This window comes from Ranitomeya imitator, chromosome 1 (assembly GCF_032444005.1).
Source record: "Ranitomeya imitator isolate aRanImi1 chromosome 1, aRanImi1.pri, whole genome shotgun sequence".
In the NCBI taxonomy this organism is placed as follows: Eukaryota; Metazoa; Chordata; class Amphibia; order Anura; family Dendrobatidae; genus Ranitomeya; species Ranitomeya imitator.
In genome coordinates this window covers 387,687,152-387,759,240 of record NC_091282.1, presented here as the reverse complement: position 1 = coordinate 387,759,240, position 72,089 = coordinate 387,687,152, and the positions used below count along the sequence as shown (strand labels likewise).

The 72,089-nt window shown below is 43.2% G+C and overlaps 1 protein-coding gene across 1 annotated transcript; it reads left to right on the top strand.

The window, feature by feature from the left end:
* The first annotated feature begins 33,831 nt into the window (after positions 1-33,831).
* LOC138669654 (cubilin homolog) lies at positions 33,832-59,481 on the top strand. Its single transcript, XM_069756351.1, has 5 exons — positions 33,832-33,876; positions 47,997-48,143; positions 56,940-57,054; positions 57,143-57,243; positions 59,306-59,481. The coding sequence occupies exons 2-5, from the start codon at positions 48,014-48,016 to the stop codon at positions 59,479-59,481; spliced, it is 522 nt and encodes a 173-aa protein (XP_069612452.1). The 5' UTR covers positions 33,832-33,876; positions 47,997-48,013.
* Positions 59,482-72,089: the final 12,608 nt, after the last annotated feature.

Here is a 72,089-nt window from a genome sequence, read left to right as displayed (position 1 = left end):
GGGATTCCCTGTTTGCTAGGTAATCCCTGCATGTGTTGCGCCTGTGAAACAGTCATGAGACATGCAGCCAAATCGACTCAAACATAGTATTAGAGAACACCGATGACACTCTATTAGCATACGAACATGCTCAGATAACACCTTAACAGAGCACGCTCGCTCATCACTACTGGCAACACTTAGATAACTTTCAGCTAAACGCTGCTGACAGCCATCTCATCTGACTCTCCCATACAAATGAAGTCTTTTGGCCGAGCACTCTTGAGTTTTCAATGAAAAGATAATCACATTGTTCTCCCAAAGATAAACTGCCAGACGATGTGTCAACTGACGGCTATGTTACAGATAACAAAGGAGCGAACGGATGAACGGTAGCCATCTCAGCCACACTTCCCGTTCATTTGACTGAGTATTCATGAATTCTCCATGAGAAAGAAGTCAACTGACTTGTTGGCCATTTGCATATCTTTGGGAAAAATATTAGATTGATTGTCCAAAATCAAACATTTGTGATTGACATTCCCCCAATCATCAGTCAGCTGGCCCTCTCATAAACATTAGTCCACCCTCTTAACTTCTTGATATTGGCTGGTTTAGGTGGCATCAGTTTAGTATATATGGGGACCGTAGGAATCAGCTCCTCTGTACATACAATCTAACTCTATATTCAGGTTTCCAATACATTAACAAACAAATCTAACATACCAAAGTGGATAATTCTGCTAGAGTATAGGTATGTATCATTGCATTCATATAATCTCCATAAAACACAGCAGGCAACATAAAGACAGGGCAATAGGACAAGGACAAGGAATAAAATGCGATATCAACGTGTTTCTGGTGAACAAGCACTCTTAACCAAGGGTGCTTGTTCATCAGAAACGCGTTGATATCGCATTTTATTCCTTGTTGCTGCTGATGTTTTATCCTCCACTGAACATGATTTGAAGTGAATAAAGAAAGTTTTTTTTCACTACCTTATTGAGCTGGATGCCTCATCTTTTTCTCGATTCCTCCACGCCCTGACACAGCGGTTCCGTGCTCCGAGTTCCTAAGGATGCCGATCATGGTGAGCTGGGCTTTGTTTTATCTTGGTTAGTTATAGCACCTCACTTCTCTTATTTTCCCATCAAGCCTCTCATTTTCCCCCTCACATTTTTCATTTTCTCCCTTACACCTCTCATTTTCACCCTCACTCCTCTTATTTTCCCCCTCACTCCTCTCATTCCCCCTAACACTTGTCATTTCGACCTCACTTCTGTCATTTTCCGATCACTCCACTATTTTCCCTCACTCCTCTCATTTTGCACTCACACCTTTTCATTTTCACCTCACACCCCTCATTTTCACCTCACACCTCTCATTTTCCCCTCAGTATATAAATGCTCGTCATCTCCCTTATATATAGTATACACCTATATGTCACCTGTATATAGTATATACTTGTATGTAATTTCCCCTGTAAATAGTATATACCTGCTGTATGTCATCTCCTCCTGTATATTGTATGTACCTATGTGTCATGTCCTCCTGTATATAGTATATACCTGTATGTCATCTCCACCTGTATATAGTATATATCTGTGTGTCATCTCCTCCTGTATATAGTATATACATGTGTCATCTCCTCCTGTATATAGTATATACATGTGTCATCTCCCCTGTATATAGTATATACCTGTGTGTCATCTCCTCCTGTAAATAGTATATACGTGTGTCATCTCTTCCTGTATATAGTATATATCTGTGTGTCATCTCAACCGTATATAGTATGTAGCTGTATGTCATCTCCTCCTGTATATAGTATGTACCTGTATGTCATCTCCTCTGTAAATAGTATGTACCTGTATGTCATCTCTCCTGTATATAGTATACACCAGTGTGTCATCTCCTCCTGTATATAGTATATACCTGTGTGTCATCTCCCCTGTATATAGTATGTACCTGTATGTCATCTCCTCCTGAATATAGTATATACCTGTGTGTCATCTCCTCTGTAAATAGTATGTACCTGTATGTCATCTCCCCTGTATATAGTATATACATGTGTGTCATCTCCCCTGTATATAGTGTATATGTGGGTGTCATTTCCACCTGTATATAGTATATACCTGTGTGTCATCTCCCCTGTATATAGTATATGTGTGTGTGTCATCTCCCCTGTATATAGTATATGTGTGTGTGTCATCTCCCCTGTATATAGTATATACCTGTGTGTCATCTCCTCCTGTATATAGTATATATCTGTGTGTCAGCTCCTCCTGTATTAGACCTCTTTCACATGTTATTTGCTCAGTATTTTTACCTCAGTATTTGTAAGCTAAATTGGCAGCCTGACAGGTGTCCAGAAGGCAGTCATTGACACACTCCACAAGGCCTTTAAGCCACAAAAGGTCATTGCTAAAGAAGCTGGCTGTGCACAGAGAGCTGTATCTATAATAATGGATAGATGAGTTCACGGAAAAAGTGTGGTAGAAAAAGGTGCACAAGCAACCGGGATAACCGTAGCCTTGAAAGGATTGTTAAGAAAAGGCCATTCAAAAATGTGGGGGAGATTGACTACGAGTGGATTGCTGCTGGAGTCATTGCTTTAAGAGCCACCACACACAGACGTATCCAGGACATGGGCTACAAGTGTCGCATTCCTTGGTCAAGCCACTCATGACCTATAGACAACACCAGAAACTTCTTACCTGGGCCAAGGAAAAAAAGAACTGGATTGTTGCTCAGTGGTCCAAGGTGTTGTTTTCAGATGAAAGCAAATTTTGCATTTCATTTGGAAATCAAGGTCCTAAAGTCTGGCGGAAGAGTGGAGAGGCCACAATACAAGCTGTTTGAAGTCTAGTATAAATGTTCCAAAATCAGTGATGGTTTGGGGAGACTTGTCATCTGCTGGTGAAAGTCCACTGTGTAGACTTGTCATCTGCTGGTGAAAGTCCACTGTGTTTTATCAAGACATAAGCTACGCTGACTTTTATCAAGTCAATGCAGCGGTCTACTAGGAAATTTTTAGAGCACTTCATGCTTTCCTCTGCTGACAAGCTTTTTGGAGATGGAAATTTCATTTTCCAGCAGGACTTGGCACCTGTCCGCACTGTTAAAAGTACCACTACCAATACCTGGTTTAAAAACAACAGTATTACTGTGCTTGATTGGCCAGCAAACTTGTCTGACTTTAACCCTATGCAGAATCTATGGGGTATTGTCAAGAGGAAGATGAGAAACACTAGAAGCAACATTGCAGATGAGCTGAACGTTGTTATCAAAGCAACCTGGGCTTCCATAACAACTCAGCAGTGCCTCTAGCTGATCGCCTCCATGCCACGTTGCATTGATACAGTAATTGATGCAAAGGGAGCCCGACCAAGTATTGAGTGCATTCACTGAACATACATTTCACTAGGCCAACATTTGGGATTTTAAAATAATTTTCAAGCTGGCGTTATGAAGATTTCTACTTTACTGAGACAATGACTTTTAGGTTTTCATTGGCTGTAAGCCATAATCATCAACATTAAGGTATGTGCACATATTGCGGAAAGGTGTGCGGATTTTTCCACACTGATTTTGGTAAATCCGCAGGAAATCCGCACTGCGGATTTACTGCAGAATTACCACGGATTTACAGCGGTTTTTGTGCGGATTCCACCTTGCAGTTTTCCACTTGCGTATTCCTATTGAGGAGCAGGTGTAAACCGCTGCGGAATCCGCACAAAGAATTGACATGATGCCGAATAAACAACGCAGCGTTTCAGCGTGTTTTTTTCCGCAGCCTGCGCACTGTGGATTTTGTTTTCCATAGGTTTACATGGTACTGTAAACTCATGGAAAACTGCTGCAAATCTGCAGGGGCCAATCTGCTGTGGATTCGCAGCAAAATCCGCAGCGTGTGTACATACCTTAACAGAAATGAACACTTGAAATAGATCACTCTGTTTGTAATGACTCTATAGAATATATGAGATTCACTTTTTGTAGTGAAGAACTGAAATAAATTAACTTTTTGATGATAATCTAATTTTGTGAGAAGCACCTGTGTATAATTTACATATATATATATATATATATATATTTTTTTTTTTTTTTTTTTTCTTTTGTAGATCATGTAAGTAAAAATGTTTTCCCATTTATGTCTAAATATTGCATAACACCATGCTTCTATATGATTCCAGGCAATTGCCTCTACCTATTTAGTGAACAGAAAAGCAGATTTTCTGTGAATAAAATCCATTGATTTGCACAGCCTGTCTCTTTCCTTTTTTTCCTGGGTGTGCCCTGAAGTGAGACACAGTGTGATTGAATTTGAATGTCTCATTAATTAACATGCAGGAGAAGGAAACACCTTTATTTTTTAACTGCATGGTGCTACTGAATTTTAGATCACTTGTGGAGTTGGATAGGAAAGGATGGGCTGTAGCAGGTAAGATTCCTTTCGGCAACTTCAAATTTTACATTTCATAGCTCAAATGGAACATTTTTGCCCTAAAATGTTAACTTTTTTTTTTTTTTTACAATTGGCATAAATATAAGTATTTGCAGTTATTTTAACCCAAATGTGGAATTAGATCTAGCAGAAAATCTAAGACCATCTTTTATATGTCTCATGACTTTTGGAGCCACGCCAGACACGGCTTAAAAAAAAACCCAACACATAATTGTGCCTCCATTCACACATCTGTTATTTGTGTCTTTGTGCAGTTTGCTTTTATCCATGCCCAAATCAGTTTTTTTTTTTTTTTTAAATGACTCCATATCTCCAGTCCAGGACACTCAGAGCATGTCCTATTCTCAACCGTTTTGTTTCTCGAATTCGTCCATTAAGATATTTGGAGAACCATATAATAAGGGTGAATAAATAAAGGGCATTTTTAAACCTGAAGTTAAAAGTCAATTTTTAATGGATCCATGCTAAAAGTCAATGGATAATTTATAGCTCAGATTACTGCCTTCAGTTTTTAAAAGATGGTAATACAAGTGCCACATTTTACACAGATGTATGAATGTAGCCTAGAATGTTTCAAAATGCAGTAATTTAGGTCCCAAATTTTAGAATTGGTTTGTTTCTGTACAAAATATGTGATTTTTTTTTTTTTTTTTTTTTTTTCTTTTTCAAACCCTATTCATATACCCGGTGCAGTCATTTTTTTTTTCACTTGTAATGTTTTGATGCAGATTTTTACCATCATTTTTACTGCTTTTTGAAGGGGAAAAGAGGGCAGGTAAATATCTTAATAAAAAAAAAAAAAAAAGTTTAATAATGGCAGTCTAGCAGGATTTTTTTTAAATCTTTGATCATACGCTAATCTGACTTAATATTGTGTAAGATCAGGGATGCTTGTGAAATGATCTTCACCAAAAAGATTGGCCTTGGCTCCTGCACCTGCCCTTCTCAGGCACTAGAACCATACTGACCTTCACACGCCCATATAGCATCATACCGAGGGATGTTTTTTCCCTAGAAAGTATTGGTTATTGCAGAAACAACAATTTGCAAGGACAGCACACAGAGTGATGATAGTGATCTTGTATGTTCTTATAAGTAATTTAATAAATAGACAAGCCATGTGAAATGTTCATGCAAGGTCAAAATTTATCATAGGGACATGACTTTGGGTCACGTGTGCACACATTCAGTATTTGTTGAGTCTTTTTACCTCTGTATTTGTAAGTCAGGAGTGGGTGATAAATACAGAAGTGGTGACATTTCTATTCTTTTCTTTGACTGTTTATCTCTTGGTTTTGGCTTACAAATACTGAGGTAAAATACTGAATGTATGAACGTGGACTAAAACCGACTTTTTTTTTTTTTTTTTAAGAGTTTATGCAAACATTTGTGTTGCAGCTTTTCAAGGGTTTGTAGCAAATTGTAATGTTAACCCCTAACCTATTGATATCGGACAACTAATTGATCGTTGGTACGGATGAGCGAATGTTTTCGGTGATACTCTATCATTCGAGCATCACGGTGCCCGGATTTACGTGTTACTTGATAAGAAGTGGGTGGTGCTCGATGTAAAAAAAAAAAATTCTCCCCACATTTTTGGCGCCTGTTACAGTCAATAAGCATGCAGGGATTGTGGGTGTGTCATTGTAATGCTGTAGCCATCTTGGTTGTGGCATTACTGTGATTGGTTGGCTGTGTGACATCATCAGAGGTTATAAGAGGACAAGCACACTGACCCCATTGAACAGCTCTTTGACACTTCGTATTGAAGTGAGAAAGTGCTTGTCTAGGCCTGTGTGAGGCACACGCCTAGGTCGGGACGATGAGGGGGGCTGCACCTGAGCAAGTTTTTTTTTTTTTTTTTTCCTGTCTTTTATTTTTTAATTAAAGTCCGGGGTCACCTCCCAACTGACCGCCACCCGCCTGCCTCCTTGAAGATGTCCTACTCGCCCTACTCCAGCGATGCCTGGTCTCAGCGCCGGCAGCTTGTCCTGTGTGAGCGGTCACATGGTACCGCTCATTAAGGTGATGAATATGGATGCATATTCATGACCTTAATGAGCAGTACCACATGACCGCTCATGCAGGAAGAAAGTGCTGCGCCGAGACAGAGATGGAGGGATGTTCTGTGTGGTGTGGGAAAGGTGAGTATGACAGCCAAGGAGGACGGGGCGAGGACAGGGAGCCGAGCCATGCATTGCAAGATGGGAGGGGGGAGATGAGCCATGCATACAAGATGGGAGGGGGGAGATGAGCCATGCATACAAGATGGGAGGGGGGAGATGAGCCATGCATACAAGATGGGAGGGGGGAGATGAGCCATGCATACAAGATGGGAGGGGGGAGATGAGCCATGCATACAGGATGGGAGGGGGGAGATGAGCCATGCATACAGGATGGGAGGGGGGAGATGAGCCATGCATACAGGATGGGAGGGGGGAGATGAGCCATGCATACAGGATGGGAGGGGGGAGATGAGCCATGCATACAGGATGGGAGGGGGGAGATGAGCCATGCATACAGGATGGGAGGGGGGAGATGAGCCATGCATACAGGATGGGAGGGGGAGATGAACCATGCATAGAAGATGGGAGGGAGGGGGCCATTATGCAATATCGAGCATCATGTGTGGCCATTATACAGCATGGAACCCTGTGTGGCCATTATACAGTATTGAGCATCATTGTAAACAAAAAAGAAGAAAATAGAGTACCAAAACCCAAAAGGTAAAATCAAAATATAGCACCAAAACAATATGAAAGACAATCATATCATAGACAGAGTTTAGCATGACAAAGACTCAGGTGGAGCATGTCACATGCAAAAAGTCAGTGCAACCAGGCAAGGAAAATGAAAAAAATATATACTATTACCAGTAAAGTGCCAGTGCTTCAAGTATACCCAGATTTAAATGGGGATATCAAGGATAACCATGTCACATATAGTAAAGTCAGTATGACATATAATAGGCTGTAATATTAAGGATATCGACACATGGTATCCACTGAAATTCCCATGAATTCAATAATCCTTACCCATAGTAGCACTGTCCGTCGCACGTGTAGCCCCTACACGCGTTTCGCGTGGGCTTCGTCAGGGGGCTGTAATGGTGTGATCTGTCCCTGCATCCTTTTTTAAACCCCATGCACAGCTGTATAAGATCACCATAAGCTGTGCATGTCCCCGGAAATCAAGACCTGGAAGTCGCGTCATCCACAAGCATCAAAATGGTGATGCGGGTCATCCAGATCTACCGGATGACGTCACTGACCCGCATACGTCATGAAAAGGCGCCAAAGAGGACACGCCAGCTGTACTTGTACATGTGCACTGGGAGATCCTCCATGCCGAAATGTAAACGGACGCAGAGATAAACTATTCTACCACCGTTCTATAGACCAGTACAGATGTACCATATTACTATGCAGCAAATCTACTTAAAAATTACAAATTGACATATAACCATCCTAAAATGTGAATACAGTGCAAGAGATAGAAAATAGTAAACAAACACATATAAACCAGAATATATACAGTCGTTAGTGAATCTATATGGTACAATCACCATCAATTAAGTTAGCAAAATATGATTATATATCTATATTCTAAACAGCATTCCGATATTTTATCGTGCAAATATTAAAGTGCAAAGACTATATATATATATATATATATATATATATATATATATATATATATATATATATCATTTTTTTTTAATATGCTACGTAAAAAAGTTATTTTCTTCAATGGCAACATCCCTCCTGGTCATATCAAAGTGTTTCAGGGGTCCAAAGGGAAAGATATTAGACCATATTCACTGATATGATAAATAAATCATAAAAAGGAGGAGAAACTTAATTGTTCATTTAAACCCACCGGTGTTAGCGTATCCAGAACTGTGATCCAACGACATTCCCTCAGTGTTAGGAGTCGCACCGCATCTCCACCCCTCACTCCCATATGGATCCGATCAATCCCATATATTTTAAGGTCCTCAGGATTACAGTTGTGTTCCAATTTAAAATGCCTGGGGAGCGACTTTAGGCCCTCCACCTCATCCACTTCACGGGCGGCCCAAATGTCTCTGACATGTTCTCGTGTTATCACACGTAATTCTCGTGCTGTCAATCCTATATATACAAGATTGCAACTACATTTAGCATAATAAACGTGTAGTTGTACATGTGATGAATTCATTGATATTAAATTTCTTTAGCCATCCAATGATGTGAATGACGTGGCACAAACATGATTTTTGCACGCTAAACAACTTTTACAAGGAAAAAAGCCTATCCTCTTATTCTCACTACCAAACAGATGGAGATTTAGTCCACATAGTGGCTTTTAACCAGCATGTCTTTAAGGTTACGACTTCTACGGGCCGTCATCAAAGGTTCCACAAAGAGTGGAGTCCGTCATCAATATTAGCCAATTTTTTTTAGAACTCTTCGCATAGTCTCCCACTGTTGGTTTAGTGTGGATATGAACTGTATCCCAACATCACTTGTCTTATTCTTGTTTTGTGGGCCCAAAAGTTCCCTTCTCTCAGATGTTCTTGCTCTTAAATACCCCCTCTTAATACTCCGCCTACTGTACCCACGATCCTTGAATCTGCACCCAAGGTCCGCAGCCTGTCTCTCGAATAACTCATCTGAAGTGCAGATTTTCCGAGCTCAGAGAAAATTACCTATCGGAATTGCATTAATTATTGAATTTAAATGTGCAGATGTTGCATGCAAAAGTGCATTTACAGATTTTTCCTTCCGATACATGTGTGACTAGAACCATCACTCTGCACCCTAAGCTCTACATCCAGAAATGACACTGTTTCCTGATGAAAATTATAAGTTAACCTGATGTTGTAGTTGTTGCGATTCAAACCCACCACAAATTCATGTAGATCCTCAACAGTACCCTGCCATATAATCAGAATATCGTCTATATAGCAGAACCATCTAAGGATCTGGGGAACGGCATGCACGCCGCCGCAAAACAAACCTCTCTCCCAGAATCCTAAAAACAGATTTGCATATGATGGCGCACATGCCGCCCCCATCGTGGTCCCCCGTGGCTGCAGATAGAACCTATCCTTAAATGTGAAGAAGTTATGGGCGAGAATGAATCGCAACAAGTCCAATACCAGTTCTCTCAAATACGCATCCAGATTACTGGATTCAAGATAGAATTATGTGGCTCTAATACTGTCATCATGACAAATGCTTGTATATAATGTCTCAATATCTGCCACTACAAAAAACATGTCTGATTCGAGAGACAGGCCATTTAAATGCCTGTGCATGATTTGAATGGAAGCATGCATGAAAAAAATGGATTCGGAGGCCGTATTCTTCATTTCACATCTCCAGTTTCATACGTTTTTCGCCGGATCCGTCGCTGTGCGTTTTTTCACCGGACAGAAAAACTGTTCTCTGTATGTGTTTTCCGTCCGGCGGAAACAGCTTTTTTTGACGGATCCGGAAAAAAACGGATGAAACGTGTGGCCATCAGGCGCAATCCGGTGCTAATACAACTCTGAGAACAAACGGATCCAGCAGATTAAAAAAAAAAAAAAAAAGGATCGTTTTTTTTTTGGATTGTGCCTGACAGCAAAAACCTGATGTGTGAAATTAGCCAGATAGATATGGATAGAAACATCTATGTATCTATAGATATATCTATGGATAGATATATCCACAGATAGGCCGATGTTGATTAATAAACATAAAGAAAAAAAAAATGATGCAATTTTCTGCACCAGAAGGGGAAAGCCGACGGCCGGGGGCCAATATTTGTAGCCTGGGAAGGGGTTAATACCCATGACCCCTCCCAGGCTATGAATATCAGCCCGCAGCTGTCTGGGATAATAAGGGGTTAATGTCATCTTGCTATTGTAAGGTAAGGTAAGACACCTATCCATTATTAATCCTAGAATAGTGAAAAGGTTAAAAACAAAAAAAAGATACAGCCAGAAAAAATTTTTTTTTTTATTATTCTTATTTTCACCATACTTGCCATACTTCAGTGCCTGCAAAAAACGTAAAATAATAAACCGTATACTCCCTGTCTGATGCAGTCCAATTAATAACGAGTGCCCCATGATGATTTCACCTATAGAACAGTGACATCGGGTGATGTCACTGCTCTATAGGACCCTCAGTGACACACTGACAGGAAACAATGGCTCCTGCAGTGCATCACTGAGAGGTTACTTTAGTTCACTGGTCTCACTTTATGGCAAAAGCTGTGTGGGAACTTTCTCACACAGCAGTGCCAAAATTGAGACTATGGACTATTTTTTTTTTTTTTTTTTTACAGTGCGGAAGGATACCTTCCTCCCGTCATTGTATTCCTGGAGCCCCTAGAGAGCGGTCACATCAGCTGATGCTGCTGTTCTCCATGGGAGATCGTCGTGGATTTCTGCGGATCAGGGAGTATATAGGTTGGTTGTTTTAATATTTTTTACAGATGACACTGGCTTCGGGGAACAGTGACAAGTGATGGTGAGTATGTACTCTGTTATATGTACTGTGTATGTATGTAGTATGTAGTATGTATTTTTGTTTTTTACATTCAACACATTAGCCGGATGATTGGACTACTACTGTCCCATCATTGGCTAACGTGTCAATCGCTGTCATTGTAGCAGGCATAGCCCAATGGGACTTGTAGTCCCATCGGTTGATGCCTGCACACAGAAACAAAGACACCCGTCAGGCCCCCACAGACCCCCCCCAAGAGGCCCATACAGACCCCGCCCGCACACACACACGCAGTCTCGGCCCACGCACCACCCACACTCACTCCATCATGACATCATTTGAGCAGCCAATCACAACAATGCCATTATTTAACATGGCTAACATGCCTAACAGGATGTGCCCACACTTCTTAGGATCCTCATTGGCTGAATAGAAAAAAACTGGCTCATTGCATTATGGGAACTTCCGATTCCGGTATTCGATATTGTAAAAGTATTGGAACACAGTATCGGAACTCCGATATAGCGAATATTGGCCGATACCCGATATTGCAGTATCAGAATGCTCAACACTACTGGGGACATCAATTCCATGGTTTAGTAAAGGAGAAGCATCTATAACATGCCTATCCATTACCAATCCTATAGTCATGTTGGAAATAAAAACACAGCCAGATTAAAGTCCTTTATTTGAAATAAAGTTTTACTTTTAACAATCAAGTGGTGCACACCTAACACTCATTCCATTGAAGCCATAGTCTCCTGTAAAAAAAAAAAAATCATCACACCTGTCTGATGTCCTGTCCCACACTGTAATCCATGTCTGCAATAAATAGTTTTCAACCTGAAAAACACTGGAGAGGTTCCCACTGGTCACTCAGGCTGCGTTCCCAGCCAGGTCCCTGAACTGCAATGATATCAATGAGTTCTGTGCTGGACTGTGAGACTTTGAAGTCACAGCAGTTCACCATGAGCCCCGCTCTCACTGCAGTGATTCATTCTCCCATGATATTTAGCTCATACTGATGAGTGAATGTTGTACAGATGGATTACAAAGTGGGACATTCTGGATTACTTCAACTTTGGACAGGTGAGGGATATTGTTTGTTGTTTTTTTTTTTTTTTATTACTTTTAAATACAACTTTCAACAGTGGCCCCTGATATCAGGTAGAGCAGGGGACAATGATTTGAGTTGTTTTCAGCACCAGGCGCTTGAGAACAGCACAAAATGTGCCGGCTTTTCTTAGGCTCCAGATTATTTGTTTATTCTTATGGGGCACACAGTTTCCACACATGTTAAGCGTAATGTACACACGAGCACTGATACTGAAATCAGGACATGTGAACGAGCCCTTATGTTGTCTGGGGTACATTGCCTGTGATCTTTAAAACTGAAAAGAAGAGTTACATGTCTTACCCATATAGTTTCAGGCTAAGTGCACACGCTGCGGATCCCATTGCGCAATTTTCCGCAGCGGATTTACTAAATCCACAGTGAAAAACTGCTGCGGTTTTTACTGTGGATTTACCGCGGTTTCTTTTGCGGTTTCCTCTTTGGATTTTCACCTGCAAATTTATATTGGAGCAGGTGTAAATCCGCAGCGGAATCCGCACAAAGAATTGACATGCTGCGGAAAATAAACCGCAGCATTTCCCCGTGGTTTTTTCCGCAGTATGTGCACTGTGGATTTGGTTTCCCATAGGTTTACATTGTACTGTAAACACATGGGAAACTGCTGCGGATCTGCAGCTGCGGAAACGCTGCGGATCTGCAGCAAAATCCGCAGCGTGTGCACATACCCTTATGTGTTTTGTGGTACTTTTTTCTGATATCTAACACTCCAAAAAAGCGTTAAAGATTGGATGGATTACAGTCCTCATCCACACGTTATTACATGGTCTGAGGGACATTTCCTGTGATCTATAAAACTGAAAAAAAAAAGCGTATAAATATGTTAGTCTTAAATTTACCAGCCTTGCAGAATTACGTGTTCTGGGATACATTTCTGTGATCTAACACACTCCAAAAAAAAAAACATTTAAAAATTTGCCTGGGTAAAGTTTCTCAACTTTACAGTATTACATGCTTTTTGGTACTTTTCTATGGCATATAAAAATACCAAAAAGGAATGAAACATTTTTCTAGATTGAATGCTTGTCACACATACTTTTGCTTTCTTTCTGTTATGTTCCGGTGGTATTAACTTCTTCACCCCGAAGCCTGTTTTCAACTTCCTGACCAGGCCAATTATTACAATCAATTCTGATCAGTGTAAGGCTGCCATCACACTATCAGTATTTAGTCAGTATTTTACATCAGTATTTGTAAGTCAAAACCAGGAGTGGAACAGTCAGAGGAAAAGTATAATAGAAACATATGCACCACTTCTGTATTTATCACCCACTCCTGGTTTTGGCGTACAAGTGCTGAGGTAAAATACAGACCAAATACTGCTAGTGTGACGGCAGCCTAACTTTGAGGTAATAACTCTGGAACGTTTCAATGGATCTCACAGATTCTGAGAATGTTTTCTCTAAACATATTGTACTTCATGATGGCGATAACATTTATTTGATATGACTTGCATATATTTTTGAAATTCTATATTTGGCTACTTTTTTTTTTTTTTACATTTTGCAATCTTTAAATTTATTTTTTATACACTTAAAACAGTCATTTCACAGAAAATGGTTAACAACTTAAATTTCCCACAAGTTTATTTTACATAAGCACAATTAAAAAAAATAAATAAATAAAAAAAAAAATGTATATATTTTTTTTTTGCTAGGAAGATATAATTTTTTACTTTCACAAGGATAACAAGGGAAAATGGTCCAAAACAATCTATTACGCATTTTCTCAGGTGAGGGAAAACCACTGTTTTGGCGCATGTCAAAGCTCAGAAAGGAAGGGGCGTCATTTGACTTTTGCAATGTAAATTTGCTGGCATAATTAGCGGACATCATGTCATGTTTGGTAAGCCCTGATGTGCCTAAACAGTGGAAAAACCCCACAAGTAACACCATTTTGGAAACTAGACCCCTCTCGATGTATCATGCTTCACAGAAATTTACAAGGCTGAGCCATGAAAATAAAAAAAATATACATTTTTCTGGTAATATTTTTTTTTTTTTATTTTCACAAGGGTAACAGGAGAAAATGGACCCCAAAATGTGTTGTGCAATTTCATCTGAGTACACCTATACCCCATATGTGGTCGACAACTACTTTTGAGGCACAGAAGGGAAGGAACACCATATTACATATGAAAAATTGAGAAGCCTTCTGACTGAGCACTCTGCCTTTTAGCCACAGGTGTTTTTAATCACAGGAGGACCACTACACCTCCACAGAGAGAGATTTCATTCTAAGGCCGGCCTCATACTAGCGTGTTTTACGGACGTAAGAGAGGTGCTGAAAATACGGATTGCATACGGTACAATGCTTCTCTATGCCCCAGCTTCTATCAGCCGTATTTTACTGATCTGTATTATACGGTCTTCTACGGCCGTAGAAAAACGCAGCATGCTGTGTTTGTCACCATACTGCGCAAAAAATAAGCCAATGAAATTCTATGGGGGCCAGAAAAATACGGATTACACACGGACCAACAGTGTGACTTGCTAGAAATACGCAGCGGTGTTCTAGCGAAAAGCTGGCAATTCAGTTTGGTGTACAGTAAAATCACAGTGACCGGTTAGAATACAATAGCTAAAATAAATGTCTATACATAGTATAGGTATGTGTGTATGTATGTGTGTGTATATATATATATATATATATATATAATGTATGTGTATATATATATGTGTGTTAATATTTCATACAGCGCTAGATAGCTTAAAAGCCGGTAATTCAATTGCTGGCTTTTGCTGTCTCCTTTCAAAACCCGACATGATATGAGACATGGTTTACATACAGTAAACCAATTCATATCCCTTTCTTTTTTTTTTTTTTTTTTTGCATATTCCACACTACTAATGTTAGTAGTGTGTATGTGCAAAATTTGGGTGCACTAGCTATTAATTTAAAGGGTTAAATCGCGGAAAAAATTGGTGTGGGCTCCCACGCAATTTTCTCCGCCAGAATGGTAAAGCCAGTGACTGAGGGCAGATATTAATAGCCTGGAAAGGGTCCATGGCTATTGGGGCTCCCCCCCCCCCCGGCTAAAAACATCTGCCCCCAGCCACCCCAGAAAAGGTACATCTGGAAGATGCGTCTATTCTGGCACTTGGCCACTCTCTTCCCATTCCCGTGTAGCGGTGGGATATGGGGTAATGAAGAGTTAATGTCACCTTGTTATTGTAAGGTGACATCAAGCCAGATTAATAATGGGGAGGCGTCAATTATGACACCTATCCATTAATAATCCAATAGTATGAAATGGTTAAAAAACACACACACACACATTCTGAAGTCTTTTAATGAAATAAATACACAGGTTTCTGTAATATTTTATTATACTGGTAATCCACCTGAAAACCCTCGTTCTGTAAAAAAGGTAAAATAAAAAAACAATATCCCATACCTTCCATCGTTCTGTCACATCCAACGATGTAAATCCATCTGAAGGGGTTAACTAATTTTACAAGCAGAAGCCTGCTAATGCAGCTGTGCTCCTGCCTGTAAAACCCCGGGGAATGAATGGAATGTAGGTCAATGACCTGTAGTTACCTTCAGTCGTGGTGATGCGCCCTCTGCTGGATTTCCTCATATGAACTCAAGCGTGGGAAAATATTCTGAAAAGTTCCCATTATTGCAAAAATTTGTTTTTGCATCCCTATATTTAGACAGCTATAATTTTTTCGGCCCACGGAGTTATTTGAGACCTTGTTTTTTGCAGGACGAGATGACGTTTTTATTGGTACCATTTTTGGGCACATGACATTTCTTGATCTATTTCGATTTTTGGGAAGTAGAATAATAACCCAGAAATTCAGGAATTGTGTGTTTTTTTTGTTTGTTTGTTTTTTTTAATATATACACCTTTCCATGTGTGGTAAAATTGATAAGGCAGCTTTATTCTTCGGGTCAGTTTTATTACAGAGAAATCACATTTTTATATAGGTTTTTATATGTTTTGGCCTAACCTTCTTTTTTTTTTTTTTTTTTTTTTTTTTCTCCACTGATGGAGCTCTATGGCAGCTTGTTTTTTTGCTGGACAAGATGACTTTTTCAGCAGTACAATTATATACATTTATCTATTTGTTTGGCATGATAAAGATAACTAGTGGGACAGTTTCATAGAGCCGGTATTTCCAGAAGCTGCAATGCCAAATGCAGTATGTGTGCTTTTTAATTTTTTTTTTTTTTTACATAAATGAATTTATTGGATTAATATACTTTTTTTTGCTCTTTATTGGGGTATTTATTCGGACTCCCATGACAGCACCACGAGAGAAGGGATCCTCCCATGAAGAACAGGGAACCTACAGATACAAAAGGGCGGCACCTCTCCCACGTATGAGTTGCTTTCCTGTTCCTAAAGGGACTGGATCCTACAGAATTTGCTCAAGGATCCCAGGCCGGCCGATTCAGGCAGCTGGGGGGTCTCCTACTTTGGCCAGTGCAGAGTTCCTGGAAGACATCATGGTGGTCCTGGCAGGACTGCACGGTGGTGACGTTACAGCAGGAAGCAGTCACCGGTGGTGTTCTGTCTCCAAGGAGCCAGCGCGATTGAGTATTCCCCTGGTGTCCCTCCTTTTCGGGCAGGCTTGAGTGCGGGCTGGGTCCGTGCGACAGCATTGTGGTGGCGCCACCTGGGGTATCACTGGTTCACCGGGCATCCCACGCAGCTCTCAGCGCTGACAGGAAGCGCTGCAGGCCAGGGTGACATCTGGGGCGGAGCTGGCGTCTACTTCTGGGTCGTGGGATTCCGCGCATGCGCGGTGGCTCCAAGATGGCGGCGCCCACCGGGATTTTGCACGCCGCCCGATTAGTCCCCCCACCAATTTCCTGCACCTAGAGGGAGGGACAACAAATCAGGGGGGAGCACTTGGCGTGGATGCTGACCAGAGGAGGGGTTATAAGCAGATTCCGGAGCTGGGTCCCTTGCTTCTGGCCTCAAAACCTTGAGGTATGGAGAGCGATCGTGTACAGCAGCCTCAGCTGCTGGACGAGGTTTGTCAGAAGCCCAAAGGTGTCAGGAGTGATGATTCTGGCTGCAAAAGCTCCTCCAGACAAGGGTCTGGAGCATCAGCCAGGAAGAATCCCCCTCATATCCCCCTCATATTCCGTTATTTCCTTTTTTGTGGGGCAGACACTGGTAAGTGATCTTAGAGAATGTTCACCCAGTGACGTGATTCCCCTCATATTCTTTATTGTAGGGGAAGAAATGCATTGGTAAGGTGAAACATAGAGTGTGCCATCTGCGGGGTTCCCTTACCTGATAACTGCCCTAAAAAGCTACGTGGCCCCTGTATCCAGCAGATGGTGAGGTCTCAGGAGGGGGTGAGGGCATTAGATCTGCGGAGACTAGATTGCCTTACTTGCCCCCTCAAGTAGCGGAAGAATCCCTTAGTGTGGCAGCAAGTCTAAAAGAGATGGTCAGGACGGAAGTCAAACATTCCATTAAAGGGAACCTGTCACCTGAATTTGGCGGGACTGGTTTTGGGTCATATGGGCGGAGTTTTCGGGTGTTCGTTTCACCCTTTCCTTACCCGCTGGCTGCATGCTGGCTGCAATATTGGATTGAAGTTCATTCTCTGTCCTCCATAGTACACACCTGCACAAGGCAAGATTGCTTTGCGCAGGCGTGTACTATGGAGGACAGAGAATGAACTTCAATCCAATATTGCAGCCAGCGGGTAAGGAAAGGGTGAATCAAACACCCAAAAACTCCGCCCATATGACCCAAAACCAGTCCCGCCAAATTCAGGTGACAGAGTCCCTTTAAGTCCTTATCCAAAGCAGGAAGCTCTAAATACAAAGCTCCTCTGATCTGACTCTTTTGTGGATGAGAATATAGAAGAAATTTCCTCCAATTCAGATGCATTGTCCTCGTCCTCGGAGGAAGACACCGCCCGCTTTTGTCTACCCCTTGAAAGGATAGATAAGTTGGTAAAAGCGGTCAGACGGACAATGGGCATAGCAGAGCCCAAGCCTCAATTATTCAAAGAGGAAATGATGTTTAGTTGACTGGAGCAAAAAAAAAAAGCTTAGCGTTTTTCCGCTAAATGAAAAGATCCAAGAACTTATTAATAGGGAGTGGAAAAAACCTGAGAAAAAAGGTTCCTTGCCTCCAGCACAAAAGCGCAGATATCTGTTTGATGACCCGGCAGTTAGCAATTAGGAGAAGACTCCTAAATTTAGATGCGACAGCAGCCAAAGTGGCGAAGCGAGCTTCTCTTCCTTTTGAGAATATAGGAACCCTTAAGGACCCCCTTGACTGAAAGGCAGACACATTTCTGAGGGGTACCTGGGAAATGACGGCCGGTTCCTTAAGACCTGCGGTGGCATCAATATGTACATCCAGGTCAATGATGGTTTGGCTGGACCAATTAGAGACCCAGTTGAAGGAGGGGGGCCTCTAGACAGTCTATTCTAAGTGCTTTACCAGTGACTCAGGAGGCGGCTGCCTTCTTGTCGCTTCCATTGCCTCTGTTAAAATGGCTGCTAGAGAGGCAGGACTCTCTAATGCAGCCAGAAGAGCCTTGTGGTTGAAATGCTGTCCAGGGGATACACAGACAAGGTCAAAGCTCTGTGCCATTCCTTGTAAAGGAGAATATTTGTTTGGTCCCACCTTGGACGAACTCCTAGAAAAAGCGGGAGATGACAAAAAGTTTCCTAATTTGTTTGGATCCTACCATCATCCATTTCATAAGAGATTTGCCCGGGGAAGGAGGCGTGCCTAGTCTAGATGGGATGATGGGCGTAGAAGAGGTACAGGATTTATGTTCTGTCGTTTCTCAAAGAAAGGAAGAAGGAAGACAAATGACTAGCAATCCCGGTGGGGACTTGATGACTGTTACATTTCTGTTCAGAATGGTCAAAGATCACAAATAGTGTTTGGGTTCAAAACACTATATCTCAGGGTTTCGCACTTGAGTTTATTCGTACCCCACGGGATAGTTTTAAATTGACTCCTTTACGCTATTCTCCCCTTGAACAGTTGGCTTTAGAGGAAGGTGTTGTCTCTTTGTTCTAAAAATATCCTTATAGAAGTCCCAAAATCTGATAGAGGAAAGGGGTTTTATTCTCCTCTGTTTCTTATTCAGAAACCTGATAAGACTTATAGGACCTTCATAAATCTTAAACACCTTAATAGTTACCTGGTTAAACATACCTTCAAGATGGAATCTATCAATACAACAATAAAAATGCTGTTTAAAGATTGTTTCATGGTAGTAGTGGATTTAAAAGATGCATATTATCATGTGCCCATTCATGCAGATTTTCAACAATTCCTAAGGGTAGCAGTATTAATGGGGGGAGTAGTTCATCATTTTCAGTACAGGGCACTTCCCTTTGGTATAACTTCTGCCCATAGAGTATTTACAAAAATTATTGCGGAGGTTATGGCACGTTCACGGGAATCTAATATTCTTATTGTTCCCTACCTTGATGATTTCCCCATAGCAGGGAATTCGATGGATCACTGTTTGTCTCAATTAGAAACAGCTAGAGTTAAATTGGAACACCTGGGTTGAATAATTGAGAAATCTCGGTTGCAGCCCCTAAAAATTCAGAAGTTTTTAGGATTATTAGATTCAGCTACACAAGTGCCTTTTCCCTATTGAGAAATTAGATGAAATTCAGCGCCAGGTATTAAGGGCAATAAATATACCCTCGTTGACCCTTTGACAGGCTATGTACCTGCTAGGGTCCCTCACATCATGCATACCAGCGGTCAGATGGGCTCAATTTCATACTAAAACCCTACAGAAAGATGTTGTGATTAATGACAAAGTCTTGAAGGGAGCCTTATGGGAAAAAATAACCTTGAGGCAGGTAAATCTTGAATCTCTAAGGTGGTGGCTAGATAGAGATAATTTATTGGCAGGGGTTCCCTCGATAACAGATATAACCTGGGTGATAACTACGGATGCCAGCCCCTCAGGGTGGGGGGCCCACATGGGGGACATTGTGGTTCAGGGACAGTGGGAACCACACACGACGTCTTCATCCAACCAGAGGGAATTAATGGCGATTTGAGTAAACAGTTAAAAAACTCCTCATATATCTGCTGGGACACCACATCAGGATCCTCTCGGACAACCAGGTGGCAGTGGCCTATATAAATCATCAAGGTGGAACACGTTCCAAGGCTCTCATGAAGGTCACAGATCGCCTATTCCAAACAGCAGAGACACATTTTCAATTTTTGACTGCTCTTCACATCAGGGGGAAATAAAACGTAAAAGCAGACTTTCTCAGCCGCAATATACTAAGACAAGGGGAATGGTCTATGAATGGAGACGTCTTCAATCAGATTGTCCGCTGATGGGGTCAACCAGTGGTGGACCTATTTGCCACAAGAGACAACAAAAAAGTAAAAAGATTTTGTTCTTTGAATCCCAGGGAGGATCCTCTGGCGGTGGATGCTTTCCTAATAAAATGGGATTTTCCTTTGGCTTACGCCTTGCCACCATTGAACCTGTTACCTCTAGTAGTGAGGAAAATCGGGGAATATCATGCGAAGATCATCCTGATTGCTCCTTTCTGGGCCAGGAGAACCTGGTTTGCATGGCTCAGGACAATGTCGGTAGGTGATCCCTGGGTATTACCAGATATTCCGAATTTGCTTTTCCAGGGATCGATATGCCATCCATCGATATGCCAGTCCCAAGTGAAGGGACTCCATTTAACGGCTTGGAGTGTTAGCGGTCATTATTAAAAGACAAGGGCTTCTGCCTGAATTTGGTAGATACCCTTCTAAAAAGTAGAAAACAGATAACAACAAAAATCTACTCCTAGAACCTGGAGAAAGTTCTTGGCCTTCTCAGATTTTAACATAAAAAAGGGGTACCGATACGCCAAATATTAGAATTTCTGCAGAGGGGGTTAGAATTAAATCTTTCTGCAAGTACACTGAGAGTGCAGGTATCAGCCCTTGGTGCCCTGTTCTCTTGTAATATTGCCAATAACTATTGGGTGTCGAGGTTCATTAAGACAGTCGGTAAAGCTAGGCCTTTGCTTAAAAACAAGGCGGTACTGTGGGACCTAAATCTAGTCCTTTCATATCTAATGAAAGACCCCTTTGAGCCCATACATGAAGCCTCTATCAAAATGTTGTCCCTTAAAACAGCTTTTCTGGTAGCTATAACATCGGCTCGCAGAATAGGAGACATCCAGGCACTCTCCAGACTTCACACGAATACAGAATTCCTACAGAATAGGTTGATTCTCAGGCCGGACCGAGCTTACTTACCAAAAGTAGCATCCCAATTTCATAGGTCACAGGAGATAGTTCTACCATCTTTTATCCCTAATCCTTCTAACCCTAAAGAAAAAGAACTCCATACATTAGATGTTAGGAGATGTCTTCTACAATATATCTGTTACTAATGACTGGAAAAAAGATAATTCGCTATTCTTATCCTTCCAAGGTCCTAGGAAAGGGCTATCTCTCTGGCTTACACAGCAGGTGGGGGTCCGGCTCCGCAGAATCTGAGAGCGCATTCCACCCGAGCCATGGCATCATCCTGGGTGGAAAGGTCTGGAGTGTCAATCAACCAGATATGTAAGGTGGCCACATGGTCATCCCCTTCCACCTTTTTCAAGCAATATCGTTGGACTTGGGGTTCTCCTCAGATCTCACCTTCGGGTTAAGGGTGCTGCAGGCTATAGTCCCTCCCTAAGGTGGCTTACATCTCTGTAAATCTCTCGTGGTGCTGTCATGGGAGTCCGAATAAAGCATTAAGCTACTTACCGGTAGCAGCATTTTTCGGAGGCCAATGACAGCACCCTTAGTTCCCTCCTTATTCACGTGGGGGTTGCACTTCCTTAAAATGTTAAAAAAAAAAAAAAATTAAAAAAAAAATTTCTCATGTGATATCTGGATTGTTTACTTAATTAAAGATATTGTATTTGATTGTATATATTATTTGTGTATACTTGTCATTAACCGCGGTAGTCCTCTCAGGCTCTGTAATACAACTGATAAGTGGGAGAGGTGCCGCCTTTTTGTATTTGTAGGTTTCCTGTTCCTAATGGGCGGATCCCCTCTCTCGTGGTGCTGTCATGGGCCTCCGAAAAATGCTGCTACCGGTAAGTAGCTTACTGTTTTTTTAGCACTGATTGTGGGCGTTTCTGCAGGGTGTCATAGAGCTGACATCCACACTTGATCACGATGGTGCTCAGCGTCAGCCCCCGTGATTGTGACGCCATACATGTACTTATCATTATTATTATTATTATTATTATTATTATTTATTGTTATAGCGCCATTTATTCCATGGCGCTTTACATGTGAGGAGGGGTATACATAATAAAAACAAGTACAATAATCTTAAACAATATAAGTCATAACTGGTACAGGAGGAGTGAGGACCTTGCCTTCGAGGGCTCACAATCTACAAGGGATGGGTGAGGATACAGTAGGTGAGGATAGAGCTGGTCATGCAGCGGTTTGGTCGCTCGGTGGTTACTGCAGGTTGTAGGCTAGTCGGAAGAGGTGGGTCTTCAGGTTCTTTTTGAAGATTTCGATGGTAGGCGAGAGTCTGGTATGTTGTGGTAGAGGGTTCCAGAGTAGGGGTGATACGCGAGAGAAATCTTGTATACGATTGTGGGAAGAGGAGATAAGAGGGGAGTAGAGAAGGAGATCTTGTGAGGATCGGAGGTTGCGCTTAGGTAAGTACCGGGAGATGAGGTCACAGATGTATGGAGGAGACAGGTTGTGGATGGCTTTGTACGTCATGGTTAGGGTTTTGTAGTGGAGTCTCTGGGCAATGGGGAGCCAGTGAAGGGATTGACAGAGGGGAGAGGCCCGGGAATAGCGGGGGACAGGTGGATTAGTCGGGCAGCAGAGTTTAGAATAGATTGGAGGGGTGCGAGAGTGTTAGAGGGGAGGCCACAGAGCAGGAGGTTGCAGTAGTCAAGGCGAGAGATGATGAGGGCATGGACTAGGGTTTTTGCAGATTCTTGGTTGAGGAATGTACGGATTTGTGAAATATTTTTGAGTTGAAGCCGGCAGGAAGTGGAAAGGGCTTGGATATGTGGTTTGAAGGAGAGATCAGCGTCAAGGATTACCCAGAGACAGCGAGCTTGTGGGACTGGGGCGAGTGGGCAGCCATGCACTGTAATGGATAGGTTCGTTGGGGGGTGGGGGGAGTCGCGTGAGATGGGGGAAATATGATGAATACTGTTTTGTCCATGTTAAGTTTCAGAAATCTAGCAGAGAAGGATGAAATAGTGGACAGACATTAAGGGATTCTTGTTAGTAGGGAGGTGATATCTGGTCCAGAGATGTAGATCTGTGTGTCATCAGCATAGAGGTGATACTGAAAGCCATGAGATTCTATGAGCTGTCCCAGGCCAAAGGTGTAAATGGAGAAGAGCAAGGGCCCAAGGACTGAACCTTGTGGGACTCCGACAGATAGGGGGCGAGGTGAGGAGGTGGTGTGTGAGTGGGAGACGCTGAATGTCCGGTCTGTTAGGTATGATGAGATCCAGGATAGGGCCAAGTCTGTGATGCCAAGGGATGAGAGGGTCTGTGATAATAGGGAATGGTCCACTGTGTCAAAGGCAGCCGACAGGTCGAGGAGAAGGAGGACAGAGTAGTCGCTTGCTCTTGGCGGTTAAGAGGTCATTGGTGACCTTAGTTAGGGCAGTTTCAGTGGAATGGTGTGACCCGAAGCAAGATTGTAAGCGGTCAAAGAGGGAGCAAGAAGAGAGATGGGAGGACAGTTCAAGGTAGACGTGTTGTTCCAGTAGTTTGGAGGCATAAGGGAGAAGTGATATAGGGTGACAGCTAGATACAGAGGATGGGTCAAGAGAGGGCTTTTTGAGGATAGGTGTGATGGAGGCATGTTTAATGCTTGAGGGGAAAACACCAGTTGTGGAGGGCTGGGAAGTCGGGAGGAAGGGCTCTGGGGGTTGTTGACCAAAACTGTCTCTGATACGATCAATCTTCTGCTTGAAAAATGAGGCAAAGTCTTCAGCTAAGTGTACTTCAGTTTTCAGGGACGCCGTTCCCACAGCACCATACATATACAGCAGAAGAAAAGGTAAATGAGATCCAGCTCCTTAAAACGTGACATTTATTGAATCCAAACGATAAAAGTTACATGCATGGGTAAGTCATACAGGCTCCCTCCGGTATGAAGCCCCTGTAGCTGGGAAGGCTAAACGGCAACGCGTTTCGATCCGGAGATCTTTTTCACAGCCATATCCTGATCTGGTAAAATTATCCTATATAGGGAGACTCCTCCAATCAGGTTATCCTAATAGGTCACATGACACTATTCCAGGTCCTATTGAGTAAAATCATTCAACAAATCTAAAATAGACATGTAGTAAAACTATATCACCTCCTATCTAACAATAATGTAACATTGTTTCATTCCGCTTATTTAACCCCATCGGTGATCGGGTATTTAAATGGAATATCCAGAAAGCCTCTCGCGTTAAAAGCCGCCTCCTGGCGTCTCCACCCCGCGGAGGAACATACACTTTTTCTATTCCCTGAATTTGGAAACTAGCAATGCTGCGATTATGATGGATCACAAAATGACTAGATGCTGCCGATATATTTCTATTACCACCCTGTACATTTTTGATGTCGTAGAGATGTTCCCTCGTACGTGTTTTGAGCTTCCTAGTAGTGCACCCTACGTATGATAACTTACAATCTGTACAATTGATTTTATATACCACATTGGCATAATTGCAGTTGATATACTGTTTTATATTGAATTCCATTGTGCTTTCCATATTTTGGAACACTTTAGATACAAGGGCATGTTTACATGTACTGCACTTGTTTGTGCCGCATCTGAAAAAACCTGGGTAATTGAGCCATGTTTTCAGACCCCTATCAGGGCGAAATATATTAGATGCCACTTGATTCCCAATGGTAGGAGCCCTTCTAGATACTATATTAATGCCCGCACTTAATATATCATATAACTGATCATCTTCGTATAGTATGGGTAAGTATCTATGAATAATGTCTTTGATTTTTCCGTATTGTGGGCTATATTGAAAACAAATATATGGTTTGTTCTCCCTATTTTGATTTATATTTCCATAAGTTGTAATTAATTCTTTTCGATCTTTCTTTTCCACAATTTTTTTTCGCCCGATTTATTGTCCATTGGGGATATTTGCGATTTTTAAGTTTTCTCTCTATTTGTTCATATTCTCCTATAAGATCCCCCTCTACACTACAGTTTCTTTTTATTCTAGTGAGTTCACCCACTGGGATAGCCTTTATAGTATGTTTGTTATGGCTACTATTGGCATGAAGGATAGTATTTCCTCTGATCGGTTTGTGGTATGTTTTAGTGATGACATGTTTGCCAATTTGACCCGTCAATTCCAAATCCAAAAACGAAACACCAACTTTATCCCACTTGTGGGTAAATTTAATATTATATGTGTTGTCGTTGAGGTAATCTATAAAGTGTGGTATGGCAGATACATCACCCCCCCACGATTTGAGGATTCAATGACCAAGATTAATGAGAAAGTTGCAATGTTGGAGGAACAAATTATGGAGCGTAAAAAACGCAAATTCACCAGAGACCACAATGATTATACTACCAACAAGGTTTACGATTGGGGCAATTGGACTTATGATAACAAAACCCCGAAATCTATTTTAAAACAAAGCCAGCTACACCAGAGACGGAAGAACTATAAAAAGAAAATGAACAAATCTCATGTCTATTTCTCGTCTTCAGATCAGGAATCAACGGACAATCAAGGCAGCACTTCAGACATCTCTCTATATGATAATAGAGATAGTACCCCCAGAAACGCCTATGGACAGTCAAAAAACGTAAAAGGCGGGGGGGGGGGGGGAGAAAACATAGATGTAAGCGGCATGGTGACGCGCAACAAAAAGATATAGAGGAAATAGGTTGAGAACATTGGTATATTTGTCTATCATCTAAAAAACTTACGGTGGAGCAGACCCAGGTTTTATCCTTGGGTCAAAATTTTGTTCCGGATCGAAATTTTGATCTATTTACGACTATTATGGACACTAACAAATTTATCAGAAATTTAACTATTAAAAAACATTTCTTATGTGGAGATTATGATGGGGAGCATCAAACTCAGGAAGAAACTATCTCCCAACCAACAGTGGAAAATGAATTTATTAATATGGACTTTAGGGAACAAGTATCCTTGGTCACATTACAAGATCTAAGTTCCAATGGGGAGGTAGAAGTAGATAAAGTTAATTGCTCCCGGAATTTCCACACTAAAAATCCTTACTATTACCCAGTGCATAGGAGATCAGAATGTATGGATCGGTTTCAAGAGGGAGTGGAAAAAGAACTGAGACAATTACATAACAACTGTAATAAGATTGGCGAGAACAACCATAGAAATATATCTAGAAAACTCCAAAATGCAATCAAGGAACTTAAAGACATGACAGAACTTACGATTAAAATGTCGGATAAGGGAGGGGTGGTAGTGGTGCTTAATACTAGTGATTACCAGGCTAAAATGTTGGAAATGTTGTCTGACCAAAATACATACAAAAAATTAAAGTGTAATCCTTCGCAAGTAATTATAAGTAAAAGAGATAAAATTATTATGGAGGGACATAGTTTGGCAATAATAGACAATAAACAAAAGGAATATCTGATGACAATGGATTCAGTTCTTCCTATTATTTATGGGGTACCCAAAATTCACAAGACAGAAGGGATCCCCCCCATGCGTCCCATAGTATCCGGTATTGGATCTTGCAATGAAAGACTGTGCCAATGGGTAGATTCCCTTCTCCAACCCCTAGTGAAACGCAATCCTGGGTATATTAGGGACTCCAAAGAAGTCCTACGAATTATGGATAACAAAATATGGAAGGACAATTACTCCTGGCTATGTTGTGACGTTATATCACTCTATACGAGTATTCCACATAGCCTAGCCCTAAAAGCAATTCAATACCATCTCGCTAAATTTAGCAACTACTCAGAGGATTTAGTCCAATATATGTTAGGGGTTATCCAATATCTGTTAACCAATAATTTCTTTCTTTTTGATGGCCAATTTTTTGTTCAATTAACGGGAGTACCTATGGGTGCAAAATATTCACCCTCCCTCGCAAATCTTGTGATGTCGTTTTGGGAAATGGAATACATTTTTTCGGCCACCAATCCGTTTTTGGACCAGGTGGAGTGGTATGGCAGATACATAGATGACACCCTCATTATTGGGGGGGTGATGTATCTGCCATACCACACTTTATAGATTACCTCAACGACAACACATATAATATTAAATTTACCCACAAGTGGGATAAAGTTGGTGTTTCGTTTTTGGATTTGGAATTGACGGGTCAAATTGGCAAACATGTCATCACTAAAACATACCACAAACCGATCAGAGGAAATACTATCCTTCATGCCAATAGTAGCCATAACAAACATACTATAAAGGCTATCCCAGTGGGTGAACTCACTAGAATAAAAAGAAACTGTAGTGTAGAGGGGGATCTTATAGGAGAATATGAACAAATAGAGAGAAAACTTAAAAATCGCAAATATCCCCAATGGACAATAAATCGGGCGAAAAAAATTGTGGAAAAGAAAGATCGAAAGGAATTAATTACAACTTATGGAAATATAAATCAAAATAGGGAGAACAAACCATATATTTGTTTTCAATATAGCCCACAATACGGAAAAATCAAAGACATTATTCATAGATACTTACCCATACTATACGAAGATGATCAGTTATATGATATATTAAGTGCGGGCATTAATATAGTATCTAGAAGGGCTCCTACCATTGGGAATCAAGTGGCATCTAATATATTTCGCCCTGATAAGGGTCTGAAAACATGGCTCAATTACCCAGGTTTTTTCAGATGCGGCACAAACAAGTGCAGTACATGTAAACATGCCCTTGTATCTAAAGTGTTCCAAAATATGGAAAGCACAATGGAATTCAATATATAACAGTATATCAACTGCAATCATGCCAATGTGGTATATAAAATCAATTGTACAGATTGTAAGTTATCATACGTAGGGTGCACTACTAGGAAGCTCAAAACACGTACGAGGGAACATCTCTACGACATCAAAAATGTACAGGGTGGTAATAGAAATATATCGGCAGCATCTAGTCATTTTGTGATCCATCATAATCGCAGCATTGCTAGTTTCCAAATTCAGGGAATAGAAAAAGTGTATGTTCCTCCGCGGGGTGGAGACGCCAGGAGGCGGCTTTTAACGCGAGAGGCTTTCTGGATATTCCATTTAAATACCCGATCACCGATGGGGTTAAATAAGCGGAATGAAACAATGTTACATTATTGTTAGATAGGAGGTGATATAGTTTTACTACATGTCTATTTTAGATTTGTTGAATGATTTTACTCAATAGGACCTGGAATAGTGTCATGTGACCTATTAGGATAACCTGATTGGAGGAGTCTCCCTATATAGGATAATTTTACCAGATCAGGATATGGCTGTGAAAAAGATCTCCGGATCGAAACGCGTTGCCGTTTAGCCTTTCCAGCTACAGGGGCTTCATACCGGAGGGAGCCTGTATGACTTACCCATGCGTGTAACTTTTATCGTTTGGATTCAATAAATGTCACGTTTTAAGGAGCTGGATCTCATTTACCTTTTCTTCTGAGGATTTTTTCGTTTGCCTGCTACGGAGATCCGTGCACCTGCGATCGTCATTGGTGAGCTGGCTGTTTTTTCTTCTATAATATATACATATACAGCACCTGTATGGAAGAAGTTAAACTTAAAAAAAAAAAAAAAAAAAAAAAAAAAAAAAGCTGACTGCTGCAGGTGAGCCTTTTTTTTTTCTATTTAATAAAAGTAAACTTAGTTTCACGAGACTTATTAATTACAAAATGCATAAGACATGCAGTAATGAATGAGGAACTGCTGGTGACATGGGACAGCTGCGAATATGCCTGTTGCTGGAGCACAAGCAACACAGCCATCCATGACTCATAGATTCCTCTCACACTTTGCAGGGAGTCATGGTACACCATTCATGAAGCCATAGCAGTGCGAACAGCTGGTTGGTTGAATAGCAGATAATGCTTCCAGCGGGCTTGGCAGCACTACAGTCTTCAACATTGTCCAGTCTCACAGTCTGGATCACTTAATCCTCATCTTGTTCCTGCTTCCCCCACCATGTTGAATCCTAGGAGATTAATGATCCCATACTACAACATTCCAAGGAGCTCTTTACCAAAATACTTCTTGATTGTGGCCTCTAAATCTGCATTCTCCAAGTGGGACAGGACGACATGCTATTTAGTGATGTAGAAAACCTAGAGCAGCCACGGCCACAATAAAGATGATGGTGGGGAACGGCAAATTTGGGATAAGGAGGAAGATGACGATGAGACGCAGTTGCCACCAAGTCTTGTTCTCAAGTCATTAGGACCATGGTGGGGAGTGGGGGGGTGGAAGACAAGGTGGTGGATGATAAAGTCTCCAACCCAACCTGCTGGGAAGCTGGCATAAAGAATGAGGCCAGCAGCACTGAGGGGGAGGGATAAGAGATGAATAAATATTTTAATGTTAGTTTTGAATTACGATTGCCGAATTTGAAATATTTGCCGAATGTAGCCAAACGCCATTCAAGTCAATGTAAGGCAAAAAAAAAAGCATTCCATGCGGTCCATGTTGTGTTGGTGGCTGGGTAACATTGATGCTTGTTTCCTCTGTCCCCTCCCACCAACCACGAACCTCCCACCAACCACGAACAGAAAGGGCATCATTATATTCTTAATCTGACAGTTTCTTGCCCATCACCTCTTCCTTAATTTGCTCTTCAGATCTTGCAACTTTGATAACAGTTTGTCTGTTCTCACCAGCAACCCTCGATTGCTTCAATCTACTATCTCTTGGTACCCGCCTGTGTGATGAGTCTGCGCTAACCATCTTAATATCCATTTCAAAACTGTGCAGAAGGGTGCAGAGGTCCTTAATCTGTGCCCACTCTGTAAACGTGATATGCGCCACATCTGAACTGCATTGGCCCAAGCTATGTGACATGAAATACTGTATCAGGGCTCGTTGCTGCCACCACAGTCGCTAAAACATGTGCAGAGTGGAATTCCACTGTCAGCACATCGCATATCAACCTGTTAACTGGCATGGACAAATGGACAAAGACCTCTGTATTTCAAGTTGCAAGTTGATGACCTGAGGGGTGCGAATGGCGGAAATGAGCACACAGCTTCTGTGCTTCCTGGAGCAACTCACCCAGGCCAGGATAGTGGCGGAGAAAATGCTAGTGGCGGAGAAAATGCTGTGCCACCAGGTTGAGGACCTGAGCCATGCAAGGCATATGTGTGAGCTTGCACAACAAGGTTCGGAAAGTATCCAGCTCCAGGACTAAAATCAAATGTCTTTATTTATGTATCTTAAAAATGAAAAAGCCAGGCTGTCAGACAAATGTATTGGTAATACCAAAGGAAGAGTGCCTAGAACTGGATGCGTTTCGAACACATTGAATTTTCTTAGACTCAAGAACACTCAATGTGTTCAAAACACGTCCAGTTGTTCTAGGCAGTCTTCCTCCGGTATTACCTGTACTTTTGTCTGACAGCCTGGCTTTCTCATTTTAATATACATTAATAAAAACATTAGATTTTAGTCCTGGAGCTCGATACTTTCCTTAACTTCTTGTGCAAAAGTTCCACATCTGGCAGAGATGCTATTCCATGCTCAGACCACTTCACAAGTTGTGAGAGTCATCATAAGGGTGAGCTGAGATCCAAACCTTCATGTGCTCATGTGTGTGAGCTTGCCTCACCGTAGGCCCGCCACTAGGTATGCACCATTATCAGATACGGCCTTCCCTGGATGCATGTTCAGCAGAAACAGCCATTGCTTAAACTCAGTCTGGAGAGCTGTCCACAAGTCTTCAACTGAATGACTGCAATCTCCAAGGCATATCATTTTTAACACTGCCTGATTGTGGTAAGTCCTGGCTGTGTAGTACGGAGGTGATGGGGATTCACTTTGCACTGCTGCAATGCATGACTCATTAAGGCAGAGGTTGAGAGAGCAGGTGGAGGCCCTAGAGGAAGGTGGAGGAATTGAGAAATAAAGAGGTTTTGTCCTGCAAGCCTTGGTGATTCCAAGACTTGAGGATCAGCGCCTGCCCTCATAGCCACCAGAGTGACCCAGTGCCCAGTCAGCGAGATGTAAGGCCTTTGGCCATGCTTACTCGTCCTGTGCTGAAATGCACCCTGGTAGACAGATTTATTCAAGGAACAGGTGATGTTGTCTGCAACATGCTGGTGTAGAACGGGCACAGCATTTTTAGAAAAGGAATGGTGACTGGGCAACAGGTACTCGGGGACTTCGTCCATCAGCTTTCTGAAACCGTCTGTAACTACCAGGCGCAAAGGCAGTATTTCCATGGCCAACAGATTGGAGATGGGGTGGAGTTCAACCTCTTAGCTTTGTCATATGTAGGAAACAATCTTTTAGGTGACCACAACTGCGGGAATGTGGGCTGGCTGCAGTGCTGAGAGAGGGTGGAGTACAGTTAACCGGAGAAACTCCTGGACTGTGATGGAGGTGTAGGCAGGTTATGGTGGATTGATAAAGTTTTAGTGTGCTCATTCTCTCAGATGAGTGAAAAACAGCAGGCATATCTGCTTCCGTTACAGCTGAAGGTGGGATTTCAGTTGGCATGACTGGAGCTGGTGAAGAATCCAACATTCTGCGGTCGAAGACCTGCATCTCTAGATTTGACAATGTAACCGGGAGGAAGAAGCAGCAGATGCGATTGATGGGGCAGTTGATGGTTGTTGAGGTCTGCTGGTCTGCATTTTGGTGCAGTGGTATTCCCAAAATAACGTATGTTGATTGCGCATGTGAAGGTTCATACATGTAGTAGTCAAATTATTGGACTTTTTACCTTGACTATTTTTTTTTTTTGCAAAGTTGGCAGATTACGTGAGTTGGCTCATCCTTTGCAGTGTCCAAAAAGTCCCAGGCTAGGCAACCCTTGCCACCCCTGCAAGCTGCAAAGCCACGGATGTTGCTGGTCACAGCCACAGTTGTGGCTGAGGATGCGTTGCTCGTCGTGATTGCATCACTACGTGTCTCTGATGAACAGTGCAACGTAACCTCCTTGTCTCCTCCTCAGATGACCTACTCAGTTGTGTGCCTCTGTGTTCATGCCAACTGGGATCTACCAACTCCTCATTACCATACTCTGTGTTATCACAGTCTTCACCCTTGGAGTCGCCCTCCTCCTCTTCCTGCAATGATGGCATAGTACAGTCCATGTGAGCCTCAGATATGAGTCTCATCAGCATCAACCCCCCCAGATTAACGTCTTGTCATGAAAATCATGATGCTGCTCAGACCCTACTTCGTCCTGCCCCAGATTAAGCTAAGAAATATTTGGGGCATCTGTGCAGATTTAATCCTCTTGACTCTATGAAGCTTTTGGTTACCTTTCTGATGACCATGGCATAGAATGTGTGAACAGCTCTTCAGATTTGCCCACCTGTGTTTACATACAGTCAGTTGTATGATTGGAGAGATGGGAAGCAAGGGTAATTTGGGTGCCAGTTCTGTGGACTGTACTGGGTGTGATGTTGAGGCGGAGGAAGAGGAGGAGAGGCAACTTGAAGCTGCAATTGCCATCCACACAAGCACATGCTCTTTCTGGTCCTCATCATCAAGACATACTGCTGTGCGTTTGCCAAGGAAAGGTAGTGGAGTAGCCCGTCCAGTAACATAAGTTGTCAGTTGTCTTTGTATAGGATGTGATGTTGTTGGTTCACTAGTGCTTTCACAAACATTACTACCTACTCCACGTACATGTTGAGCAGCAAAGCTAATTCCCCCCCCTTTCCACCATGGCCTCTCTTTTTCGCAGTCATATTGTTCAGATGGTGTGGTAGGAGCACATTATTAGCAACAAAAATTTAGATTTTAAACTAATTAAAATATATATATAATTTTTTTTTTTCTAGAAAAAAAAATCTGATTTTGGTCCCTTTTTCTCGTTAGTGAGAAACATGAACGTCTGTCCATTTTCAGTCACTGGGTTATTTAAAACTTGTAAGATAATTTGTCTCTGCATGATGTATTACTAGCAGCAGGGAAAATTTATGTACAAATGTGATTTAAGCTTGTCGTTATGTTATCATAAATGATGTAGGTGATAAAGCCCCTCTGTGTTTCTCCTTATAAAATCAAAGGCAAGGCCTAGGCCAAAAGGAGACTATGGGTGCCAAATTAGATTGCCTTGCCATACCAATCTGTAGTATGGCAGTGTACATATAGAGTTCATAATGGCTTGCGTATCAGATGTTTAATGTACCATTTTCATGCACCACAAGAGGTTAAGCAATATATTAATTTTCTCTGCATTCATGTAAGATGGCAAGATGTTGTGCATGTGAAAAATATCTAATTTGTTGTCTCAATGTAGAGCTGTACAGATACCTCTTTTTTTGGGAAAAAAATGAGGCACTAAGCCTATTAATCTTATCAAGTGCAAATTATTAGCAGGCAATTATAATTGTAATAAAGTTGCATAGTCCAGTGAACTGTATGTGGCGCAGTAAAAGGCTTAATTAGCAGGCCTAAACAGGTCACTTCAGGAGGGTTAGTTTACTTGGGTAACGTTAATTAAAGCCCCGCAAGGCCACTTAGCTGTGCGGCCTTTGGGATTCAAAATGGCAAATTAATGTATTCAAATGCTTACCTTTAACACTTGAACACGAGAGTTAATTAAATATGTTCTCTTTCTATTCTCCAGACTTTATTACCTGGCTTTTCAGCTCCTTATTGCCGGTCACTTGGGAATTGGTGAGTGTCTGCCGGGTACCAGAGTGAATGTGTGATTTGACTTGAAAACGCAGTAAAGAAAAATGCTGATTGTCACACGAAGAAAAGGTTAAGTTAATGTCATCTACTAAGACACAAAAGCGCAATATACATTATCAACCCTCAGGAAATCTTTCTTTACCTTCAGCATTTAAATATAGGGTGCTAAACATTACCAATATATTTATTTGGATGAAACCATTTTTAATCATTATCTGCATAGAAAAAGCCTAAAGAAATTTAAAAAAATAACTAAATAAAAAACAGTGTAAATTCTCCCCATGTTCTTACTTGAATGGAAAATATGCAACCACAATGCAAACTGTAATCAAAAAACTTCAGCCAATTTTTGCAATGCATTCACCATAAATAATTAAAGTGGAGTTGTTTAGGGAAATGAAAATATCTAACCCATTTTGGGAAATGTCATATGTCTGTACTGCAATTCCATGTATCTGCTGTGCATTGCTCATGTCTTGATGTAGGGCAGTGCTCCCAACTCCAGTCCTCAAGAGCCACCAACAGGTCATGTTTTCAGGATTTCCTTGGTATTGCACAGGTGATGGAATTATTGCCTGTGCACTTGCTGCAAATATCACCTGGGCAATACTAAGGAAATCCTGAAAACATGACCTGTTGGTGGCTCTTGAGGACTGGAGTTGGGGAACACTGATGCAGGGTCTTAGGATCTCATGTAAGAACAGATGCAAAATGTAGATCTGGGGGCAGTGGTGGAAGGATGCCCATAATTGGTAAAGTTATTACGCCTTTCTTATGTGACTGAAGATTTAAAGAGGCAATGCCATTAAAAAGATTTAGAACATATCCGGTGAAGTGTCACTGGATGCGCTGATGATAATAGAATTCCAGCAATATTTTCCACTTTTTTCGAACAGGTTTACCATGTCAATGCGTTTCGAGGTCGACACAGGGCCTTTTCATCAGGACAAAAACCTAGTCAAAATGATTTATGGGCTAAATCTTTATGAATGTACAGTATGTGTAATATCGGTATATTAACCCCTTTCTGACCTCGGACGGGATAGTGCGCCCGAGGTCAGCTCCCCTGCTTTGATGCAGGGCTCCGCGGTGAGCCCGCATCAAAGCCGGGACATGTCAGCTGTTTTGAACAGCTGACATGTGCCCGTAATAGGCGCGGGCAGAATCGCGATCTGCCCGCACCTATTAACTAGTTAAATGCCGCTGTCAAACGCAGACAGCGGCATTTAACTACCATTTCCGGCCGGGCGGCCGGAAATGACGTCAAAGCCGACCCCCCCCCCGTCACATGATCGGGGGTCGGCGATGCTTCAGAAAAGTAACCATAGAGGTCCTTGAGACCTCTATGGTTACTGATCGCCGGTAGCTGTGAGCGCCACCCTGTGGTCGGCGCTCACAGCACACCTGCATTTCTGCTACATAGCAGCGATCAGCAGATCGCTGCTATGTAGCAGAGCCGATCGCGTTGTGCCTGCTTCTAGCCTCCCATGGAGGCTATTGAAGCATGGCAAAAGTAAAAAAAAAAAAAATTTAAAAAAAATGTGAAAAAAAAAAAAAATATAAAAGTTTAAATCACCCCCCTTTCGCCCCAATCAAAATAAATGAATAAAAAAAAAAAATCAAATCTACACATATTTGCTATCGCCGCGCTCAGAATCACCCGATCTATCAATTAAAAAAAAGCATTAACCTGATCGCTAAACGGCGTAGTGAGAAAAAAATGCGAAATGCCAGAATTACGTTTTTTTAGTCGCCGCGACATTACATTAAAATGCAATAACAGGCGATCAAAAGAACGTATCAGCACCAAAATGCTATAAATAAAAACGTCATCTCGGCACGCAAAAAATAAGCCCCCAACCGACCCCAGATCATGAAAAATGGAGACCCTACGGGTATTGGAAAATGGCGCAATTTTTTTTTTTTTTTTTTAGCAAAGTTTGGAATTTTTTTTCACCACTTAGATAAAAAAATAACCTAGTCATGTTAGGTGTCTATGAACTCATAATGACCTGGAGAATCATAATGGCAGGTCAGTTTTAGCATTTAGTGAACCTAGCAATAAAGCCAAACAAGAAACAAGTGTGGGATTGCACTTTTTTTGCAATTTTACCGCACTTGGAATTTTTTTCCCGTTTTCTAGTAGACGACATGCTAAAACCAATGATGTCATTCAAAAGTACAACTCGTCCCGCAAAAAATAAGCCCTCACATGGCCAAATTGACAGAAAAATAAAAAAGTTATGGCTCTGGGAAGGAGGGGAGTGAAAAACGAACACGGAAAAACGAAAAATCCCAAGGTCATGAAGGGGTTAATATACTCACTGCCATCTTTGGTCTTCATCTGGGTCACGGGGCGGCTCTTCCGACTTGCGGTAAATAGGGTAGTCCCATCTTTAAGATCCTATCCTAATATGTAGTAGGTATTATAATAGTAGTAAATACTTCCAACTAGAAATGAAGTATAATTTTTATGATTTTCTATGATGCATAACCCATGTGCAGGGCATTGCAGTAGAATCCATGGTTATGACTAATGATGAACGAGTAAACTCGTCGCTTGGGTGATCTCTGAGTATTTGTTAATAGGGTTGAGCGAAACGGATCAGACAAATTCAAAAATCGCCGACTTTCGGCAAAGTCGGGTTTCATGAAACCTGACCCGATCCTAGTGTGGGATCGGCCATGAGGTCGGCAATCTGCGCGCAAAAGTTGTGTTTCGAATGACGATTTCGGTGCCATTTTTCAACCAATGAAGGAGGACGCAGAGTGTGGGCAGCGTGATGACATAGGTCTCGGTGCCCACCATCTTAGAGAAGGGCATGAAAGTGATCGGCTTGCTTTCTACGGCGTCACAAGGGCTATAAAGGGGTGTGCACTCCGGCCGTCATCTTAATTCTGCTGATCTTAGCATAGGGAGAGGTTGCTACAGCTTCATCAAAAGAAGGGATATAGTTGGGAGGGAAGATTAACCCCCAAACCGCTTGTGCTGTAGCGATTTCCACTGTCCAACACCACCATTTTTTTTTGCAGAGACAGTGGAGGCTATATTTTTGTGCATCAGCTCTGTAGCTTATTAGGCTGCCTTATAAGGCTCCCTGATAGCTGCATTGCGGTTTGCACGCTGCTGTGCAAATCAACTGCTTTTTTAAAAGCAAAAATTCTGTTGCTCCTTTCTGCACAATTATCTTGTTTATTTGTCCACACTTGTGTGCAGCAGTCCTTTTTATTGCTGCCAAACTTTTCCTTAGATCATTGTAGGGAGATTGAAATTGTACTACAGTCCTTGTATTTTTTCAAATATCTTCCAGCCACTTTCTGCCACTTGCATTATGTTGTTTTATAAACATAAGGATGAATGACGTTGAGGAGATCAAAACATCCAACACTGCGGAGACAGCATCACGTGTTTCTCAATGCAGTGATCCAGAACACTGCCCCCATCCCTTATGGGAAATATGCAAATGCATGTAGAAAAGCTGCGGAGACACCATCACATGTTTCTCAACGCAAGCAATAAATAGCCAGGTCTTTCACCGGGAAGGAACAATCATGGGAAGGGCAGCATCCATAAAGGAAAACCACCTATGCCAAAACATGGTATCCATCCAGACAGCTGTTTTGGGGTATTTGCCCCTCATCAGTGTGGAGTAGGAAACTGGCTATTAGGAGCAGTGCCTAGTAAAAGGACTATAAACATAAGGATGAATGACCTCGGGGACATCAAAACATCCAACACCGCAGAGACACCATCACGTGTTTCTCAACGCATGCATTTGCATATTTCCCATAAGCTGTCTGTGGATGGATACCATGTTTTGGCATAGGTGGTTTTCCTTTATGGATGCTGCCCTTCCCGTGGTTGTTCCTTCTCAGTGAAAGACCTGGCTCTTTATTGCTAGATTTTCCAAAGAATGAGGAAGTCTGGTGGAAAAGCCCGTGGGCGGTGGTTGCCAGCTGGTACTGATGGTGGTGGTGGTGCATCTGGTGGTAGTGGCAAAATCACAATAGCACCTAAGGCTGGAGGTGTTGAGCCTGCGTCATCGTCTGGCTACACAAGGCCTCGAAGGCTCCTTTATCTGGGAGTAGGAAAACGGCTTTTAAAGCCGGAGCAGCAGGAAAAAGTTTTGGCTTTCCTTGCTGACTCAGCCTCTAGCTCTTTTGCCTCCTCTTCAGAAAGTTCCAAATATAAAAGCAGCGAGTCGTCAGTGGATGCTCCCGGTCAGGAACAAGATGTTTCCTTGTGTCCTTCACCCAAACCAAAAGTGAAGGATGCGTCAGGCGACACTACACGTTACTCCATGGAGCTCTTTACACATACCGTGCCTGGGTTAGAAAGGGAAATTGTTAACTGCCCATTACAAGATGAATCGGACATGGAGTGCACTGATGCACAGCCACAGCTAGATTATTATGCTGTTCCATTGACTGAGATAACTACATTGCCCTTGCAGTGTACTGAGCCAGAATCTGACCCTGCTGAGACTATGGTGCCCCATCCCGAATGCTATAGCACCTTACACTGTGACACAGAGGAAGGTGCACATGACATTGAAGAGGAGGTGTTAGATGAACCAGTTGCTGACCCAGATTGGTAGCCATTGGGGGAAGAGGGTGCCAGTAGCTCAGAAGTGGAGGAGGATGATCCGCAGCAGCCATCTACATCACAACAGCTGTCATCTGGCTGGCCCATATCAGGCCAAAAACGTTTGTCAAAAACAGTTTTAGGACAGTGTGTGGCCATCCGGTGAAAGTAGCACAGCATGCAATGCCTGAAAAGGTATTCCATAGTAGGAAGAGTGTAGTGTGGGAATTTTTTAACCAAGATCCGAATGATCAGTCAAAAGTTATCTGTAAGAAATGCTCAAATCGTTAGCAGAGGGAAGAATCTTCAAAATTTAAATACAACGTGCATGCTTAGACATTTAACCAGCATGCACTTGCAAGCCTGGACTAACTACCAAACGTCCCGTGCCGTTGGTGCACCTGCTCAGAATGAAGGTAGTCCGCAACGCTACATTGCTTCCTTCACTGTAAGCCCACTGGTTAGGACACCCACCAGCAGCAAATGTGGAGGTATCGTCGCAAGGCCAAAGCAGTCAGGGAATCACAAGGTTATTGGTAGGAAACACTGTATGTAGGGCAACATCAAGAATACCATCACCAACCCTATCTCAATCCGCCATGTCCACCACACCAACCGCTAGTTCCACCATATGCAGCTCTCCAGTCCAGCTCGCCCTACAAGAGTCTCTCGTTAGGAAAAGAAAGTACTCATGCTCTCATCCGCGTACACGGGGTTTGAACGCCCACATTGCTATACTAATCTCATTAGAGATGATGCCCTACCTGTTGGTTGGTTGAATGCGAAGCTTTCAAAGCCCTGATAGCCTATGCAGTACTACGCTATGACCTACCCAGTCGACACTTCTTTGCAAGAAAAGCCATCCCAGCCCTCCACCAGCATGTTAAAGACTGCATTGTCCATGCACTGAGGCAATCAGTCAGTGGAAAGGTGCACCTCACAACAGATGCATGGACCAGTAGGCATGGCCAGGGACGTTACAAGTCCATCACGGTGCACTGGGTTATTGTGGTGGATGCAGGGTCCACAGGGGACAGCCATAGTGGGACAGTTCTGCCAAGCCCATGGTCTAGGAAACAGTTGGATGTAGGCGTTCGCCACCCCTCCTCCTCCTCCTACTACTCCAGAAGCGAAGGCTCATCCACAGAGCGCAGTCGCACAACCACTCCATCCGCAGCTGCCAGTGTTGCATACGAGGTGTCCCATTATCGAACAGCTAGTGGTAAGCGTCAGCAGGCTGTGTTAGAAATGAAGTGTTTGGGCGACAACAGACACACCGTGGAAGTACTGGCCGAGTACTTGCAGCAACAAACTCAGTCATGGCTGGGCAGTGTACATCTTGAGGCAGGCAAGGTACTCAGTGACAACGGAAGGAATTTTATGGCTGCCATAGCTCTTTCAGAACTGAAACACATTCCTTGCCTGGCTCACACCTTGAACCTGGTGGTGCAGTGCTTCCTCAAAGATTATCCGGTGTTACCTGCTCCTGAAGGTGCGTAGACTTTGCTCGCATATCCGCCGGTCGCCCGTACACTCCAGACATATGCTGAACATCAGCGATCACTGAATCTTCCCCAGCACAGCCTAATAATCGACGTTGCAACAAGGTGGAACTCCACACTGCACATGGTTCAGAGGCTGTGCGAACAGAGGTGTGCTGTAATTTAATTTGTGGGAGGATACACATACACGGGCAGGCACTTGGATGGCAGATATGGAGATGTCTGGTGTGCAGTGGTCGAAGCTACAAGACCTCTGTCAAGTCCTTCAGTGTTCTGAGGAATGCACATGGCTGGTAAGTGCAGACGACACCATCATAAGCATGAGCATCCCACTAATGCGTCTGCTGATGCAAAGTTTGACGCACATTAAGGAGCTGGCATCTGCAGCCGAGGAGGAGGGAAGCCTTGATGACAGTCAGCCATTGTCTGCTCAGGGAACTCTTCTGGACAAGGTGGAGGACGAAGAGGAGGATGATGGGAATGAGTATTTATGGGAGGAGGATGCTTCTCAGGGGGCAACACAAACTGGTAGCGTTGCAAGGTCAAGTACAGGGTTTCTGCGGGACACAACTGATGTTGATTTGCAAGAAAGTGCTCCTTAACCCAGGACAAGCAGTGAATTGACACCTGGAACATTGGCCCACATGGCTGAGTATGCCTTGCGTGTCCTTAAAAGGGACCCCCGCATTATCAAAATGATGACCGATGACGATACCTGGTTGGCCTGCCTCCTGGATCCACAATTTGAAGGAAAATTACAAAATATCATGCCACATGAGAACCTTGAGCAAATATTGGCTACCAAACAAGCAACTCTTGTAGACCGTTTGGTTCAGTCATTCCCAGCACACAGCGGCGGTGATGGTTCTCACACGAGAGGTGTTAGAGGTGCACAAATCAGAAGTGGCGTTGGACAGAGGGGTTTTATGACCAGTTTGTGGAGTGATTTCGCAATGAGCGCAGACACGACAGGTACTGCTGCATCAATTCAAAGTGACTGGAGACAGCATTTGTCCAGTATGTTTACCAACTATTTTTCCTCCCTTATCGATGTTCTCCCTCACAGGTCATTCCCCTTTGATTACTGAACATCTAAAATAGACACCTGGCCTGAATTGGCAGAATATGCATTACAGGAGCTCGCTTGCCCTGCTGCTAATGTGCTATCAGAAAGAGTCTTCAGTGCTGCTGGTTCAATACTAACCGAAAAAAGGACACGTCTGGCTACCCAGAATGTTGATGATCTAACCTTCATTAAAATGAACCAATCATGGATTTCAAATGATTTTGCCCCACCTTCCCCTGCTGACACGTAGCTTGCCGGAAAAATGTCTTGCTTTTGGCCTCCTCTTTATGACTTCTCCAATTCCTCCATTTGCAGCTGCTGAATGTCCACCATAGGCCATTTTTATACCTCCCTAAATGGGCTGACTCCTCCCACAGGGCCTTGGTCACCACTTGGCGCAAGCACCCGTGCGAGTGCCGTTTGCCTGGACAGGTGGGTGTGCCCACTCTTGGGTGACGGCACTGGCACACGGTCACTCATAGTACAATGAAGTGTCTCTGACGGTGGTGGTGCACAACCGACGTCAGACACACCGTCGTAATATGTGGGGCCCTGTGCCAGTACCGCCGCCCACGAGAGAGTGTCCCCCCCCCCCCAGCTCAAACAGTGCTCTACCACTTGCAATACTTACCTCTCCCTGCTCCACCACTGTGTAGTCTGTGCAGTTAAATCCTTCAATGGCACTGCCAATACAAATTTGTTGAAATGATAGATTATAGTTAAAATATACAGGGCCCTGGCCTCCATTTAGACCAGTTAATACTTTGCGCCTTCTACCACTGTCTGCTACTCAGCAGAGGAGCCCACCCCTGTACCTAGCTATGCCGCCCATTTAGTCCTGTTACCAATTTTGAACTGCATTTAGCCTACTTTTGTATTTGGGCCTATATCTGTGTTTCCTCCTCATCCTGCCCATTACCCAGCCACTGCTAGTTGAGTCTGCTGGTACATTGACCCAGACCACTACATTCTCCTTGCACTCTACACAGCCGGAATCTGACCCTGCTGATAGTCAGGTTCCCCTTCCCGCAAACTATACCACCTTACACGGGGACAAAGAGGAAGGTGCAGATGAAAGTGCAGGTTCCTTCATCAGGTGGGGGGGCATACTCATTGGCACTGGCACAGGGCCCCTTATAGTACGCAAAAGTGTCTCTGCCAGTGGGAGGTGGCACCCGCCATCAAACACACCGCCATACTATGAGGGGCCTTGTGCCAGTGCCAACGCTAACAATTGGGCCCCCTGCTTGCTCAGGATCACAGCACTTGCAAAGTTGAAATACTTACCTCTCCCTGCTCCACCGCCGTGACGTATTCCGCGTTTCCTGGGCCCACAAAAATCTTGAGCCAGCCCTACCCCCCACAACTTTAACCAAATGACCCCCAGTTTTCAATGCCTGACTATTATTTTAAAGTAAATTAAGATTGACAAGCTTAAGTAATAAGAATTGATGTTTTGGCATTAAAATGGGCACTGTAGGTGTTTTCCTGGCCTCCACTAACTGCCGACTTTGATTCCCCACTGACTTGCATTGGGTTTCGTGTTTGTCGGCCCCCGACTTTTCGCAATAATTGGCCGATTTCACCCGACCCGACTTTTGACAAAGTCGGGTTTCGCAAAATCCGATTTGATCGAAAAAAGTAAAATTCGCTCAACTCTATTTTAGTGCTCAGAGATTTTAGTTTTCGTCACCTCAGCTGCAGGATTTACAGCTGATAGACAGCTTGAATACATGTGGGGATTCTCTAGCAACCAGGCAACCCCCACATGTACTCAGGCTGGCTAGCAGCGGTAAATCATGCAGCTGCGTCAACAAAAACTAAATCTCCGAGCAGTTACAAATGCTCGGACACCACCTGAGCGTGCTTGGGAAAACCCGAGCAACGAGTACACTCGCTCATCACTAGTTATGACCACTAACGGCTAACTGTTACAATATGAGTTGTAACCATGGATACTTAAGCTGCTGCAATGCCAGAAGTCACTTTCACAATGTAACCAAATTGGGTGTCCGAATGAGACTCCATAGGCTTAAATTGTAAAAGGAACTTTAGGCTCACATGGGAACCAGAAAATCTGAATAGTCATCACGTGATACAGAAGACGACTGGAGTGGCGCTTGATACTGGAGAAGCTGACATAGTTTATTTTACAATGTCTTACTCTTCCATATTCCTTAGAAAAATTCCTCTCCCCCTAACTGGTTTTGGCTCAACAAAACAAAGCAGAATCAAGAGATGAGTCCTTCTGGAGGTTCTTCCATGCACCCTCTCCCTTTCCTTCTTTCCAAGAACCCCATAGTAAAAGTATGGGTCGGCCTGTATAACATGGATATTCCCTTGTAATAGCTTTTTATTATCTTTGTTTATGCCTTTTTTTATATTACTTTTGCCAGCATAAATATTTTAAAAAAGAGGTGGCAAATGTTTAACCCCTTCCCGACCTGACACGCCACGTAGGCCTCATGAAAGTCAGTGCCAATCCGACCTGTGATGCCTATGTGGCATCATGGAGGGATCACGTCCCTGCAGATCGGGTGAAAGGGTTAAGTCCAATTTCACTCGATCTGCAGGGACAGGGGGAGTGGTTCTTCAGCCCAAGGGGGGTGGCTTCACCCCCCCCTCCCCCCGTGGCTACGATCGCTCTGATTGGCAGTTTCACTTTTAACAGCCAATCAGAGGGATTTGCAATATTTCACCTATGAAAACTGGTGAAATATTACAATCCAGCCATGGCCGATGCTGCAATATCATCGGCCATGGCTGGAAACCTTGATCTGCCCCCCCCACCGCTACCGATCTTCTCCCCAGTCCTCTGTCCTGTGCTCCACTCCCCTCTGTCGTTCTGTCTGCTCCCCCGTCCTCCTGTCCGCTCCCCCGGTGCTCTGGTCCCACCCCCCCGTGCTCCAATATCCCCCCCCTCATACTTGCCGAGCCTCCCGGTGTCCATCCATCTTCTCCATGGGCGCCGCCATCTTCCAAAATGGCGGGCGCATGCGCTGTGCGCCTGCCGAATCTGCTGGCAGATTTGTTCCAGGTACATTTTGATCACTGTGATAGGTTTTATCACAGTGATCAAAATAAAAAAAAATAGTAAATGAACCCCCCCCCTTTTATCACCCCCATAGGTAGGGACAATAATAAAATAAAGAAAATATAATAATAATAATAATAATAATTTTTATTTATATAGCGCCAACATATTCCGCAGCGCTTTACAAATTATAGAGGAGACTTGTACAGACAATAGACATTACAGCATAACAGAAATACAGTTCAAAACAGATACCAGGAGGAATAAGGGCCCTGCTCGCAAGCTTACAAACTATGAGGAAAAGGGGAGACACGAGAGGTGGATGGTAACAATTGCTTTAGTTATTCGGACCGGCCATAGTGTAAGGCTCGGGTGTTCATGTAAAGCTGCATGAACCAGTTAACTGCCTAAGTATGTAGCAGTACAGACACAGAGGGCTATTAACTGCATAAAGTGAATGAGAACATGATGCGAGGAACCTGTGTTTTTTTATTTTTTTTTTATATATATATATATATAAATAGGCCACACAGGGATCGTTAGGTTAATGCATTGAGGCGGTAGGCCATTCTGAGCAAGTGAGTTTTTAGGGTACGCTTAAAACTGTGGGGATTGGGGATTAATCATATTAACCTAGGTAGTTCATTCCAAAGAATCGGCGCAGCACGTGTAAAGTCTTGGAGACGGGAGTGGGAGGTTCTGATTATTGAGGATGCTAACCTGAGGTCATTATCGGAGCGGAGGGCACGGGTAGGGTGGTAGACTGAGACCAGAGAGGAGATGTAGGGTGGTGCAGAGCCATGGGGTGCTTTGTGGATGAGGGTAGTAGCTTTGTACTGGATTCTGGAGTGGATGGGTAGCCAGTGTAATGACTGGCACAAGGTAGAGGCATCGGTGTAACGGTTGGTGAGGAATATGATCCTGGCAGCAGCATTCAGGACAGATTGGAGTGGGTAAAGTTTGGTAAGTGGGAGGCCGATATTTTTTTTTTCCATTAGGGGTAGGGTTAGAACTAGGGCTAGGGTTAGAATTAGGCTATGTGCACACGGTGCGGATTGGCCGCGGATCTGCAGCGGATTGGCCGCTGCGGATTCATAGCAGTTTTCCATCAGGTTTACAGTACCATGTAAACCTATGGAAAACCAAATCCGCTGTGCCCATGGTGTGGAAAATATTAAGAAAAAAGGAGCGCACTCAGCTATCTTAGGTTGGTGCTGGCTGTACTTGGGAAAAACCCAACAACAAGTCCAATATAGAAAAATCAGCCGCACTCTTATGGTATATCTTTGCAAAAATGTGATGTATTTATTCACATGTGTTGAGACAAAATTTTCATATATATACACACACAGCAGGGAGTATAAACGAAGTAGTAACGTTTCGACCCTGCCTCGGGTCTTTCTCAAACTGCGTTTTCTAGATAGTGTGAAAAATAAGAAGTGTGGTCCCTTTAAGGGCTCCTATTGTTGTGGTGTCGGGTCTTCCTGCTTCTGTGGGCGCCCACACTTAAAGGGACCACACTTCTTATTTTTCACACTATCTAGAAAACGCAGTTTGAGAAAGACCCGAGGCAGGGTCGAAACGTTACTACTTCGTTTATACTCCCTGCTGTGTGTGTATATATATGAAAATTTTGTCTCAACACATGTGAATAAATACATCACATTTTTGCATGGTGTGGAAAATACCGCGCGGAACGCTGCGTTTTATTTTCCGCAGCATGTCAATTCTTTGAGCGGATTCCGAAGCGTTTTACACCTGTTCCTCAATAGGAATCCTCAGGTGAAATCCGCACAAAAAAACACTGGAAATCCGTGGTAAATCCGCAGGTAAAATGCAGTGTCTTTTACCTGCGGATTTTTCAAAATTGGTGCTGAAAAATCTCACACGAATCCGCAATGTGGGCACATAGCCTTAGGGTTGGAAATAGTTAGGGTTGGAATTAGGGCTAGGGTTGGAAATAGGGTTAAGATTAGGCTTGTGGTTAGGGTTAGGGGTGTGTTGGGGTTAAAGTTGTGGTTAGGGTTGGGATTGGGGTTACGGGTGTGTTGGGGTTAGGGTTGTGATTAGGGTTATGGCTACAGTTAGGATTAGGGTTAGTGGTGTTTTGGGGTTAGTGTTGGAGTTAGAATTGAGGGGTTTCCACTGTTTAGGCACATCAGGGGCTCTGCAAATGCAACTTGATGCCTGCAGACCATTCCATCAAAGTCTGCATTTCAAAACGTCACAACTTCCCTTTCGAGCCCTGACATGTGCCCAAACAGTGGTTTACCCCCACAAATGGGATATCAGAAGACTCAGGACAAACTGGGCAACAAATATCAGGGTCCATTTCTCCTGTTACCCTTGTTAAAATAAAAATTTGCTTGCTAAAACATAATTTTTGAGGAAAGAAAAATGATTTTTTATTTTCCTGGCTCTGTGTTATAAACTTCTGTGAAGCACTTGGGGATTTAAAGTGGTCACCGCACATCTAAATTATTTCAATGGGAGGTCTAGTTTCCAAAATGGGGTCACATGTGGGGGAGCTCAAATGTTTAGGCATACATTGTCCGCTAATGATTGGCGCTAATTTTTCATTGAAAAAGTCAAATGGCGCTCCTTCCCTTTCGAGCCCTGCCGTGTGCTCAAACAGTGGTTTACCCCCACATGTGAGTTATCAATTCACTCAGGAGAAATTGCCCAATAAATTTTAGGATCCATTTTATCCTGTTGCCCATGTGCAAATGAACAAATTGTGGCTAAAAGAAATTTTTTGTGAAAAAAAAAAAAAAAAAGTACTTTTTCATTTTTACGGATCAATTTGTGAAGTACCTGGGGGTTCAAAGTGCTCACTATGCATCTAGATAAGTTCCTTGGGGGGTCTTGTTTCTAAAATGGGCTCAAATGTTTAGGCACACAGGGGCTCTCCAAACACGACATGTTGTCCGCTAAAGATTGGAGCCAATTTTTCGTTGAAAAAGTCAAATGGTGCTCCTTCCCTTCCGAGCCCTGTCGTGCGCCCAAACAGTGATTTTAACCCACATATGGGTTATCAGCATACTCAGGACAAATTGTACAATAACTTTTGGGGTCCAGTTTCTGTTTTTACCCCTGGGAAAATAAAAAAAATGTTGCTAAAAGATCATTTTTGTGACTAAAAAGTTAAATCTTCATTTTTTCCTTCCATGTTGCTTCTGCTGCTGTGAAACACCTGAAAGGTTAATAAACTTCTTGAATGTGGTTTTGTGCACCTTGAGGGGTGCCATTTTAGAATGGTGTCACTTTTGGGTATTTTCAGCCATATAGACCCCTCAAACTGACTTCAAATGTGAGGTGGTGCCTTAAAAAAATGGTTTTGTAAATTTTGTTGCAAAAATGAGAAATCGCTGGTCAAATTTTAACCCTTAACTTCCTAGCAAAAAAAAATTTTGTTTCCAAAATTGTGCTGATGTAAAGTAGACATGTGGGTAATGTTATTTATTAACTATTTTGTGTCACATAACTCTCTCCTTTAACAGAATAAAAATTCAAAATTTTGAAAATTGTGCAATTTTCAAAATTTTCACCAAATTTCCATTTTTTTTTCACAAATAAATGCAAAAATTATCGACCTAAATTTACCACTGACATGAAGTCCAATATGTCACGAAAAAACATTCTCAGAACCGCTAGGATCCGTTGAAGCGTTCCTGAGTTATTACCTCATAAAGGGACACTGGTCGGAATTGCAAAAAACGGCCAGGTCATTAAGGTCAAAATAGGCTGGGTCATGAAGGGGTTAATTGTATAATGTGAATGATTTGAAGTCTAACCATCTGTAGCAATCATATTTTACTACTTCATGTAGGGGGCGTTCTTAATTCTGTGCTGTCTAGATTAACAATATAAAATGAAGTCTGTATTTAATAATGCATTATGTATATCTGATGTCAGATTTTCAGAACAGAACAATGATCACGGCTAAGTCTACACTGCTGTTGGAAACCTCTTTAGAGAAGCCTGTGAGGGACGCTGACCACACTGGAATTCGAAAGCACAAAAGCACTGGAGAAAAGATTCCCTTTATTGGGCTTACAAAAAGTAAGTCGCGTTGTATCTCTGTATGCCATCTTATTCTTCATTGTCGCTTTTCCAAAAAGATTGTGTAAAACCTATATCCGTACAGTGTTAAATGAAACCCCACAGGTGAAGTCTTTCAGGTGAGGATTCATCATTATTACATGCTGCGCCAAGAACCTTACCTTACGCTCTGAAATAAAATCTCCCTCCTCTACTGCCTTGCTTAGGAGCCTACTTTGGCCTTTGTCAGCTACCGAGAATAGTGGAAGATTTACAATTTTTTTTTTTTCTTTTTAATATCTTAAGTGTGCTAAAATGTATTTATGGATATGTATAAGACAGACTGTCTATCACTAATCGACACCTCGCTCTTGACTGCTAATCCCAGTCAAGAGGGTGGTGTCGATTAGTGATACAGTCTGCCTTATACATACTTGTCCATAAATACATTATGTTTAATCTTTGCCAATGTCACAAAAGAAGTCACTGCTTCAAAACTGTGTACTATATTCTTAAATAGGTTTATTCACCACGTGCTCAAGGTTATGGCTCGCGCTGTAAGTCATGGTGTGCTGAAACTTTTGCACTTTTGCACGTGTTGACTAAACCTATTGAAAAAATATTGTGCTGTTGCTTCTTTTGCATTATTATATAAACTGCCCAGTTTGAATGCTCTTTCTAGATTTTTCACATTCATCACTATTGACAATGTTAAAAGTGGTGATAGTTGCAGCATATCCATTACAATTGAGGACAGGGCAATTAAATTACCGCTCCAAATTCATAAGCAGAATATATACTAGAGTTTCCTACTTGGAGGCTAATAAAATCACTGCCTTGGGTCTCCTTTCAGACATTCCATTATACCGGTACCAGGAATAAGTGGTGTCATCATTGTGCCATCCGCTTCTTTCCAGTATGGCTTAAGAAAAATCAATTCAAAAGCTTCTCCTATACTTAATGTTAAACACATACAGAACACGGATGTTATCCATGTGCTGTATGAGTCTTAGGCTAGGGTCACATTGCGTTAGTGCAATCCGTTTAGCACTAGCGCAAGCGGATTGCGCTAACGCAATATTTTCTATGGGGCTGCGGTCGGGGTCGCGGTAACGTCCCCGCTCTCGCAGATCCCCGATCTGCGAGAGCGGGGAACGGACCGCGGGCGCGCCTCGGACGCTGCAAGCAGCGTCCGCGGCGCGCCAGGAATCACCGGCGCGTCGCTAGCGCGTGCCGAACATGGCACGTGCTAGTGAAGCGCGTTCCCATTAGCGTGAATGGGCGCGTTAACGGCCGCGTTGCACGGCGTTAATTTTGCCGTGCAACGCTGTCCGTTTAACGCGGTCCCATAACGCAATGGGAACCCAGCCTTACGCAGACTTGTATTCACCCTTGTCATCCGTGCTGCTGGTGAAAAAAAAAAACCAGACGTGTGTGTGTGTCACTCGAACATGTACATCATAGGTTATAATGGTACATGTCATAACCGGTTATAATGGATATAGATGATATTATTAACCAGAGGGATACTACTGTTACCAAGCATGTCAATGGATTACATGGGGGTGATGTTAAAGCTATGCAATTCATGGGCATTGACCGAGTCAAATCGCCAGGGTGGGGGGGGTGATTTGGATAAAATGCTACTGCAGAGGGAGGCAAAGTGGATATTTACCTTGGACACGTGCCATCCCCGAGGACTTAATGATAAATTGAATTATGGGTGATTTTTGTGAATTACTCTCTCCTTATAGGGGTATATCCTCGCCACCTCCGATCTCCAGGTTTTTATGGCTGCCCCCTCCCCCCATTTGCATTTATTGGGATCAACCAATCCCCAAACTTCTCGTATGATATGGTCCCTCTCCCCCCCCCCCCCCCTTCCTGCTCTGTACACAGTCCTCTCTTCCCATCTCCCTCTCTGGTCCCTCCCCCCCTCTTTTGTTTTCCTTACCCTCCCTCTAATTCTCTAATACCCCATTAAATATCTTCTCCCCCTTTCCTTGTGTTGGTCTCTAATAGAGAATAATATTTGATAACATGTTGTCCTATGTGGGTCTGAATTTGTGTTTTGTTTCTGCCGCTAGGGGACCGCCGATTTGAAACAAAATAGTTTCTCAGTGGTCTGTTAGGACGTTTTGGGAATAGGATCACTATCCTTCCTTTGTATAGCTATCCCCCCTCTTGTTTTGAATAGACATTGGTTTCCATACCATTGGGTAATCAAACAGCTCTATCAATTTATAGGGATACTGTCTATTTCTATTTTATTGGAGATCTGTTTTTTGTCTAAGCCCTGGTGTAGCCTCAGTCCCTGTGATTTTTTTTCCATATATATTGATATATGGGGCGCATGTAGATCTGCATATCGGCATCATCTAATAAATGGGAATGTCCCATCATGTACCCAAACCCCCTGTTTATGTAAATGGGTATTACCCCCAATGATTTCATAGTACACTAGAACTGGAAATGATGACTGAAAGATGGATCGGGTACTTCTGGCCATGCTGCGTTCCAGTCTTGGAATGCAACTTTATTATAATGGCTCTGCAGTGTTCCTCTGTGAACTGGAAGTGACGCGTACAAGATGACGGTCACTTCCGGCTAGTCTGCGTTCCACTATTGGAACACAGCGTGAGCACATCCTGTGTATTCTGTGTTGGATTTATGACCATGCCAGCACTATGGTGGACGACTGCAGGTAGTTGGGGTACAGCACAACCCCACAACTCCTGATTGGACGTGAGTATTGACAATGGGGGTTTGTGATTCTTGATGACATTACATGCCGGGGGGTGGACAATTCATTTCAGAATTTATTTAAGGGGATTTACACAGTGGTATACCTAGGACTCACAATAAGGCAGTGACACACAGTTACACTCATTAATGGGTATCCAGCCACTGCTGTGCTATCTAATGCTGACGGACACTTGATTTAGGATTTAAGATCTAATACTCGCTGGCCTCCTGGCTGTTCTGAACTCCCCTGATGAATCCCCATGACTGGGGAGGAAACGCGTAGGGAGATTTATGACCCTATTCTTTTGTTGGTGGGTGTCCATAGCAGGGCTCACTTGGGGCCTGTCCTTGTTGGGACAGGAGCACTACAGGGGCATGACGGGTTTAGGGAAGCAACCCTGTACCCCCTACCCCACCCTGTCATCTGGACCTCCTTTGCTCCTGGTATAATTGCTGAAAGGAACTTGTTGTGGATATCAGTCCGCTACTATTGGTGAGATCAAGCCAATTTCTATTTCTTGAGCCCTGGTTTGCACTTTATCTTTGTGGTTTTTTGTGTTATGAATGTCCATTTTAGGATTTTGATTAAAAGTTATATTTTAATTTACTGGGATACTCTCCAAGCTATATTGTACTGGAGAACTGTACAAATGTCAGACATCTATGCCCACTCTTTAGTTATGTGCAGAGGCTAACCAAAACACCGAGGAGCGTGTTGGAGCTGGTATTCTACAACTGGTCTCTGCTGCTCACAAAGCCTTGCCAGCATGTGCAGTGTGCAGTTTCAGCGCATGCTGACTTCACATACCAGTCAGTGAGCAGGCACATGCATGTGCTGCTGCAGTACTGCCAGAGCAGTGGCAGCTGTAGCTGATTTGAACAATTGGGCGCTGACATGGCATACTTTGATCAGAAGCTCTGGCAAATATGGGTAAGTTTTCAGAAACTGCTGAGTTGAGTACGTGGGACAATCATGATGTATGTGTGAGCTTGCCAAGCTTCACAGCCAGGGCCGGCATCAGCACCTGGGCAAGTGCCGGGGCCCTGAGCAGGCAGGGGGCCCACTCGCCACCAGGGACACTGGCGTGCTATAGTGCCGGCCCCACGAGTGGACCCCCCACCTGCTCCGGACCCCGGCACTTGCAATACTTACCTCTCCTAGTTCCAGCGCTGCAGCGTCTTCCATCCTCTGCCTGTGACGTTCAGGTCAGAGGGCACGATGACGTCACGCCCTCTGCCTGAGCAGTCGCAGCACAGCAGGAAGATGCCAATGGTGAGGAGTCCAGAGCAGCGACAAGCAACGAGAGGTGAGTATTTCATTTTTTTTTTTATATTTGGAGCAATATATGGGGACCATCAGAAGGGGCCCATATATGGAGTATTACATGGAGTATCTTATGAAGCCAATTCTATGGGGAGCATTATATGGGTCTAATTTAATATGGAGCCAATTTAATATGGTGCATCTTATGGGGATAATTCAATATGGAGCAGTATATGGGGACATTTACATATGGAGCAGTATATGGGGCCAATAATCTATGAAGCATCTTATGGGACTAATTATATATGGAGCATTTTATATGGCCAATTATATATGGAGCATCTTATGGGGCCAGTTATTTTTGGAGCATTACATGGCACCCATTCTGTAAGGAGTATTATATGGGGCCCATTCTGTGTGGAGCATCATAAAGGGCCCATTCTGTATGGAGCAATATATGGGACTCAGTATACTGTATGGGGCCAATCATATACTGTATGGAGCATTATATGAGGCCCATTATATATGGAGCAATAGATGGGGTCCATCATATACTGTATGGAGAATTATATGTGGCTCACTATACTGTATGGAGCATTATATGGGGACAATTCCGTATGGAGCAATATATGCGGCTCATGCTGTTTGGAGCACTCTGTGGTGCCCATTATACTGTATGGAGCATTATATGAGGATCATTCTGTATGGAGCATAATATTGGGCTCATTATTCTGTTTGGAGCAATATATGGGGCACATTATTCTGTATAGAGGAATATGTTGCACCAATTATACTGTATGGAGCACTATATGAGGCCATTATACTGTATGGAGCACTATATGAGGCCATTATTCTGTTTGGAGCAATATATGGGGCTCATTATTCTGTATAGAGGACTATACTGTCGGTTTCTGAGCTAATGTAGAATGTACAATAGATATCACTCATGTAATGTAAGAAGTAAGTGAAATCTTTGGCATTTTACTATACCTATATTCTCTGCCATATCGGTGCATTATGAATTGTGGTATGTGTTAAAGGGGCCCACCGGGACTCTTTCGCCCAGGGCCCATGAAAACCTGGAGGCGGCCCTGTTCACAGCCATCACCAGGTTATTCCATTATCACGCATGACCATGCCTGGCTGGAGGTTCAGCATCAAAAGTCAAAGGTCTGTTATTCCTTTCAATTACTGTGCTGTGGTGTGTGGTTTGTTTCCTAGACAAATTCGCTTCAGCAGTGTCTGTTGCAGCTTTGCTGCAGCAGTGCTGTAGAGCTTCCAATGTGCTCTGTGAACACCTTTGGAGATGGCGGATGAGCAGGAAGAGGTGCATGACTGGTAGAGGAAATCCTGATAGAATTGGGGCCAGTAATCTTCAGTGTCAGTAGCACATGTGCGTGCCAGGCTGGGACTCTGCCTTCGGCCTCCACAATATTCATCCAGTGTGCCATCAAGGAAATGTAGCTTCCCTGTCCACAAGCGCTTGTCCACGTGTCAGTCGATAAGTGGATAATCCTAGTAAGTGCATAGGTAAGGGCACAGGTGGTGATCCTGGAATGAACTGGTACAAAGCGGTGATCCCAAACTGGGGGAAATGGTGACGGCTGGGGACCGAATACCGAGGAACCAAATTTGTATACCCGTAGCAGGCCAATTTTTGTTATTTCGAACCTACTAAATTTAACACAAAGCATGTTATACAATGTGCATGACAATAGACCATTTTGGGAGCAAAAATATTTTGTGAACTGTACCAGGCCAAGCAGTTTTTAAAATCTTTAAATTATCGTGACTTCACGCAAAGCACATTAAACTGTATGGATGACTAATTGAGTTCGGTAATTTTTTAATTTATCTATTTTTTTGTTTGATGTAACACAAAGCACTCAATACTCTATGAATGACAAATTCAATCCAAATCAATTTTTAACCATAAATATTTTGAAAGTGATGTACTCCTACACTCGAAGGCTTTGTACAAAGTGCAAAGCCAGGAAAAAATAAGAAGGCCGATACAGTAATCCACTTCAGGTGTCTGCTTCTTCTTTTTCTTCCTTGGGAGGCTGGAGGGCCTGCTTCCTGGAATCTGAGGGGCCTGGACTGTAAGTGACCCGGCTTTGGGGTGTCCCATCTGCATCAGAACCAGAATCGACACTAGAGGACTCTGATCCAGTACATTTTGGACACACAGGCTTGGACAAGCACTCACTCGCTCCAATAAAAACTGTCTCTGAGCTGGGCAATGGCGTCAGTAAACCGAGCGCGGTGGTGCTAGTCTTTTTTTTATAATCCCTGATGCGACCAGCGAACCACAGTAATGCCACTACCAAGATGGCTATGGCATTAGTTACTCGCAAACAATTCCTGGCAGGCTTATTGGTTGTGTAACGGGTACCAAACCTACGTGGTTGGAATTCGAGTTTTAGATTCAAGCACCAGCTCATGTTCACCAAATGCCGAGCACCTAAACACCCGAATGATATCAGAGTGCCCCCATGGATGTTCTCTAATCATTAATAGTTACTGTATATAGGTTGAAAAAAGTCATATGTCCATAAAGTTCAACCTTTCTCTATGCCTATGTAACACCCCTTTAAGCCTCCTCCGTGGGCAGGGTGCATGGTAGATCTCACCTCAATATGGTGCAGTGCCTCCACCTCAAACTTGCTGAGGGATGTAGTGAGATGCAGGAGGGTCTTCCTCTTCTGCCAGGGGTCGACTTGGGGAAACCCCTGTCCACTCCCCATACACACTCTCACAAGAGATGAGATTGAAACAATTAACTGATATATTTACAGAGGAATAAATGGTGTAAAATTCAGAGGGCATAGCAAGAAAGAGGAAAACATATATCACACAATCTACTGTATGATACAGGTTCAAAATGTGCTTTTCAGTAGGTCTAAACGTTTGAGATTATGATTATAGAGAAAAATAAAATGACGAATGGCTTCTCAGGCATCACTCCGTGATGTAGCAGGTCTGGGGTCACCCAAGGTTCCAGCTTGCAATTGCAGGGTCCAAATGCTGGAGACACAAGTGATGGATTGCAGACTTGTTGCCTTAGTTAAGCCAGTCGGCGATGGACATCTGATAACCTGGCTGGTGTGCAGGTGTGGTCCAGCTCCTGTTCTGTAGTCACAAGTATTGTCCAAATTGATGTATATGCAGCAAAAGTATTACTCTGTCTTAAGTGCATTACTCTACATTTATCAATATTAAGCCTCATTTGCCAAATGTTTGCCTATTCGGTCATCTTATTTAGATCGTTTTGCATTGTAATGTCAAGGTCAGATTTTAGTATCCTACATAGTTTAATGTCATCAGCAAAGACTAAAGGTACCGGCACATTTAGCGACGCTGCAGCAATCTAGACAACGATGCCGATCTCTGCAGCGTCGCTGTGTGGTCGCTGGAGAGCTGTCAAACAGACAGCTCTTCAGCGACCAACTATGCGAAGTCCCCTGGTAACCTGGGTAAACATCGGGTTACTAAGCGCAGGGCCACGCTTAGTAGCACGATGTTTACCCTGGTTACCAGTGTAAATGTAAAAAAAAAAACACTACATACTTACATTCCGGTGTCTGTCCCCCGGTGCTCTGCTTCCTGCACTGACTGTGAGCGCCGGCCGTAAAGCAGAGCGGTGACGTCACCGCTGTGCTTTACGGCAGGCTGGCGCTGACAGTGCAGGGAAGCAGAGCGCCGGGGGACACACACCGGAATGTAAGTATGTAGTGGTTACTAAGCGCGGCCCTGTGCTTAGTAACCCGATGTTTACCCTGGTTACCAGTGAAGACATCGCTGAATCGGCATCACACATGCCGATTCTGCGATGTCTGCAGGAGATCCAGCGACGAAATAAAGTTCTGGCCTTTCTGCTCCGACCAGCGATGTCCCAGCAGGATCCAGATCGCTGCTGCGTGTCAAACACAACGATATCGCTATCCAGGACGCTGCAACGTCACGGATCGCTAGCGATATCGTTGTTAAATTGTTCAGTGTGAAGCTACCTTTACACTTTACTGTCAATCTCATCCACAAGGTCATTAATAAAGACGTTAGAAAGAATCGGTCCTAGCACAGTTCCCGTTGGTACGCCACTGCTGACTATATCCCATTTAGAGAATGTACCATTTACAACAACTGTTTCCTGTCCTTTAACAATTTTTTTACCCATCTGCATATAGTTTCCCCCAGTCCTTCTTTCTGTAGCTTCAGTATCAGTCTGTTATGTTACAATATGAAAGGCCTTTGGAAAGTCCAGATAAATCACAAACATCCAGATTTGCACTTGCCTCTTCAAAGAAACCCAACATGTTAGACACGACTTAGAACAACTGACAACCAGCACTGGTTGTGAAAGGCATTATTCATTGCAAAATACTGTATTTCTGCAGGTTATCTCTTATAATACTTTAAAAAATCTTGCACACCACTGATGTCAGAATTACCGGACATGGTAGTTGCCACCACTGATGTCACTTACCAGATAGTAGTTGCCACCATTGATGTCAGACTTGCTGGGTGGTTGATGTCTGGATCCACCTTTTAACCTTTCTTAAATATCGGTACCCATCAGCCATCCTCCAATCCTGTCGCACCTCCCCTGTTACAAGAGTCTAAGATGACATACAGCAGTCTGTTAACTAGTGAGCTCAATACTAATTGCGTTGAAACAGAAAAGCCCAGCCACATCCCTGGAATCGGAGTACCTTTCCCTACATTGTGCTGCTCTCGGATTACATAGCCAAACCTGCTGACAGATTACAGTTTTCACATCTACATAATATATGTATTTATATTTCCAGCAAGTTCACTGGACAAGCATTGCTGTCAGAATGGAGGTACCTGCATGCTAGGCAGTTTCTGTGCCTGCCCTAAGCATTTCACAGGAAGACATTGTGAGTTTGACCTGCGGAAAAGGTACGTGTTATGCAAGCAAAGCATACACCATGCATTACATTTACCTTCAAAGACTGATCTTTTATCTGCTCTGTTTGTTTTCATCAAGGTATTGTGGTTCTGTAGCTCACAATCACTGGCTGCCCAAGAAGTGTGCTTTATGCAGATGCATTCATGGCGTTATGTACTGCTTCCCATCTGGGGCCTGTGGTAAGTCGAAGTATAGATGCTTTCCATTTTAATCAATGGAAAATGATTGACTCTCTGGGTTGCAATAGATTTTATGTAACAAAGGCATAGTTTACAGTGCGGCCATTTATACACACATAAAAATAACAAAGTGTACAAATCAGTACACGTTTCTTGGGAAGCTGTAGCAATAAGCTGCTGGAATAATATTGTGCCTGCGGCAATCTCCACTGCTTAACAGAAAATGATTGCCTTCTGTTTTTACCATTTCCGAAAATCCAAGCAATCCAAAGAGTGTTTAGAGGGAGCATGCTAGCCTTTGATAAGCAACACAAACACGCAAAACATACATGCACGGTTTACAAGAGTCGGGAAACAAAGGTAAATGAATCCCATGTCGCGGCTGCAGTGTTGCCAGCCAGTATATGGTTTCATCTATATTGACGGAATTACCAAATTAATTGAATTATTACGAAGGTATTTAACTTAATTTATAATATATATATAAAACATATATTCTCATGAAATGGCAGTAAATATGTCCTTGAGGTGTCACCTCAAAATGTTAATCCTTTTTTGTCCCCTTTCCTGTCCTGTAGGGTTTTTTTTTTTTCGTGGTAAATTTCCACATAGAAATAGACCTTAGTAATGGGTTTATAATGGGGACATGCACTTCCAGCTTCAAGCTGTATTATGCCATGTTCAGCACCTATTAGATTAATTATGTAGTATCCCAAGTACAAATAATCATTCAATGGCCAAATGAGGTGGTTGTAAACTGCAGTCTAAATAACACGGCCAAGTTTACAGCTGGAACTTCAGGGCAGGTTTATATCTGGTATATCAGGCAGGTTTTATCATTGGTGGCTTTGTCAGGGCTTAAGTCCAAAGCCCTGGAAATGTGATCTTGTGCTGACAAGACAATTAACATCAATGATACGGTGGGAACCAAACTGTAGTCCACAACGTCAGTCGATGCCCTTGTAAGTACAAATGTTTGAGTCCCAGTTTTCAGGGCTTTATACGTAAACCCTGAAAGGTGAAATGTGATGTGAACAAAACTTCTGGGCCCTGGTGTAATCTGAAACATGCTCCCTCATCTATCGGGTGCAATTTATAAAAAGGTGTTTTCTGTAGTAGCCCTTCAGGCTCCTGGACTAGGGAAAATATCTCTGTATCACACCCTTGGCCCAATCAATAATCAAAATATTGTAATTATATCCTACAATAGCTGATGAGCCTGGTGTTGCCCGGGCACAGTAACTAACTGTGGTTAGTTATAACAAATTATAATTATTATCCTCCATCCCATAGCCCCGTGCCCATATACCGATCACACATTCTTCATCTCATAGTCCCATGCCCATATTCCCATCACACATCCTCCATCCCTTAGTTCCATGCCCATATACCTATTGTAACACCCCTTTAGGGCTACCACAGTACACTGGGTGTTATGGGGGGTCTCACCTCTCCAGGGCGCAGTGCCTCCACCCGAATCTTGATTGGAGTTCTCTCTCTGGGACTGCAGAAAGGCTATTATCTTCTGCCAGGGGCTGATTCGGGAAGCCCCTGCCACTCTCAGTACACACTCACAGGGATCAGGAGTAAAACAGTTTAACAGGTTTATTGCTATGCAGCATAAATTAGATGGATTTAAAAGAATAACATGAAATACAAATAACTGTGCTCTGTCAAGGTCATATACACATCTCACTCTAATTCTACTTCAACTCTGCAAGTATAACGTAGTAGGGTTTTATTCAGTCGCCATGACAGCACAACGAGAAAGGGGATCCGCCCTTCAGGGACAGGAAACCTACAGACATAAAAGGGCGGTACCTCTCTCCCACGTCAGTTGGTTTCCTGTCCCTGACAGCGGAACCTCTTCAGACAGGCCTGTGAAGAAGGTCGAAGGCATGTCACGTCCCCACCCCTGGCAGGCCGATACTGGTAGCGGGGGTCCCCTACCCCGGCCTGATCAGGGGGCAGGAAGCACCACACGGCAGGGGAACTGTTGGTGTAGGTGGTAGCAGGAGGAAGCAGCCTCTGACAGATTGGCTGGCTTCTGCGGTGTCCGCAGTAAATACCTGGGAGGATCTGGAGGAGGGAGTCATCGCTTGGTGCGGCTGCTGGGTCCCAGAGGTCTGTCCGTGCCTAACGGGGGTCGGTATCGGTCCGGTGAAGCGTCTGCTGCCGTCCCGGTCCGCGTGTCGGCTTGGCGCCGCTGCCGCGTCCGGAAGGGGCGTGTCCGGATGACGCGGCGAGCGGCGCGGCCGAATGACGTGGCCGGGCATGCGCAGTAGCGCTGTTCTTTTCCGGCCAATGGCGGCGCCCAGCTGAGGGCAATCCGGGCCTCGGGGGGGGGCGGCGCAGCACGGAGTGGTGGCGGTCCCTCATCGATTAGGCGGCACCTGGGATTCCCTGCTAACCCCCATCGGGGGCGGTACCCTGGGGGCCTTTTTAAAAACGCTGCACACAGAGTGGCTGGTGTTCCTGTTCCATTCCGTAATGGAGTCGCCAGAAGGAACGCAAAGCAGCCAACAGCAGCAGCAGGAGCTTCAGCAGTCAGAGAAGCCTCGGAGGAGCTCCCAGCGTCGGTCTAGTGGCAGTAGCCGCGCTGGTGGAGCTAAGGAGGCTCAAATTTTGAGACCAAAGTCCTCAAGCCGTAAAGAATTGCCGGCTGGGAAGGACCCCCCATCTACGGTACCATTCATTACTGGCGGGGTAAGTGATCTTCGTGAAAGTTCACTTAGTGATTATTTGTTCCCCTTATTTTCCCTCTCTCCTTATTAGGGGAGGAAAAGTTTAACTAAGGCCAAACATAGGCAGTGTGCTGAATGTGCGGAGCCACTTCCGGACGGGCATTTAAGGAAATTGTGCAAAATATGTATACAACGTTTGCTGGAGGAAGAGGCTCCCGATCTCACCTCCACAATTAGAGAGATGGTTAGGCACGAAATGAGAAGTGCTGTAAAGTCCAAATCACGGTTGATGGAAGTAGAAAGATCATCCCCGTTATCTGACGTAAATTCAGACTCGGGTGAGCTGAGCTCTGGGTCCCTCTCGTCTTCTTCCTCCTCTGAAGATCTGGAGTCTAGTCGGGCCTGTTTGTCCTTGGATAGAGTTAACCGTCTTGTTAAAGCAGTTAACAGTACAATGGGGATAGAGGACGCCCAATCAGAAAGCTCCATTCAGGATGTCATGTTCAGAGGTATTGAGCGGAAATCCCGTAGAGCCTTTCCAGTAGTGGACAAGATTAAATCACTAATTTCAAAAGAATGGAAGAAACCCGAGAGGAAAGGGTCACTTCCGCCTGCGTTTAAAAGGAGATATCCCTTTGAGGAGGAGGTTTCATCCTCATGGGATAAAGTCCCGAAGCTGGATGCGGCAGTCGCCAAAGCATGCAAAAAAACATCTCTCCCCTTTGACGACTTGGGGAACCTAAAGGACCCTTTAGACAGAAAAGCAGATACCTTTCTTAAAGGAGCTTGGGAGACTTCAGCAGGGTCCTCGAGACCAGCTATAGCAGCCACCTGTACAGCCCGGTCCTTGATGGTATGGTTAGGACACCTCGAAGATCAGCTCAAGGATAAGGTTCCCAGAACTGAAATATTATCCTCTATGCCTATAATCCAGGATGCGGCAGCTTTTCTTTCGGACGCATCAGCAGATTCGGTCAGGTTGGCCGCCAGGTCCTCAGCGTTATCTAACGCGGCCCGGAGAGCGCTATGGATAAAATGCTGGCCAGGGGACTTACAGGCCAGAACAAAGTTATGTAGCATTCCCTGTGAAGGAGCTCACTTATTTGGACCGGTCTTGGATGAATTGTTGGAGAAGGCAGGGGATAATAAAAAACGTTTCCCTTTCCTAGGAAGACCCTTTTACAGACGGGACTATAATAGAGGATGGTCTAGCCGTAGAAGGCCGTATAGAGATTCTAACAGGGAATCTACCAGATACGACAGCAACAGAAGAAGGGGTAAAGGATTTATGTTTAACTCTTCACGAGAATTTAAAAAACCGCAATGACTGGCGGACCAGGTGGGGGGTAGGCTTTCGGCCTTCTACCCGGCCTGGATACGGATCACGAGTAGCCCATGGATTCTAGGCATTGTAGAAAAGGGCCTAAAGTTTGACTTTCACCATATTCCTCGGGATAAGTTTATGTTGACACCTGTGCGCTCCTCCCCTACAGAGCAGTTGGCGCTGGAGTCTGAGGTCCGGGAACTTCAACAAAAGAGAGTTCTGATCAGAGTTCCTACGAGGGAGGAAGGTAGGGGTTTTTATTCCCCTCTTTTCCTAATCAAAAAACCTGACGGCTCATATCGCACGATCATTAATTTGAAAGGCCTGAACAATTTTTTGTTGGTTCCCTCCTTCAAGATGGAGTCGGTTAAAACAGCAATAAAGTTACTCTTTAACCATTGCTTTATGGTTGTCTTAGATCTCAAAGACGCCTACTACCATGTTCCAATACATGAAGATCATCAGAAGTTTCTTAGGGTGGCAGTTTCACTAGCGGGCACGATAGAACATTTTCAGTATCAGGCACTTCCCTTCGGAGTCGCAGTTGCACCCAGGGTGTTCACAAAAATCATGGTGGAGGTAATGGCACACTTACATGAACAGGACATATTAGTAATCCCATACCTGGATGATTTGCTAATTGTGGGTCATTCAGAATCACATTGCAAGGACCAGCTAGAGAAAGTGATGACTGCCTTGCACGGGTTGGGCTGGATAATCAATCTCAAAAAGTCACGTCTCCAACCCTTAAAAGTGCAGGAGTTTCTGGGATTTATTGTAGACTCCAGTCGGCAGGAGTGTCGCCTGCCGGACGCCAAGGTAGCTAAGGTTCAACGGCTGGTCTCCAGGGCGATTGACAATCCCTTAGTGTCACTTAGAAGTGCAATGTCTCTCTTGGGCACTCTTACGTCTTGCATCCCGGCGGTCCTCTGGGCCCAGTTCCACACAAGGGCACTACAATGGGACGTTTTACACAATTCCCGTCGTCTAGGGGCTCACCTAGATAGTAAATTTACACTTTCTACGGAGGCTACACATTCACTTGTTTGGTGGACTCACACTTCAAATCTACATAGGGGGGTCCCTTGGATAAATCATATTTCTAGAGTTTTGACTACGGATGCTAGCCCTAAGGGATGAGGGGCTCACTTAGGGGAGGATTGGGTTCAGGGGCTATGGCCTCAGTGTGAACAGGACTCCTCCTCCAACTTGAAAGATCTGTTGGCTGTAAAACATGCCTTAAATAAATTCCTTGTACCCCTACAGGGTCAACACGTCAGGCTATTATCAGACAATCGGGTAACTGTGGCCTACATTAATCGTCAAGGTGGTACACGATCTAGTTCGTTGATGAGGGTCGCAAATCATATTTTTCAGGTGGCCGAAGAACATCTTCTCTCTCTGACGGCACTTCATATAAAAGGAAGTATCAATACCAAAGCCGACTACTTAAGCCGCAACAGTCTCAGACAGGGAGAGTGGTCGCTGAATCCAGCCGTCTTCAAGCAGATCATTCAGTTATGGGGTTGTCCAGAGATAGACCTTTTTGCCAGCAGAGGGAACAAAAAATTACACCAGTTCTGCTCCCTAAATCCAAAAGACAACCCATATGCGGTGGACGCTCTGCTGATATCATGGCGCTTCAGGCTCGCATATGCCTTTCCCCCTCTAAATCTAATACCATTAGTTCTGAGGAAGATTCGGGAGGACAGGGCCCAGGTAATCTTGATAGCCCCATTTTGGCCCAAGAGGCCATGGTTTCCTTGGCTGAGGAAAATGTCGGTATGCCAGCCATGGATTCTCCCAGAATTGCCAGATCTACTCTCCCAAGGCCCAATCCTCCATCCACGGGTAGCCAATTTACACTTAGCGGCATGGAACTTGAAAGGTCTTTACTGAGGGGGAAGGGATTCTCTCAGAATTTAATAAATACACTCCTTAAAAGTAGGAAACCCTCTACAACGAGCATCTATGTTAGAGTGTGGAGAAAATTTCTATCATATTCAGGGGCTCAAATTGACCAGAAACCATGTATAAACCAGATTCTTGAATTTTTACAGAGAGGGCTAGAGATGGGCTTGGCCACAAGTACTCTCAGAGTACAAGTGTCGGCTCTGGGGGCACTATACAATCTCAACTTAGCCAGTAATAACTGGATATCCAGATTTTTCAAAGCAGTCACTAGGTCCAGACCAATCATAAAACAAAGGTTAGTCCCATGGGATCTGAATCTGGTTCTCTCTGCCCTAACGCAGGCCCCATTCGAGCCTATCGATACCATTCCTATAAAAATCCTTTCAATCAAAACAGCCCTCTTGGTTGCACTCACATCTGCCAGAAGGGTTAGTGATCTGCAGGCACTTTCCAGACATCCACCATACATACAGTTCAGGGAGGATAGAGTAATCTTGAAACCCGATCCCCTCTATCTCCCAAAAGTTGCGTCAAAGTTCCACAGGGTACAGGAGGTAGTCCTTCCCTCATTCTGCTCCAACCCTGCTAACGATAAAGAACGTAAATATCATTGCTTAGATGTAAGAAGGTGCCTCCTTAGATATATTACAGTTTCAGATGCCTGGAAGAAAGATAACTCTCTGTTTATAGCCTATCAAGGGGTGAGGAAAGGTCTTAAAATATCTAAAAACTCTCTGGCCAGATGGATCAGGGAGGCGATCTCTCTTGCTTATACCGCAGGTGGCAACGAAGTTCCAGATGGAATAAAGGCACACTCCACGCGGGCTGTAGCATCTTCCTGGGCGGAGAGGTCAGAAGTATCGATCGAAGATATATGTAAGGCGGCCACATGGTCTTCTCCTTCTACCTTTCTTAAACACTACAGATTAGATCTGGGTAGTTCCTCAGACCTTACGTTTGGGAGAAGGGTGCTGGAGGCTATTATCCCCCCCTAGTCTTCTTTGTTTTCTCTGAAAGTCTCTCGTTGTGCTGTCATGGCGACTGAATAAATACGTACGCTACTCACCTGGTAGCAGTGTTTTTTCAGGAGCCATGACAGCACCCTTAGATTTCCTACCCTATGTTTGGATGATTCAACACCCTTTTTGGTTTGCCTTAAAATTGCTTGTTTACTTACATAATAAAATGTATTTGTTTATACGCTGCATCTGTGTTATTAACCTTGGTGGTCCTCTCATGCTCTGGAACCAACTGACGTGGGAGAGAGGTACCACCCTTTTATGTCTGTAGGTTTCCTGTCCCTGAAGGGCGGATCCCCTCTCTCGTTGTGCTGTCATGGCTCCTGAAAAAACACTGCTACCAGGTGAGTAGCGTACGTATTTTTGTTTTTCTTCTAATTTAACTCAGTCCAAACGTTGGGGCACAGTTGCCGCGGATGCAGGCGTGCAAATTAAAACAGTTGGTGCACTTAGACGAATATACCTGGCAATAGTCTGGGCTGTAATGTACTCACTGTAAATAACGCTGGTAGGACCACAAGTCTCAGAAAGTCACTCACGGCACGTCTCTAACGGTCGGATGGTTCTCTGGACACCAGCTGGGGGCGGCCGGATTCAGTCCTTTATACGGTGGGAGTGCAGGCAGAACTCTCCAAGTTCTTGATGCAACTTGCTCCAGAGGGTAAAACAAAGTCGCACTCTCTCCAGCAACGCGAGTATATCCGGGAGGACAGCAACCCTGCAGCATGGGGCCAGGCAAGTCCCCCGTGCTCCGTCTCTCCCAACAAGATACCACGCTCTTTTCTTCCTCTGAATTCTTAGTTTTACTTTCTCCCCAGCTCCTGCCTCCAAGTCCCTCCTCCTCAAATCCAAGCTGTGTCATCTGACTCAAACAAGGATCCCTGGGAATTGTAGTCCAGGGGTCCTTGGGAATTGTAGTCCACTGCAGCTCAGAGGAAAATCTGCTAATGTCTGTAGGTCCTGGTATAACAGCAGCTGCAAAGCTCTTCTTAGTGTCTGTAAATCCCAGTATACCAGTAGCTGCCCTAACAGTTCCCAGTGCAGGTGTTACACTATTATGACATCATCTTTGCCATGGCAACCATTCTGACAGTCACCATTGCAACCTATTATGACATCATCGCTGCCATGGCATCCATTGACATCATCTTCACCATGGCAACCTTTATGACATCATTGTCGCCATGGCAACCTCTGACATCATCGATGCACACATATACTCAGATTGAGCATAGATCAATAGTTAATGATGGTGGAAATAATCCTTAGATGCCTTATCCATCATGGCTAATGGTAGTCCACCTTCAATGGCCACATAAAATGCTCTTCCGGCCAGTAATTGTCTTTTGTTCTTGGTTCTACAGTGATATATCCATACTTGCATATTGTAGACTAGCCATTTTGGGATCTGGTATAGCTTGTTGACAACCCAATAGATGCTATAAGGGTATATGCACACATTCTGGATTTTTCGCGTTTTTTCGGCGGTTTTCCGTGGCAAAAAAATCGCTTAAACGCATACATTAAGCATCCCATCATTTTGAATGTATTCCACAATTTTTGTGCACAAGTTGCATTTTTTTTCCGTGATAAAAAGGCATCACGGAAAAATACGCAGCATGTTCATTAATTTTGCGGATTAACCGCGGATTTCCCGCTATTTAATGCATTGGGAAGATTCGGAAAAAAGCACGAAAAATCTGCGAGAAAAATGCGTGGGAATTTTCTGCAGAAAATCTCCGGTTTTGTTCAGGAAAATTCTGCATAAAATCCGGAACGTGTGCCCACAGCCAAGTGCTTCTGGCCAGTGGGGATGGGGAGTAGGGGAGTTGGTATCGGTACTGACAAAAATACAGGTACGGTGTATCCGCTCACCAAAAGAAGATATCTTATAGACCTATATTTTTGCATTTTTCCATACAGTTGTTTCGTTTAAATATTTTTACTGAATTATAATTATCACTATAAAATAGAACCAGAAAGCTGAATAAACTGTAATAACGCAAGCAATAAAATGTCAGATAGCAATGAGCTGTCCGGAATTCCATTTGTCACCTAGCAGGTCAGGTTAAAATGGACAGATAAACTAGATTATGTGCGAAAATGGGAGCATATGGAAGCAATCACTGCTGTCATGCATTTTATGCCCTTTTCATAGAAGGGAAAATGACAAGGCTCTAGTTGTCTTATCAAAAGTCCTTTATGACTACAAAGGGAGCTGAAGAAATCAGTGGCAGACATTTAACACCTTTTACCTCCCATAAAGGGCCCATGTCTCCTGCAAATGTTTAGGGAAAGAATAAGAGCTACAGCTCATCCTGTTTCTTCTCGTAGCAGAAAAGATTTCGATGTCTATAATTGCGATATGGTTTTCCTGGTGATTTCCATGTAATTGAATGATCTGTACTAATATAAAATATATATATATTTTTTTGCTTTCACAGAATCCAACGAGTATAAAGAAGAAATGCGAATGATGCAGTCCAAAGGAAGGGCAAGGTCTCCTAGTCCTATTGTGATGCTTATCCTTACTGCAGTTAGCATAGTACTGATGACGTTACCTATAGAAGCCACTTTACCAAATTTTTAATTTATAGGCGCAATTGAAAATGCGTCACTTTTATGAAGAGATTTTATTTTTCAGAGATTTATAGAAAATTTTTATCATTCTAAACTTTTTTTTTTTAATTCTGTATAGTTTACTGCTAAGCTTTATGAAAATTGTAAAGTTCAGAATAAAGCAATTCTTTTCAACTTGATTTTTGTAGTTGTCCACGCTCTTGAGTTGGTTATCTATAATACAATTTTTTTTATAGTAATGAAAACTGGTAAAGCAGGAGTGCAATTTCCGGTATTTGACGTAGGTTTGGGTCGGTGTCTGGCAAATCAATTCACTCAGCACTAGTTATGACTATGGGGTTGGGTGTGACAACTGAAATATGTTTACCTATCCAATAGTGATAGTGGGAACAGGTTCAATTAGTCCCACAAATCCCGAGCGGCATATTTCACGAGATCACACAGTTCAAAACATTTTAGCATTTTTATTCAACAGTAAGTATTAAACAGAAGTATAACCATCCTTAATATTTTTGAGGTTTTGTTACCATTAAAGGTTTTAACAAATGCAAGTACTATAAATTTTAACTTGCAGTACAGCACTCCCATGTTTCTATGCGTTCATATTTTTTTTAATTAAAAGAAAAACTCCATATTTACAATTTTCTAAATGGAGAAAAAAAATACAGTTCCCTTGTGAGCTTTGCTGTGTATACTGGAACAGAATAAGCAAAGGCTGGGGATTAAAAGCGGTTGTCAAAAAGTAGAAAAAAACCATGGCTACTTTTTAGCGCAACTCAGTTCAATTCACGTTAATACTACACAAAGTATGCACAGATGTGCAGTAGCTTTTAGAAGAAAGAAGCCATGTATTAATAAAATTGTACAAATTCCTTACCGATCTGTGCACACCTCCATGGCACTGTATTCATCTTCTCTGCCTCACCTTTTCCTTTCAGAAAGGATGTTATATTCAATATGCTGGAGATTTTATTAATGTTTGACTTTCTTATATGTTAGGCTGGTTTCACATTTGCGTTTTTTTTTTTTTTGCGTTTTTGCGCAAAAAACGGAAAAAAAGCATGTCGTTTTTTTTCCCCTATTCTTAACATTAAAAACGCATGCGTTTTTTTGCATGCGTTTGGACGCAATTTTGCAACACATGCGTTTTTTCTTTGCATGCGTTGTGTTGCAGAAATGCAACATGTAGTAATTTTAGCTGCGGTTTTTTTGCCGCAAAAAAACGCATGCATTTTTTTGCAAGAAAAAAACCTATTGATGTCTATGTAAAGGCATGCGTTTTTAAGCACATGCGTTTGCATGCGTTTTTATAGAAAAACACAAGAATACACACTGATAAGCCACCCCCAAACCCTAACCCTAAGGCAGGGGTGTCAAACTGCATTCCTCGAGGGCTGCAAACAGGTCATGTTTTCAGGATTTCCTTGTACTGCACAGGTGATAATTTAATCACCTACACAAATAATGAGTTGGTGATTAAATTATCACCTGTGCAGTACAAGGAAATCCTGAAAACATGACCTGTTTGCAGCCCTCGAGGAATGCAGTTTGACACCCCTGCCCTAAGGGATCCTAACCCTAAGGGTTAGGGTTAGGATCTCTAGGGTTAGGGTTAGGGTTAGAGTTTGTGTTAGGGTTATGTTTGTGTTAGGGTTAGGGTTAGAGTTTGGGTTTGTGTTAGGGTTAGAGTTTGTGTTAGGGTTAGCGTTTGTGTTAGGGTTAGAGTTTGGGTTTGGGTTAGGGTTTGGGTTAGGGTTTGGGTTAGGGTTTGGGTTAGGGTTTTAGGGTTACTAGGGATCCTAACCCTAGGTATTTCTGTTTATAGTGGGTTTTCTAGTTGATTTTGATGATTGGCAGCTGTCACACACTTCTCATCATGCATTTCAAAAACGCAAACGCAGGAAAAAACGCTTGTAAATGGGTCAAAACGCTGCGTTTGCGTTAAAACATGCAAAAACGCATGCGCCTAAAAAATGCAGCGTTTAAACGTGTTTTTGCACCAAATGCGTTTGCATTTAAAACGCTGCAGATCAAAATGCAAGTGTGAAACCAGCCTTAGTCAATGGAAATATAGGAAATATCACATTATACAGTATTTAGAGCTTCTAGGCATCTTGTGAGTAGAGAGATGTCAGAGAATTGCTTACTTGACTTGGGACCATAGAATATAATCTATGACTCATATTTCTAATGGTAGTTAGGCAAACACAATTAACCATGCTTTTTCTTTACCACGGTTTCATGAATGTTAATAGAATCGATAATAAGACTGCAAATAGTAAAAATCATTTATTGATCGTCTCATGCCTCCAACTTTTACAGAACACAAAGGAACAAGCCATGTCCCACCCATTAACCATTTTTCTACCTTTCTCCCTCCAACAGACTAACTGACTCCTCCTCCAGGCCAGAATCCTTAAAGCTGAGGGAAGCTCCCCTGAATCTGGGTCCTGAGCTCCCCCCTTCTGGCCTGGATTCAGAATGTGTTGTGTGTAGGTGCTTACCTGGTAAAGAAAATCATCCTTGCCTCCAAGCACGATATCACCCTCCCAGAAAGGAAGGCAACATCACCGTGACAACCGGTTACCTGGGGTGTTACACTTTCATGCCCCTAGGTCCACCATCTTCCTCTCATTCCCCCTGTCCAGTTTCCCTTGGAAAAATGTAAACGGCGTGTTCAGCTCTGCCTTATCCCAGCCATTGAGCAGGCACTTGCTTTGAGCAGGCACTTGGTAAGCCACCTCCCTCCCTGCAGGACCCGGATGCCGCGGCCATATTGGATCCGGGCCCAGAGCAGGGAGGGAGGTACGGAGACCCTTGCAGCAACGCGATCACATCGCGTTGCTGCGGGGGGCTCAGGGAAGCCCGCAGGGAGCCCCTCCCTGCGCGATGCTTCCCTGCACCGCCTGCACATCGCGTTCATGTTTGATCGCGGTGTGCCGGGGGCGGTCCGTGACCGCTCCTGGCACATAGTGCCGGATGTCAGCTGCGATAAGCAGCTGACACTCGGCCGCTCTCCCCCCGTGAGCGCGGCCGATCGCCCTGGACGTACTATTCCGTCCTTGGGAAGTAGGGCCCACCCCACATGGACAGAAGAGTACGTCCAATGGCAGAAAGGGGTTAATGCAGGCCAATCACAATTCCATATGCATAAAATGGCTTTTAATAAATTTGCACAGAAAATTATCATCGGCAGCACATCATCTATTTAGATAGCTTGATGCGTTGCCGAGAACAATGAATGTTAAGCCTGTTTGGAAATCATTTCACCCGATGACTGAGCATTTTGTTCATTTGTCAGATGTTTGACGTCTGTTTCAACAGATTAATCAAGTATAAGCATTCCCAGTTATCAGCCAGTATAAATGGGGTCCTAGAGTCAGTGATAAATAATCTCACACATCAATGAGTTTAACGCTTTCCAAGGAGAATAGTGAAAGATTTGTTTATGAAAAGATTTATTTTATGAGAATTTCTGCAGCTACAGGTTAAGCTGAGCACTGATGACAACCTTTGTGAGTCTCAAAACTTATATTGGTCTTGTCTTCTTCACTATGAGCCTTACTAGTAGATTATATTATAGTATTATTAATGTTACACTTATATTATATAGTGTTCCACAATAAATGAAAATATATGTAAAGTAATTATCCACATAAGAAAGAAGACCTTGGAAATCATTCATTTAAAATTGAGCAAACGGAAAAGGTTGGATGCTGACATTCCTGGCTTTCCTGTCACTTACAGGGTTTTATTTATCACAAGACCAAAGATAACAATTGAGTATCTAACTCTGGGGTCAGCTCTGTCTTGTCTTTCTTATATCATCAACGTGGCTGATCCAATTGCATTGCTTTTCTTATCTTGACATTTATTGATCAGTCACTCAGATTCAGTGCAAATTGCTTTGGAAGAGCCTGGAGCCTTCAGTGACATGACACAAGTACACTTCCCAGAGCCTGTTTATCAAAGTCTGCCTGCAATTAGTGACTGCTAAAATATTCTAATAGATATTTGCATCTGTGTAAGAGCTTCATTGGGTCTAAAGAGGCACCACAGGGTCATTCTGAAATCTTAATTACCAAGATTGTTTTTTTCTGTCAAATTTCAATTATCTTACCAACCTTCAATGCAATTAGAAGTGACCTACAACCCATAGATTATTTAAAAATGTATTCATTGATCAAACATAAGTAAAATAATGTTTGCATAAATAGAGGATCTTTCTAAACAAAAAAGATGGACACTAAAAATGTGGAGATCGATCCACGGAGGATTGAGTTATAGTAGAATTCCCTGAAATTTGCGGTTTCATTTAAATTGGAGCATCCTGAGATTTAATTCACAGATTACAAAAAAAATTAATTAAAACTTGGCCTAGCACCATTTCCCACACTGCTCAAGCATCAGAGATTGGGCTAGCAAGCCATCTCAGATCTCCAGCTCTCAGTGGAGCACAGTTTAATTCGCCCAGAACCAAAAAATCCGACACACTAGATTTCATCTTACATCATTTCAGGAGAAAATCTTTATATGCCTGTAACATGGCATAGGGCGGTAGCTATGGGCAAGGTACTCATGTCTTATGCCCGACACATTACATGAAAGTAGGTGTCCTGGATGGGTGTGTGGACTTGTGAGGGCGCTATGCCCGTGTTGACCACATGTTACAGATGATGCTGGTTTGCCAGGACAAGGTGTACAATTCAATGAGGGAGACCACCAGTCAAAAATTAACATTTTACTGAAAAGGAACTTGGTAGGGAAGATTACTATCTAGGTGGCAGTTGATCAATTAAGCAAACAAGCTCATTTTGTTCCTCTGTCAAGCTTACCTAATGCAGAGACACTCTCCAGGTTGTTCATGTCTCATATTGTAAGATTACATGGGATCACTCTGAACATTGTGTCTGATAGGGGAGAACAATTTCTGTCTAAGTTTTGGAGAGCTTTTTGCAATAAACTAGGGATTGACTTGTCATTTTCATCTGCTTATCACCCTGAAACTAGTGGTCAGACTGAGAGGACAAATCAGTCTTTGGAACAGATTTTAAGGTGCTCTTTGTGGAAGCAAGACAGGAGGACTGGTCTTCGTTTTTACCTATCCCTGAGTTTGCTTTCCAGTAAACCAATCTACCGGAACCTTGCACTGTTTACAATTGACCTTAGGTCTTCTTTCTATGCACTCCAGGCCCTATCTGAATCTCTGACATGAAATTGTCTCTTGTCCCTTCAACTTAATGACTTGGTTGTCTTTTGCAGGGTAAAACACAGCTTCCTCACAGTACAGTGCAAAACATTTCAAGGCAAACATTAACTCTATCT

Excerpts from the sequence above, each read along its gene's own strand:
- LOC138669654 (XM_069756351.1), top strand. The coding sequence starts at position 48,014 with ATGATCACGGCTAAGTCTACACTGCTGTTGGAAACCTCTTTAGAGAAG. Across the intron at positions 48,144-56,939 it reads CTTTATTGGGCTTACAAAAA|CAAGTTCACTGGACAAGCAT; the intron begins GTAAGTCGCGTT and ends TTATATTTCCAG. Across the intron at positions 57,244-59,305 it reads CTTCCCATCTGGGGCCTGTG|TAAATACCTGGGAGGATCTG; the intron begins GTAAGTCGAAGT and ends CGGTGTCCGCAG.